Source organism: Triticum aestivum, chromosome 5B (genome assembly GCF_018294505.1).
Source record: "Triticum aestivum cultivar Chinese Spring chromosome 5B, IWGSC CS RefSeq v2.1, whole genome shotgun sequence".
In the NCBI taxonomy this organism is placed as follows: Eukaryota; Viridiplantae; Streptophyta; class Magnoliopsida; order Poales; family Poaceae; genus Triticum; species Triticum aestivum.
Genome location: NC_057807.1, coordinates 690,349,904 through 690,421,992, shown reverse-complemented (window position 1 = coordinate 690,421,992; position 72,089 = coordinate 690,349,904). Strand labels below are relative to the sequence as shown.

Genomic DNA, 72,089 nt, shown 5'->3' with positions numbered 1-72,089 from the left:
CTTTGTCAAAAGGAAGCAACTCATGCTGAAAGTTGGGATTGCTTGAATGATTGATTTGATGAGTGACTCTCTCCCATCACAAGCTAGAAGCCTCTCTACCCAACCATTCATCTTACCCTTCGACCGGTCACCGATGTGTTCGAAGGTGCCGCTAGTAATCCTACCAATCGTAGTTGGTAGTCCAAGATATCGATCGCTGAAAGCTTCCACCTGAATGCCTAGAACAAACTTAACAATCTGCCTTCTGGTGTTCGGTGTGTTTGGAGAGAAGAAAACATATTTTTCTCAATTCACTGACTGGCCCGAACACGATGCGTATATGAGTAGAATAGCATTGAGCCTATCAGCACTCTCCTGTGTTGCACTAATGAAAATGAGTCTGTTATCTGCAAATAGCAGATGGCTCACCCAGGGCGCTCGGAAAGACACTCGTATGCCCCTGTCCACATAACCGCCTCCATAAGAATTCAGTAAGGAGGTGAGGCCTTCTGCACAAAGGAGAAAAAGAAACGATGACATGGGGCAGCCCTGTCACAGACCCCTAGAGGGGGTCAAAAAACGGAAGGATCTCGTCATTTACCCTAACTGTGAACCTGACCGAGGAAACACACTTCATCACTGAATTCACAAAATTAACACCTAGTTGACATGTGACACATAGTTATCATTCTCTAAAATCTGTTGTCTAGGCGACGGTGGGTTTGTATGGAAGGGAAATTAAAATAAAGTACATTAATGGGTTTTTGTTACATGCTAAATGAGGAAATTATGTTTTTTTTATTATGACTGCATTAAGTGGATAAAAGGAAGTTTATCAATTGGATACGGGTCGGATTTTTTTTCTCCATGTACGTGATTGTATCTTGAAACTTCATGCGTGTAACCATGTTCTTTTCAAAACTACGTGCCGTCACCGCGTGTAGTGGACAGGTAGCTTTTTGATCAGAAGGAACTTAGTTGCTTAGTTGCTTTGTAAATCGCTACTGCCATATTTTTGCATGCAGTTCATGCGATAAAACGTTGCGGAGGCCGGTCTGCAGGTAGCTCGGAATCCCCTACACCGAACCAGCATAGGGATGTGTGCTATCAGCCGTATTGCCTTTTCCAGCATGGCATGGACGTCCGTATATCAGCGTATTCCTTGGTAGGCCCTAGTAGGAGGGACAGGTATCGGACATGGACGAAGCAGCATCTGTCTGTGGGCTGACTAGTGATTTGATGGGCCATTACTTTCTTTTGCAGGTCGCCACTGTTGAGAAGGTTGATGAGGGAGAGTTTTGTCAGGGAGGGTTTCTTGAAGATCCACGTTTATTAGCACCCTAATCACAGGTCCTGTAGACATGCCGACAAAACAGTTTTTTTAAACGCTACTTTGGGAGATTAGCGATGTGAAAATAGAGAAACACTTAAAAGGAAAATTAAACAGATGAATTACAGCGTCGTGTGTGGTGCCTGATGAACAATACTTTCAATTGTGGTAGTTAGTTCGATCAAGATCTAACATCTAATTGCACCGGCAGGGTTTGGATGCGGGTAATGCTCGCTCAAACCCACACCCGTCTCAATATTTTTTGTCCAAATCCATATCCGTACCCACACCCTGGTTCCATATTGTTCTCATACCTATACCAGGCCACGAGCGGGTAATACCAGTTAGTAAAAATATCCATCTCGGTCATCTTTCAATTAACATTTTGCCATGTGTAATTTCAGCATTTCAGTATGTAAAACACAACATTTCATCATTTTAACACATCTTAGCATTTTAGCACATATATTTCAACATTTAAACAAACATATCAGCATTTCATCACATACACACAATATTACAACATTTTAGCATATATATTTCAACACATAAAGATGTCACATTTCAGCATTTCAGCACACACGCATAGTCATTTCAACCACTTAAAGTTCATCATACAAATAACTTCAACAACAAAAAATAAGTTAGACCACAAATAGGTTCAACATAGAAATGACAAATTGGTTCATGACACAAATAAGCATATGGATATGTGGGTATGGGTAGGCTTACCCGATGGTTATTACCTTTTTCCTATTTATAAACCCATGACTAATTATTTTTCAAACACTTAGGGCATTTCCAACGCCGATCAACAAACGGACGCCTTATTTGTCTGAAAACCGATCCGGACCGGTGTCTGTACACTGATATGGGAGCCGGCCATCCAACCTTGTCCGCATCCATTTGAAAACAATTAAGTGTTTAGTAGGACAAATTACTTTCAGCCAAATCCCAAATGTTCTTCGTGTTGCTTGTCTTGGTAAAATAAAACACATGCACACCTTCCGCCAAATCAACTTTGGTTAAATATTACCTTCCACCAAATCATATGCACACCTTCCGCTAAATCAACTTTGTTAAAATATTAACGTCCGCCAAATCACATGCACACCTTCCGTCAAATTACATGTATGCTTAGCACCGCTAATCTATAGTTTCCGCCAAACATTATGTGGATTAAAAGTAGTTTCCGCCAAACACTGCATAGATAAAAAGTAGTTCCTGCCAAAGCAAAAGAAAAAAAGGAGCATCCTTTCGTCATCCGGACATGCTTTTGATTGGTTAGAAAGATGTCTGCTCCCGCAAAGCCCTTCTTTATTTGTGTTCAATTTATATAAAAAAAATGTCCGGACGCGTCGGTCGACCGGTGCGGGATTACGTTGTATGGCAAACTGTAGTCGGACAACGTGATCCAGACAATTGCGGAAGATTCGAGGATCCGCTTTGGAAATGTCCTAATTAGAATTTTTATTCATTAGGTAGCGATATGTCATTGAAACAAATCTGTTTTGTCTCTGTTTTCTTTTCGGATGATGAGGATGAGCCAGCCGATCCTAACATAATTTTGAAGGAGCCGGACGACGAAGCCTCAAAATCAGATAAAGATGTCTCCAACGCGACCGGACTTCCACTAGATTTTTATAGGGGTCAGGAGGAAAAAGATATGCTGTTTTCTATCAGTCCCAAGCGGATACTCCCCAGCTTCCATGGTCCGCTTACCGAGGAAGAGATGCGGGAGGACCCAGGGCCAGAGCAAGTTGGGTTGGGGTATAGAGCCGTAAGCGCGGTGGGGGTGACAGAGCATGTACCCATTGCTATCGTGAATTGTACACTAATTAGAGGGTTTTTACCTTAAATAAAAAAAATACGCAGACTGCAATAGAAAGTCGCCCAGGACAGCCATGGCTGTAACAGATAGCGACGGGTGAGACGTGTGGACGCTTATAAAATTGATACTTTTTGCTGCCTGCCGTATTGATTTGGAGAGGTCAAGTCACCTTCACCACGCGCATCAAACAACATCGTCTCATTAACTCGAGCCGTCTAGGGAGTAAGCATACGTTTGTACTATTCCCGTATACCTCAGAAAAGCCTGACAGAAGCTAATCGCAAAGCATATTCCCACCAGGGGATACCGAGCTGCCTGACGCTCGGCCTCTGCGGCGCCACACTCGCAGTTCATGCTCATACTTCTATCGCTTTGAAATCTGTGTCTTGGTAGTGCAGATGTGCCGTTGAGGGTTTCTTTGATTTGAAAATAAATAATTGTACGGATTGTTGCGCCCTTTCTTCCATGCATGCAGTGCATGCATGTAGTCACATCATATACTACTCCCTTCATCCTAAAATTCTTGTCTTATATTTATCTAGATACAGATGTATTGAGGAAGTAGTATTTTATATATTTTCAGCAAAGGACGGCGAGTGGATGTTAAGTAGATTAGGTAAATATGTTAGAAGATCCGTTGCTCGTGCCATTCAAGTGGGAGGAGTAGTCACCATAGCTGTAGCCGAGGTGTAGCGGAATAGAGATAGGTTCATGTTGTATACACTAGATGTAACAGTGTAGTGTAGAGATATGTTTATGTAGTATACAGTGAATGGAAGCTTGTGTTAGGAAATTAATTATGTCCAATATAGAATTTGATCACCTGGGCTACGACAGCAGGGCATGAAGCATGGGAGTTGAGTCGCAAATCAAACATAAGGACAATGTCGTAGGCTCGTGGCCACCACAGTTGAACTCGACCGTGACCGTGGAGAAAGCAGGTTGCGCGGGCTCCGCCGTCCTGAGCACGCACACCAACCCGCACCCAAATCACGCACCACATGGAGCACGCACGCATGCAAACTCTCACACACGAACCCAGCACACACAGACACACACACACTACACCAACGCAGCAGCATCACGCCAGCCGCAAACATGTCCGCGAGAGAAACCACAAGGGGCTGCAGGGTGCACAACAAAGAAAGCGAGAAGAAGGCAGACGTTGTGCGACCAAGGAGCGAAATCCGACGGTGACTGCTTCATGAGCCAGTGGAAGGCGGCTCGCACAATTCCGTCACAGCCACCACCTCAACGCCAGTGAGTAGTCGAGGAGCAGCGGGAAGAGGTGCGGTCCGGCGCGGCCATGCTCATCATGCACCACACATGCTACCGCTGGAGCTCCCGGAGCTGCACCTCGCAGCTGCAGCCCCACCGGCCGAACACCACTGGCCGTGTCCAGCGATACCAAATCCCTCTACGGGAGGCACTTGAAAATTGCCCTCTCGCACGATGCTGGCCCCATCAGGAGCACACTACTAGAAAAAAGGCTGTTAGTGACGCATCTATTTTGGCTATTAATGGCGCACTATAGGTGCATCACTATTATCACGCCACTACTAATAAATAGTAATGACGCACGCCTGATGCGCCATTACTATCCCAAACACTAGTGGCGCAGCTAAAGTGCGCCATTACTAGGCCCAGAAGTGCACCACTGCTGTTACTCCAAGGGGCCATGTGTACCTTGTGCTCTCGGTTACTAATGGCGTACTTTTAGATAATGCGTCACTGGTGTGTTTATTTTTGTGCGCCACTAAAGTGCAATATGATGCGCCACTACTATGAATATTAGGATTTTTTTTGTTTTTCTGATATTTGCATAGGTTACAAAATACATTACAACACAGAATATAAACAACATAACATATAAACAACAGATTTATCGAATACAATAGAAGATTAGTCTCCGAATACAATTCATCATATTAGTCTCCGAATTCAAAATACCGAACAAAGTTAGAACATTACAAGTCTCGAGACCGCGAGTAGCGAGTTTGTCTTCACATTACAAGTCGGTATCTAAACTACCATCACATAGAAGAGGGTTGCGGTCACGATGAGCATCATCGCGATGAAACTGATCTTCATCCGGTTCCTCCTCCGCTCCCTCATCTCTCCCGCTAGATAGCGCGCGTATCTAGCTTCCGCCTCCGCCCAAGTGGTGTACCCTTTGTAACTGTTACCGCTGAAACGGTGAACCTGTCTCCGACACTCCTCCCAGTCGTCGTAGACTCCAGGAACCTCACCCTTATACACGACATACGGCGGCATCTCTATACACTAGACAAACAAAATGTTAGTAGCAATTCATAGATAATATATAAGCAATATATAAGTATGCAACAAAAGGATCGGAAGAGAAAAGCAACACATTAATAGCACGATTCATGGTCCTACTAATAAATAGCACCGATTACATATAAGTTGAACGACCGTCCAAACTAAAGAGACACACAAGTTCATTAAAGTTTAATTACAACATGAGCTAATCGATATTTCAGAACTACATAGCATCAATACTTTCGACTCGACTCAGGGACCGGAGCGTGGATGAAGCCGTCGTCTTTCGTGATGGTCATGAATGTGTGGTCGTTGTCAGCCTGCATTTGTAGCGTTGTTTCTATTTCACTGTTGGACGGTTGATATTTGAGGTAGAACTGCCCCGAGGTACGAAGGACATCTTGATAGATGATTTCCGCAAACTCCGACTGAATGCGAAAGAATTCTTGTCGGATGTCCTCGTCCTGGATTGCCGACAAACGTGCGGTCCATTCTTTGAGATTATTTGGTAGCATAAGGTGATTATGGCCCCGTACGATCGCCCGCATGTGATGGAGGGCATAGGCCTTCTGACTGCCAGGCGGCTGCTTGATGCAGGGGAACGTCGTTATGTGGGTGAACACGTGCTTGCCATACCTACAAATTGGCCTCCTGAAGGTGCCTCCAGATTTGGCGTAGCCGGGGAGAGCATCATCAATAACTTTCTTGATATTTGTGTAATCTTTCTTCGACTGACGGTCTGAGTCGAAATATGTGGCCATGGAATATTTCGGGCTTAAGAGGATGAGTGTGTAATGTGTGTCACTGCACAAAATACGGAATGTTAGAAAACAAAAAGAACGATCGAAATCTAAGAAATCATATGTTACGGGGCGGTGAGGGGATGACTTACTCGGAAAAGTAAGGCACGAGGAAGTTATCCTTATCTGGGTTCGCCAGAATGATGCCTTCGAGGTATGAACTCGCGACTTGCCGGTCCCCAGCGTTGCCCAAGATCTTGGCATACATGTAGAAGGGGTCGACGATCACGATGTCCGGGGTCTTGTCTCTAATGATCCGCATCTCCATACCGAGTGAAAATAGCTGAATGAAGGTGTAGTGCAGCGGATAAAGGTTAAACATAGCGAAGATGTCATCAAACCGCATGACGATCATACACCCGATGGTGCTATCGACAAAGCCCTTGCCATATGGCACCTTGGCCACGAAAACTGGGTACGCCACATCATTCTCGGAGAGACGCTGCTTCTCCATAGAAAGAATACAGTCATGCAGACTCCGCATAGCACCGGTTGCAACATTGAGCAGATTAGTCGGTAGCATCGGCCTATCCATCACATGCACCCTCCTCGAGATATCCTTAGGTATTGGTGGCCCGTCCTGAGCACGGATCGTACTCGATGCCGGTTGGCTCGCACCCTTGTTATTTTTTCTTTCCGTCCCTTCTGCTTCTTCTGCTGTAACGGGATCGAGTTCTGCTCAAAGACCACCTTATTGAGTGTGTTGGGGCTGATAATATTTCGCACCTCGGCTATTTGAATCTCGGTGAAGGCGGTAGCTGGAGGCGTCTCCTGAGCACTGAACGCCAGACGACGCCTGTTGCAATTGGGTTTCTCCGTGGTACCAGCTAGATCGCGATCGTCTTTTGCAGGGTTGGGTTCTTGAGAAGGAGGCCCCAAGAATTTGTCACCGTACCCATGTTCGTTGATGTATTTATCGACGTTGGAAAATGTACCGTCGTCGTCGTCCGGATCTTGTGCCATATGCATGTCCGGATTAGCTGAAGGCGGTAGCATTGCGGCGGTCTTGCCATGGCTTGGCGCCGGCACGACTGACAGTGTTGTCTGTGGGGTGGTATCCCCCGCCCCCAAATGAATCTGGCTCTTCGGCCAAAGCATTGACCAGTTTAAGCAGGCGCCGAGGGTCATCACATCATCTTCGTCGAACCCAGGTGGTCGATACAAAGGTAACAAGTCGTCGCAGCCCCGCAGCAGCCGAACCAGTTGAACCATATACACGGTGGGTGGCATCGGATTACTATGGAACACGCGGTTGCCCGGTTCAACGATTTTGGCCTTGGCGACATCGATCAACTCGCCGTCCACGAAGTGCAGGAGAGTGCATGGAACATTGGCAGCGCCCTACGAAAACATGTAGGGCGTCAGGGATGCCCAGTCAAAGGCAAGGAGATGAAGTCATCGGCCGAGGCTTAGTTACCGTGATGGCATCGAGCTCGACTAATGTCGAGGCACCGCCAACGGCGGCCGTGCAAGTGACGGAGGGGCCGCTTGCTGCCGAGGTGTCGGCCGGCATATTCTTCCCACACCCGGGTGCATTAAGCTCCAATGCCGGCGCCGACACCGGAGACACCAATGTCGCCTCCGTCGGAGACACCAATGCCGGCGCATTGTGCGAGTTGCTGCTCGTGAAGCTGGGAATCGGGGGTGGCCCCTGTTGGCTGCCCGCAATCCACCCCCGCAGCCCCTCAAGCAAGGAAGGCATAATGGTGGTGATCGTCGCTCCCACTTGGTCTCGCACTTGCTCTTGGACTATCTCCGGAATCCGCGCCACTTGTGCCTTGACTTCTTTAACCTCGTGCTCTTGGCTTTCCGAGCTGGTCTTTCTCTCCTTTCGCCCAACCTTATAGTATTCCGACCATTTCGTGGACAAGCCTTTGCCGGCCACACGACCAGCTGACGACGGCTTACTGAACTTATCCTTGTGTTGCATTACGTTCAACGCCCTATTTAAAGTGGTGTCCCAAGGGGCAGATGGGGAGCTCTGAGACCCCGCGCTACTGCTTTTAGTTTCCTGCGGAAGGAACCTGAACCATTTAGAAATTTGGCTTCATTAATTAGAATGCAACCATATGGAGCTAATTAGGCGGGGGTGTATTCCTTACCAGAACAAGCTCAAGCGCCTTCACCTTCGGATCCGTGGTAAGCTCCTTTGTTACCGGGTCCACCTTGTACCGGGCCCTGACATAGTTCCTGGTCTGCTTTTCATGGTATTTATCAAAGAGGGGCGGTAGGCCTTGCTCGGCACGCTCTGCGTCCTCCTTGTCCCATTTAGGTTCCGCCACTCTGTAACCGCCGGGACCGAGTTTGTGGACCCCTAAGTTCAAGTCCCGCATATCTTTCCCCCACTGACTTGATTCCGCGGGTGCGTTGCTCTCGCACTTGATCTTGAACTCTAGGTAGTCAGCTTCGCTGATCAAAGGATTTGTCTCCTTGATCTTCTCATAACTATCACCACTTAGAATCCTTCTCTTCACCGCGGCTCTCCAAGTAGCCAGGGCCGTGATCATCTTGGTGAGGGCGGCATTGTTCACTTTATTCCCTGAGAGGCGTGTGTTTGTGAAGTCACCGGGGAACTTGTATCATTCGTGCAGCTTCGTGAAGAGGAGGTTGCGCAAATTCCCTCGGTCACGATGCCTTAGGTTCTCGGTGTTGATCGAGACAGTGCTCTGAAGAATGCACTTGAGTTGTCCTGCGTACCCACTGACTAATTCTTTTGGCGCCGTTCAATGCCCATTGGAGGACACTTCATTAAATTCCTCCTTGACGGTGCCGAGCACGTTCGGGCGCGGGTCCTTTCGTTGCCTCTTCGGTTGGCTGCCATCTGTGCATTCACTGCCATCATTAGTGGTGGCATCCCCGGCGGCACCATCAGTGGTGTCATCCCCGACGCCACTAGGGGTTGTGTAGTCGGGATCGGTGTCTTCCGCGGCGCCCTCATAGCGGTGAGATTCTTCCTCCATCTCCTGGGACAGCTCCCCAGAATGGCTTGCCCGAACCGCCGGCCTCATCATTGTCGGCCATGTTTGCTCTAAATAGGAAAAAAGGCTACTAGAGTTATTAGATGAGATCAGGGTAGTATCTATTCTTCTATCCTATATATTTTCACATTACAGGTTATAAACACCCCTTTACCCAAAAGATTGTTCTAAGTGCACTATTGCTATCCTACTAAGTGCACTATTGCAGGTTATATATTTTCTATCCTACTAAGTGCACTATTGCTCTTGCTGCAGGAAGAAAAAATAGTTTGCATTTCAACTTAAGGGAAAACTATAAAAGCCACTTAGAAATATTTGCTTTGTAGAAATAAGATTGTCTATAAATGTTGATTAATTTTTGTTTCGGTTGAGAATCAGGCACCTTCTAGGTAGAAAATTGGGCATGACCTTTGCTAATTTTCTTGACCTAGGAGTGCCCCATTCTCAACCGAAACAGAAATTAATCAACATTTCAGGAGAAAGGGGTAATTATTTGTCCCTGCACAAAATATTGAACTGAAGGAGCCTCAGTTCAGTTGTGGCGCCCCTGAAATTTTGGGGAACTTGCAGCAGATAGACATTTTGCTTTGCATCAATCATACAGATAGCATACCTAATACAACGAAAATTATGCAAATCACAGCATTATGGCATCAATGCCCTATGGCATCTCCGAAGTCTGACATGCGTTGTAGATTTCATGATTCATCACAACATTATGCAAACCACAGAAGCAGCATTGAGAAACCAGATAAAGCCGAGATTCTCGCAAACACAGACACCATCATTCACTAATAATTCCCTTAAGTAAAGAATATTTCTATGTTGACCATGAAGCAAAGCAAAGCAAATCATGGTCATATGTTGACCATGATGCAAAGAAAATCAAAATTAGGAGTACTTACATCCAGTTACTCCAGAGCTTTGCTGTAGATGTACTTGTTGTAGCTTGTTATAGGAGTAGCCTGGTGTAGGACGAGGAGTTGCAAATTGACTTGTTGTACATGCAAATATCCAATCAAAAATTCAGTTAACAGTACAAGGACAAGGAGTAACTTACAGTACTCATGACTACTCCATTTTGTTACAAGATGTACTCCATTTAACAGAGTAGGAGTAATATTCAGTTACTTTACAAGATGTACTCCATTTAACAAAAAAATCAAAAGAATTTACAAATCCTACAGCTGATAATGGTTTGTTAAATTGAATTTCTGTCAATGTTACTAATTTTTCTGTATTTCTGAATATCGAGCATGAAAGCACATAACAAGCAAAATTTACTGAAATTACAACTACTGAAACTCTAGTGAGAAGAGTACTCATAGCATTAACTGAAATTAACCTTCTCATTGTAATACTCCTTCTCATTGTACCTCCAGTGAGAATAGTACTACAACGCCATGTACTCCTAGCAGTTCATAACTGCAACTACTCCTACCGCAAAAAAAATTCAGTAAATTTCAGTGCATCTACTGCAAACAAAATTCAGTGAAGTAAGCATGCAGAGATACCTATCACAACTTGATTCACATTGATGGATTCAGTTGCTTGATTCACTCCCTGTTTCTTGGCCTACTGAAGAAAGAAAGCAAGTAACCAAATTCAGAGTTTACCATGGCTCGCAAGCAAGCAAGCAGGCCAAGGAGAGCAAAGGAGGGGCATCATCACGAACGTTGCGCATGACGGTAACAGACCTGGAGATCTAGAGGGGCGAGGGGGAGGGGGGGCTTACACTTGCGGCCGTAGCGGATCCGGCGGGGAGGAGGCGCGCGAGGATGGCGTGGTGGTAGTGCGCGACGCGGGCGAGCGCGGCCGCGGGCGTGAGGAGCGGGAGCGGTCGGAGCTGGAAGAGCGCGGCGGGGCGTGAGCAGAAGGAGCAGTGCCAGAAGGTGTCGGAGGAGCCCCGCTTGGCGAGGAAGTTGTTGGTGTCGGTGGCGAGCTCCTGGAAGGAGTAGAGGACGGGCTGGTCCAAGTGGGAGGCGCGCACCGCGGCGAGGCTGGAGCGCCTAGAACTCGAGGATGTGGAGGAGGCCGAGGCGGTGTTTGTCGTTGTTGTTGTTGAAGGGGTGGTGTGGCGGGGCCCCGAGGAGGTGGAGACCGTGGCCGCGGAGGAGGAGGAGGCGGAGGTGGATGCCGTGCCGGTGCCGGTGGCGGTGGTGGTGGAAGGGGATCGGCGGCGGTGGCGAGAGGCGAGGGGCGAGATGCAGATTGGGGAGAAGGACGACCGGCTGGGTCGTCTTGGATATTTTAGTGGGGGGAGGGTTAGCAATGGCGCACCTTTTAGGGGTGTGCCATAAAAATTGGTATATCAATGGCGCACCATTTAGGGGTGCGCCGTAAACATTGTGATAGCAATGGCGCACCCTCTCCTGGTGCGCCATTACTAACTTTTTTTTTGGATTTTTAGTTGCAAGTAATAACTTAAGATTTGAGATAAAAGAAAAGTAAAATGCAAATGGAGTGATAATACCATTGTGCAAAGATTTAGAATTAGATGACATGGTTGAAATCAACTGATACATGTAATAATTGAGCTTTCCAGTGACACACACACACGCAGCCGACACGTCGTGATTCGATCTTTTCACAATCTTCTTGCCCTTCTTTCTCGCGGTTCAATAATTTAGCCCCGGAACCCCTAGAGTTCTTCTAATGAACGGACATCCTTTAGGTAGGGTGGCCCCGCTTCTTCTTGTGGTGTATGGTACTTCATCGTCGCCGTCATCTTCCATCTTCGGGTCGCCGTACTTGTTGAAGTCTTGCTCATTAGCGACTCCATACATTCCGCTGATGTTCCTTTTGCCTCTCCCCATGACTGGGCTTTGACGGGTCGGTAATGAAGAAGCATTGGTCCACTTGGGAAGCCAGTACCCATGGCTCATTTTTCACGGTGACGTTTGCGCCCGCGGTCTTGGATTTGGCTTCGGGTATAACCATGGTGGTGAAATACCGGTCTTCTTTTAGGACGCTCTTGGCCCATCTGACACGGAACATCGGGACCTTCTCTCCAGCGTAGCTCAGCTCCTAGATCTCCTCGATCCTTCCATTGTATCTGTCCTTGTCATTACCAGTGTAGGATTTCATCGTTACCCCGGAGTTCTGATAATCACTCTTCATGTCCTTTTCCTCGGTGTAGAATGTGTAGCCATTGATATCGTATGCCTCATAGGTCGTCACGTTGTGCTCAACGCCCTGTGACAAGGCGAATATGAGTTTTTCTTCCGTGGAAGAATCCTCATGTAAAGGGTACGACAGAAGCTTCTCCTTGAACCAACGCGTGAAACATGAGTTGTGCTCTTTGATTATATCTCCGTCCGTCCTCTGTTGGCCTCGGTCATTGTACGTCTTCTCAATAAAGGTTTTCTGCTACCACCCAAGGATCGACCACGTCTATGTGTTGTAGCACGACTAGGTTCGCTCTTTCAAAGTCGGCGAGTCGACCCTTGAAGTCGACACGCATTTCGCGGCGACCCTCGCGGTGACCCCATCCAGCGAGCCTGCCGAGGTGCCTGTTGACGGGCAGACCAACAGGGTTCTCAATGCCTAGATAATTCGTGCAGAAGGAGATGGACTCTTCGGTCAGAAATCCCTTCACTAGTAGAAAAACCCCTTTTGGTCCCGGTTGGTGAGGGCCTTTTGTCCCGGTTCATGAACCGGGACTAAAGGGTCATTACTAATGCCCTAGACCTTTAGTCCCGGTTCTAACACGAACCGGGATAGATGGGCCTGCACGTGGCCGGTGCGCCGAGCCCAGGCAGGAGGGCCTTTGGTCCCGGTTGGTGGCACCAACCGGGACCAAAAGGCATCCACGCGTCAGCATTTCAGTGCCTGGGGTTTTTGTTTTTTTAAGGGGGGGGGGGTTGGTGGCTTTGGGGGGTTAATTTAGGTGTTTCATATATTGTGTTAGCTAGCTAATTAATAGAGAGAAGTATCCTCTCTTATGTCCGTGCTTGGTCGACGCTACGTACTATACATAGAGAGGCCCTCGACAAGCTAGCTAGTAAGAAAATGAAGGGAACCATTAAGTACAGAAGTTCGTCATGCATACCGAGAGAAGTGATCGATCGACCTCTCCTTCTCCGAGAGATTGGTCGAACAACAAGTTTTCGTATTATCTATCCGACACTACTGGCTACATACATATACAATATGTAAGATCTCTTAATTACAATCCCCTAGCAATTGAAATCAACTTCCACATGGTATTCTCCGGCTTTATTGATGACGTGGTCAAGAAAGAATCCCGCCAGTTCCTCTTGAATTGCTTTCATGCGATCTTGTTCTAGGAGTTCATTCCGCATCGGCCACGTCTAATTTGAAGAAGGGGGTTAATTAATACATATATATGAATGAAATTCAATAGAAATGATGGTGTAATAAAATGAAATTATGAATATTATTGCTTACGCACTTCATATTGTCTTTGAGAGTAACTCCGCTTATTTTTCAAAGTCGCGTTGTAGATGAACTCGCACACATAGTATTCACAGAAATCATTCCCTTGTTCCTGCCACAAGCACTTTACGAGAAATAGAGGTCAATTAAACTGATAATGAAGCATTATAAATGGCATTGATGAAAGTATAGCTATAGAATCAATGGGAGATGCGCGCAACTAGCTAGCTAGCTAGTAGTACTTACTTTCAGGTATGTATATCGCAGCTCCTTCGGCAGTCCCGGAGCTTCTACGGTGAACTGTTTCCAAACCCTGCAAGACAAAGAAAATAATTATTATTACTTGAGATATCAGAAATGAACAAAAAGTTGCCGATATGGTGCGATAATGATCAATTGAACTTACTTGTTGAGCAATTTAGTCATGTCTGCATAGGTTTCAGGATCTTTTCATCTCGAGTCTAAGACGGTTACTAAACCCCGCTCAAGCTTAATCTCCAGAAGAACATAGTGGAAGCTGCGCACACATGCATAAGTCATCAATTACATTACTATAACCTCGCTCGAGTAATAAGGGAAACCGAATATGCACACGACAGTAACACTCACTCGAAGTTGTAAGGAAATAGTATTAAATCTTTGTTTTGATTTTTGATCAACGATTGTAGCAAGTTGGCCTCGGCCTCGTCGGCGTGCTTTTTAACCTGAATTTCATCTATGATATTTGTGTTAATGAACCCAATATCATATATTTCTTGTTTTCTGCACTCGACGATCTTCAATCTGCATAATATAGTGAGGATAATTAATTATAAATACATGCAATGAAAGAGCTGAGCTATATATAGAGACTTAATGACAAAAATAGTACTTACAGACAGTAGCAAAATACCGTTAATTTATCGAGGGCCTTTTGATTGAAGAACTCGAAGAACTCCTCAAATGGAACAGGCAACAGATCAGCTCCAACGAGGTCGTGCTCCTCTTTAATGTTCAGATACAAAGTATTTGTCCCCCCCAGACTCTCTGCAGGTTTTCATGTACCAATTATGGAATCTTCGCATCATCGTTGTTAGAGATTTTTCATCTTTGACGAGAGGCTTCCCGTACTCGTATCCGTGTTCGTCCACCTCCATGAAATCAGGAAGTTGATCGTCAGGTAGGTAATATGCAAGATTGCCATAACCGGCCACCGTCCCCGGAGCATTAGCGACGATGTCGCCGCTAGACACATTGAGCGGGGGGCACGATTGATTTGCTTGTTCGCCGAGCTGGGCAATTTTTTTCCAGCTGCTCGTTCTCTTGACCTTTGATGTCTGACCGTACTTCCCGACCGCTCCGCTAGGAGATATGTCTGTTTAGTAATGCGCTCATAGTTGCTTCTCGGCGGAGACTTTGCTGGTTTCCTCAGGGCATCGAGAGTGCGCTTTGCTTTCACCGGATCTACCTTCTCCTCCGGAGGTGGATGTCTTTTTGCTTTCAACCCTTCAAAGAAGTCGTACACTTCGGTCTGCACGATCTTCCCATTTTCCTCCTCGGTCCTCTCGTACGGTAACTTCTCTAGAGGCTTGAGAGAAGGACCGTATCTGTATTGCCTCCCGCCTCTGGCTGTACAGCTAGACGCCGGAGCAGACGGAGCGGCTGCAGTGTCTGTCTTCTTTCGTGCTTGCTTACGAGGCGGAGGAGAAGGACTACGATGCGCCAGAGCAGCTGGGGCGGCGACGGTTCTCTTCCGCCCTTGCTTGCGAGGCGGAGAAGGAGGAGGCTGCTGGCTGCCCGGGCGCGCCGGCGCAGGCGGAGAAGGAGGCGGAGTGCCGCCACGCGCCGGAGAAGGAGGCCCAGTGCCCTGATCGTCACTCGCCGGAGGAGGAGGCGGAGTGCCCTGACTCGCCGGAGGAGGAGGAGGAGGCGGAGGCATCCAGTTCAGAAGGTTGATGAGCTCCTTCCGCCATAGGCATGGAGTCTTTAGAGCAGAACCCAGCCTAGTCTCCCCTTCACCGGTAGGGTAGTCAAGCTAGAGGTCCTCAAATCCCTCCATTATTTCATCCACCGTCACCCTAGCATAATCCTTCTGGAATCAGCCGACAGTGAAAAGTTGCACCGTGTTAAGTAGGATAAACAGAGCCAACAACCGCCTTGACCTTCAAATTCATCCATCGCATCATAATGTGGCAATTTTGAGACTCCGTGATAGCATCCACGGGATAGCTGGCAAGAGCCATCAAGACATGCTCCGGCTAAAGCAGCTCGGTGAAAGCCATGCTACTTCTCCGCTGAGATGGCGGGGTAGCTTCAGGGGAAGCTTCGGTAGGTCGTTTGCTGCGATCTGCTTCTCGTTCCTCTAGCCCCATTACCCTTTCGTGCAGCGCCTGCAGTTGGCTCTGCTCCAGTTTCTTCCTCCTCTCCTGGGTTTTGTAACCCCTGCGTCCGGAAAACAAACCTTCCACGGAATGGAGCCTGGCGTGCCTCGTGTCCATCCAGGATGCTCAGGATTCCCGAGGGCCATTGTGAGCTCGTCCTTCTCCCTGTCTGGAACGAACGTCCCTTGCTGTGCTGCATCAATATAGTGCCGAAGCCTCTTGACTGGTATTTTCAGTTGCTCATCCGTCCAATGGCACTTCCCTGATACAGGGTCCAAGGTCCCGCCAGCCCCGAAGAACCAAGTCCGGCAACGGTCTGGCCAGTTCATTATCTCTGGTTCGATCCCTTTATCAAGCAGATCATTCTCAGCCTTGGACCACTTAGGCCGGGCTTTGAGGTAGCCACCTGACCCTGTGCGATGGTGAAACTGCTTCTTCGCAGCATTTTGCTTGTTTGTCGCCGACATCTTCTTACTCTTTTCCGATGTCTTGTGGGCCACAAATGCGGGCCAGTGATCTTTGATCTTCTCATATTTGCCGATGAATTCTGGTGTCTCTTCTTTGTCGACAAACTTGTTCAGCTCTTTCCTCCACCTCCTGAATAGGCTTGCCATCTTCTTAAGAGTGCAAGACTTGATTAATTGCTCTTTAACTGGCTTCTCCGGATCCTCCTCTGGCGGTAGGGTGAAATTTGCCTTCAACTCAGTCCAAAGATCATCTTTCTGCATATCATTGATATAAGACACCTCAGGGTCTTTCTCCTTAGGCTTATACCATTATTGGATGCTGATCGAGATCTTGTCCCTAACAAGAACCCCGCACTGAGCAGAAAATGCGTTCTTTGTCCGGATGGGTTCAATCGGTTCGCCGTCGGGCGCGATTGCTGTGTTCTCAAACCTTTCATCCGAGCTCAACTTTTTCTTCGGGCCTCGTCTCCTTACCGAAGTTGTGCTTGATCCGGAGGGCTAGAAAAAGGAAGAAAGACGAGAGTTAATTAATATGTGTACATATACCAAAACAGTGAATGCATCAATTAACTAGTCAGCACGGGCTTAACAAATATATATATACCTGCTTGGACTCGGTTCAGTCACCGGAGCAGTCAGCACGGTCTCCTTCTTGTACCTCCATTGGGCCACCGAAGCCATCATGAACATAGCCCTCTTCTTGTACCGGCATTAATGGGCCGAAGCCATCATGAACATAGCCCTCTTCTTCACCCGGTCCTTCCTGACCATCGGTGTCGTTGAGAAACGACGCAATGACATCACTTCCTTGTGCGATTATCTCCACCAACATCGCTTATGTTGCTTCGTCTCGGGAGTGCTCCATAGTTTCTGCAAATATTTACAACATGTCAATTATCATTCAAACATGGTACAGATGGATACATATTAGTGGCAAATGTAGAACTAGCTAGCTAATCACAATAAGGAATCATGTTAGTGGCCTCGACGATGCTTCTCTAGGGTTTGGGGTGGCCTAGACAACGCTTCAAGGGTTTGGGGTGGCCTCGACACAACGCTTCAAGGGTTTGGGGTGGCCTCGATGAAAACGCTCTTTTAACTTGGTAAATTTGGGTGGCCTTGAGAGAGTTTGTCGGGTAGGGGCGCGGCGGGAGGGGGTACGTAGGAGACCAACATCGTTTTTTCTCTAGGGTTTGGGTGTCCTCGAGAGTTTTGGTTGAGCGAGAGGGACAAGGGGGGTGCTGCCATGGTATAAGTTCTCACGGTCGAGAGGGGGTATATATATCGACCGCCCCTCATGTTGAAGTTATCCGGGAGGGGGTTATATTGACAACGACGCGACACATACACGGGAAAATAATGTTATCGGGGAGGGGGTATATCGACCCCACCCCACGTGTTGAAGTTATCGGGAGGGCCGGGGTTTATATCAACAACGACGACATACTTACATGAGAAAATAATATTATCGGGGAGGGGGTATATCGACGCCCCCCACGTGTTGAAGTTATCGGGAGGGGGTATATTGACCCCCCCACGTGTTGAAGTTATCGGGAGTTTATATCGACACGACATACGTACATGAAAATAATATTATCAGGGGTGGGGGGGGGGTATATCGACCCCCCACGTCCTTCTTAATATCACTTAGCAACTTTTGCAACGATAGGGAGGGGGTGCTCCCGTGGTCTAAAATCCGTCTATGCACGATAGAAAATTCAGAAAAAATACATCTATGATCCCTCGACGTCCCCGCCTCTCTCATAAACAAAAAAAAATCTGTGAATAAAAAAAACATCATGTTCTATGAACAAAAAACATCATATTTCATCCACATCCGTGCATACATCATATATGTGATCATCTATGAAAAAAACATCATATTCTATAAAAAAAGAATTACATATATATATGAACAAAAACAATTATGATAACAAGCATATATATCATCATATATAAAAAAACAAGCATATATATGAAAAAAAACAAGCATATATATGAAAAAAATGCAAGGGAGGGTGTCGGTGTCAAAACCGGCGGATCTCGGGTAAGGGGTCCCGAACTGTGCGTCTAGGCGCATGGTAACAGGAGACAAGGGACACGATGTTTTACCCAGGTTTGGGCCGTCTTGATGGAGGTAAAACCCTACGTCCTGCTTGATTGATATTGATGATGTGGGTATTACAAGAGTAGATCTACCACGAGATCAAGGAGGCTAAACCCTAGAAGCTAGCCTATGGTATGATTGTTGTTATTGTTGTTGTCCTACGGACTAAAACCATCCGGTTTATATAGACACTGGAGAGGGCTAGGGTTACACAGAGTCGGTTACAATGGTAGGAGATCTACATATCTGTATCGCCAAGCTTGCCTTCCACACCAAGGAAAGTCCCATCCGGACACGGGACGAAGTCTTCAATCTTGTATCTTCATAGTCTTGGAGTCCGGCCGATGATGATAGTTCGGCTATCCAGACACCCCCTAGTCCAGGACTCCCTCAGTAGCCCCTGAACTTGGCTTCAATGATGACGAGTCCGGCGCGCATATTGTCTTCGGCATTGCAAGGCGGGTTCCTTCTCCAAATAGTTTGTAGAAGATTGTGAACACCAGGATAGTGTCCGGCTCTGCAAAATAAATTCCACATTCCACCGTAGAGAGAATAATATTTACACAAGTTCAATCTGCTGACGTGTTTCGTGGCGCGACGTCACACCACAACCAAGCCTTTACTTGAATTGTTTTTATTATACCGCCTCAGCGCGTTTAGCAAAGCGGTTTCCTTGGCACGTCTTGTCGAAGCAGAGATCGTGTTCCCCTTATTCTGGGATTCTCATCAATACGGACGTGGGTAACCCAACCGCGCCATTGATTGCGGCGCTTGGGAGAAAAGCGAGTTTTACCAGGCCGGTGGGGACGCATAGTTTTGTCCACCCATATATAAGGGGATAAGGATCCACCTTTTTACCTATGCCTTCTTCCTCCTTTGCTTATCCATCTCTGCGCACTCGAGCTCCAGCACCCAAGTTCGCACATCTCACCTCAACCTCCTCCGACCATGTCCGGAGCGGGAGGCAAGTGGATGGCCTCCTCCGTTACAGAGGGGCACATCAAGAAGCTGCGCGACGCCGGATATCTGTCCAGCGACATCGCGCACCGGCTCCCCGACGAGGGGTAGCTCATCCCCACCCCAGACCCCATGAGAGGGTAGTATTCCTTACCCATTTCCTCCGCGGACTGGGCTTCCCACTTCACCCCTTTGTCCGGGGGCTCATGTTCTACTATGGCCTGGATTTCCATGATCTAGCCCCGAATTTTATCCTCAACATCTCAGCGTTTATCGTCGTGTGCGAGGCCTTCCTCTGCATCCGGCCCCATTTCGGCTTGTGGCTCAAGACCTTCAATCTCAAGCCGAAGGTTGTGAAGGGGAGCCAAGTGGAATGCGGAGGCGCCATGGTGGGCAGGATACCCATTGTCACTTGGCTCGAGGGCGCCTTCGTGGAAACCATCAAGGGGTGGCAATCGGGGTGGTTCTACATCACCGAGCCGCGTGACCCTAAATGGGCAGCGGCCCCCGAATTCAGATCTGGCATCCCCACACGGCTCACCTCTTGGAAGGTGAGTGGCCTGACTTGGGGCGATTCGGAGGAGCTGACTGGACTCCAAGCCTGCATCCAGAAGCTGGTGGACAAGAAGCTCAAGCTTGTCAACGTTGTCCAGGTCATGCTCATCCGCCGGATCCTCCCGTGCCAACAACGGGCCTTTAAATTGTGGGAGTTCGATCCGGCTCAGCACCGAACCTTGAGCGGGCTCTTCGACACTAGGTACGAAGATGCCTGGAAGGTGCTGTTTAAGGGCGCCGAAGCTCCCGCATCCGCTACCGAAGATCGCGGATTCCGCTCGCAGCGCCAGGCTAGCGAGGTAAGCGATTCTACCCTTTACGGGACACTTGTTTTTCATAGTTTGACTCTATGCGGGATCTAAACTCCCTCTCCTTTGACAGGACTAGCTGGAGAAGGCCGAGCAGACTAACTATCCGACCCCCTTGCCAGAAGACCCAGTGGACGCCCGTCTAGCGGGGCTGCTGGTTCCGGCACCCCATGTGGTGCCGGAGAAGAAGGCCAAGAAGGAGGCCACGAGTACTCAAAAGATTTCCCGTTTTCAGGTGTCCGATGACTCCGAGGCGGACTCCTCCCCCGAGGACGAGGAGGAGAAGAAAAAGGTCTCTCCCCCAGCGGGGGGAGGGAAGAAAAGGAAGGCCTCCCCAGCGAGGGAGGCCGAAGGGTCCAAGAAGGGAAGGACTCTTCCCCCGGACTGTTCCACCAACACCGGTGACAACGACGAGGATTGGCCTCCAAGGGCCAAGCCCCTAGCGAAATCGTAAGTATCCGGACTCCCGAATGACTTCATGATTTTTCTTATTGCCACTTGGTGTCTTTCTAACGCCGCATACAACCCTGCAGTCCGCCCAAGGACGATCTTCCCGCTTCGTCGAGCGGGTCCTTGGGCTCGTCGGATGTGAACAGTACTTCACTTCCAACCGCCTCCTCTCCCCGCGACGCCGACGACGTCGAGGTAGGATCCCAGAGAGGGACCCATCCGGAGGAGGAGGACCCGGAGGTGGCACAGGGCGACCTCCCAGACTTCGTGCCGGACTCCGCACCGGAACCTGTAGTGGTTCCGGAGTCCGGCGGGCGGCCCCTTCGTAAGAAGGGCAAGACCGTGGCACCGGCGGCCTCCGTCCAACCGGAGGCGCCGGATGACTTGCTGGAGGCGCTCAACGGTGCTTCCATCGAGGAGGAGCACCGCACTGTCATGAGTGCGGTGATTCAGAAGGTCCAGCTTGCCAAAAGCGGGCTGACCGAAGCCTGCAGCAGCCTTCTATCAGGCTTTGAGGTAAGAATATTAATATGTGTAAAATAATACCGCATAGACAGTAGCCCCTGATGCTCGGTTCGGTGTTCGGAAAGAAAAAGCCGGACTGAGGATCTAAAAAGATATACGCAGGAGTCTTAATAAATATGTCAATATGGGATTGCAGGCTGCGCTGCTGACCTCTGCCGCACTGACTGTGGAGGTCAATGCTGTGAAGCAAAGCCTCGAGCGGTCCGAGAATGAGCTTGGCCGTGCCAAGAAGCAGCTCGAGGACAAGGAAGGTGAGTAACACCTTATTAAAGTTGTACCTTACAGAAAAGGATTTGGTTGCAAGAGAAATGACAAGGATAACGTGGGTACTTCAGGGGCCACGAACGAGGTGGCGACCTTGAAGGAGGCGGTGTCCTCGGCCGAACGTAATGCGGCCTTGGAGCGTGCTGGGCGAGAGAAGCAGGAGGCGCGGGTGGCAGATGTACAGCAAGAGCTCCAGCCTCTCATGGAAAAGCATGAGAGTTTGGAGCGCGACTCGAAGACTCGAGAGTCCGAGCTTGCATCGGCTCTTGAGAGCACCAAAGCCGCTAAGGCCGAAGCCCACAAGGCCCTTCAGGAGATCGAGGCATTGAAGAAAATAGCGGCGGGTAAGGCATTTTTCATGCAAAGCGATCATGTGAATGTAAATTACCTGTTACTTACCCGAATTCGGAGCTCTCTAGGAGCGTTCGCAGATCTGCCCCGTAGCGTGTCCAATGCTGCCGCTTTCTACAGGGCAGAGGAGGGGAGCTCGACGGGGAAGGTCTTCTGGTCTCAGTATGCTGAGGCCGGACATCCGGTGCCCCTTAGCGACTAGCTGAAGCAGCTGGTCGAGCTCCACAAGGTGGCCGAACAGGCCATGAAGGGCCTCATAGTTCGGCTGTGGCCCAACGAGGCCATGCCTGGGAGCTACTTCGGCCTGGTGCGGCGGCTGGTGGATGCTTGTCCATGGGTTGAGGTCATCAAGCGATCCGCCTGTATTGAAGGTGCCCTCGGGCCCTTGCCCGTGCTAAGGTGCACTGGGGCAAGATGGATGCTGAGAAGCTTGTGACAGACGTGCCACCGCCGGGCAAGGAGTATCGCACGCCCGAGATGTATTACAAGAGTGTCCTGAAGGGTGCCCGCACTATTGCGGGTGAGCGCTCCAATAATGTAATATTTGAGTAGACTCGCATTTTGTTATCCTGTGCGCAAAAAACTTTGTTCATATGCGCTAAGCAACGCTTGTTGATTTAAAATATTACCTTCTGTGCGGCTGTTTATCAAATCTGAGAGATGGAAAGTCGTCGGCTTCAGCCCCCATGCCACGAGTGCTGGGGTGTTCGGGATAAATTTGAGCACTCTTGTTCCCATATGTGGGTCCATCTAGGGAGGCGCTTCAACACGACGAACTAGGCAACCAGACTTATAATGCTTGAACACTCTCACTTAGCCATAGAATTCTATAATTTTAAATTTCGTCGAAGCCCCTAGTGTTCGGAAGGCCGAATTCGGGGCGCTATCCACGCCTGGGCCGGACAAAGCCGGTTCCTCGCTCTAAGCGGCATAAGTCTTTAGGGACTCGAAAAAACCTCTCGAACAGCGACCGGCTCTCGCCTCATCATGTTGGTCAGTTTTAGCTTTCTCCACTGAGGCACTCGCCCAGCTCAACCGGGGCGCAATCGCAGTGGTTCTCCCAGTGCTACCTTAGCCGATAGAACGGAACGTAAGGTACCAAAATATGGGAGCCGGGCAAACCCAACTATTGACCCAATACATGATTCGGAGTTGATGCATATAATGCTATAAGTTCGGGGTGCCGCACTTGTGAAAGTGTTCGGACTTATCACACCATATCGTGGGGAACTTAAGCCCCTGGCGTATTTAGCCGTACCGAAGTGTACGGATGCGGCATGTCATAAATGAACATATATATAAGAAATGCAATTAAAAGCAAAAAGGTGCTGCATTGTTTATTCAAGAAATACTGCCATGAATGCAGGACGACACAAATAGTGCGATAAGCAAGGGATGGGACTATCAAACGTGTCCCCCTCCAGGGGTAGGCTGCGGGATGGTGTATAAAATAAATTTAGTGCTCATAATGGAGACCACCTGGATATTCGCCGTAGCCTTTCTCCTTCCCTGGCTGTTGCATCGTGAGTTCGGCCGGTCTACCGCCGGACAGGGCCTCTGGTGAACGGAGTCCTGTGGGTGAGAAAGAAAAAAGGAAAAAAAGAAATGACACACTTGGGAGCCCCTGATGTGGTTGAGCCGCATTCTGGGCCTGTCGTGGTCGTGCCCCTTCCCCTATGCCCATGGTATCTCCAGAGCATAATGATGTACGCGAAGGACCAGTCTTGCGATCTTGCGAGGGCTGGGGTTGGGGACGCATTGCTACGCGTGCTCGGAACGTGCTAGGTGGTCTTGTTGTGGGTTACCTCGGGCGCGCTTGGCCGTGTCCGGTCGCTTAACGGCCGGACTCGAGAATTGCCTTAAGAGGCTGCATTGTACTTCGGCCGCGAGAGCCGCTGTATGTTCTTCCGTTCGGAGGGAGCGTTCGGTGTTTCCATTGACCGTGATGACTCCTCGAGGGCCTGGCATCTTGAGCTTGAGGTATGCGTAGTGCGGCACCGCGTTGAACTTTGCAAACGCGGTCCGTCCGAGCAGAGCATGATAGCCGCTGCGGAACGGAACTATGTCGAAGATTAACTCCTCGCTTCGGAAGTTATCCGGGGATCCGAAGACCACTTCCAGTGTGACTGAGCCTGTACAATTGGCCTCTACACCTGGTATGACGCCTTTGAAGGTCATCTTTGTGGGTTTAATCCTTGAGGGGTCTATGCCCATCTTGCACACTGTGTCCTGATAAAGCAGGTTCAGGCTGCTGCCGCCGTCCATCAGGACTCTGGTGAGGTGAAATCCATCGACGATTGGGTCTAAAACCAATGCGGCGAATCTTCCATGGCGGATGCTAGTGGGGTGGTCCCTTCGATCAAAAGTGATCGGGCAGGAGGACCATGGGTTGAACTTCGGGGCGACTGGCTCCATCGTGTATACGACCCTGAGTGCACGCTTCCGCTCCCTCTTGGGTATGTGGGTTGCGTATATCATATTCATCGTCCGCACTTGTGGGGGAAAACCCTTCTGTCCTCTATTGTTCGGCGGTCGGGTCTCTTCTTCGTCATCGCTATGCAGCCCCTTGCCACTATTTTCCGCAATTAGCTTGCCTGTCTGCTTGAATACCCAACAGTCCCTGTTGGTGTGGTTGGCTGGCTTTTCGGGGGTGCCGTGTATCTGGCACGAGCGATCGAGTATTCAGTCCAAATTGGACGGACCCGTAGTAGTTCTTTTGAATGGCTTCTTCCGCTGACCAGGTTTGGAGCCTCTGAATCCGGCGTTGACTGTTGTATCCTCATTATTGTCGCCGTTAATGCGGCATTTATTCTTGTTGCGACGCGACCTGCCATTGCGGTCCTTGGTATCCGGACTGCCAGAATTTTTGCTGAGGTTGTTGCTGCGGGCTAGCCAGCTGTCCTCTCCCGCGCAAAAGCGGGTCATGAGTGATGTGAGGGCTGCCATGGATTTTGGCTTTTCCTGTCCCAGGTGCCGGGCAATCCACTCGTCGCGGATGTTATGTTTGAAGGCCGCGAGGGCCTCCGCATCCGGACAGTCGACGATTTGATTTTTCTTAGTTAAGAACCGTGTCCAGAATTGTCCGGCCGATTCATCTGGCTGCTGAATTATGTGGCTTAGGTCGTTAGCGTCTGGTGGTCGCACATACGTGCCCTGGAAGTTATCAAGGAATGCGGCTTCCAGGTCCTCCCAACATCCAATTGATTCTGCTGGCAAGCTGTTAAGCCAATGCCGAGCTGGTCCTTTAAGCTTGAGTGGGAGGTATTTGATGGCGTGAAGATCGTCACCACGGGCCATGTGGATATGAAGGAGATAGTCTTCGATCCAAACCGCGGGGTCTGTTGTGCCGTCATAGGATTCAATATTCACGGGTTTAAACCCTTCGGGGATTTGATGATCCATTACTTCGTCTGTGAAGCATAGTGGGTGTGCGGCGCCTTTGTATTGGGCTATATCGCGACGAAGCTCCAACGAGCTTTGTCTATAGTGTTCGGCCCGGCCAGATTTACTGTGTCCGGTGCGACGGTTGTCGTCACGTATCATGGGGCGCCCACGCGATCCATAGATCGGTCTTGATTGTGTTGCCTTATCCTCCAATATATCTCACAAGTCCGGAGCATTCCCCTGTGGCCTTGTGCTGTTCGAGCGATGCCAGGGTACGGTTCTAGTGAAGAGCCTAGAGGCCTCTCTGTTGCGGCCACGAGGTGGCCGGTCAGCCGTATTGTGCTCTGGTGATGCAGGATTATATGCCTCCTCCTCTAATCGGGGGAGCAACTTGCGTCTGGGGTAGATTTTGGAGGGGCGTTCGAGCTCATGCTCTTCGGCCGCAAGGACTTCCGTCCATCTGTCGGCTAGCAGATCCTGATCAGCTATAAGCTGTTGCTGCTTTTTCTTGAGTCTGTTTGCCGTGGCCATAAGCCTGCGTTTAAAACGCTCTTGTTCGACTTGATCCTCAGGCACGACAAATTCGTCGTCGTCGAGGCTTGCCTCGTCTCCAGAGGGAGGCATGTAACTATCGTCCTCTACCTCTTCGTCTGCCGCCCTCTCGTGAGGGCTGGCATCTCCGTCCTCCTGCGCTGAATCTTGCTGGAGGGGGTTGTCTTCGGCACTTTTTAGGGTATTATTGTCTCCGGTGCCGGAATCGCCATTCCTGCTGTGGCGGGATTTAGAGCGGCGTCGCTGATGCCGGCGCTTGGGCTGTTTCTTGGAGGGGTCTTCCTCCACTGTTCCTTCACCGTTCCCATCCTTTGGGATATCCACCATGTATATGTCGTATGACGAGGTGGCTTTCCAGTGTCCGGTAGGCGCTGGTTCTTGGTCGTCTCCGGCATCATCGTCCATACCATCGATGTCTTCGGAGTCGAAGTCTAGCATGTCGATTAGATCGTCGACAACGGCTACTAAGTGGGTGGTGGGTGGGTCTTGAATTTCTGCGTCGTCCGCATCCCAACCGTCCTGAAGGCAGTCCGGCCAGGGCTCTCCTGATAACGAGAGATATTTTAGCGAACTCAGAATGTCGCCAAAAGGTGAGTGTTGAAAGATGTCCGCGGCGGTGAACTCCATGATCAGCACCCAATCGGATTCGATTGGAGGGGGCGCGGGAGGTTCGGAGTCCGGCAAGGAGTCCGGCACCTTGGAGTCACGAGCTTCAGAAGGGACAAAGTCGGTATTCGTCTCTATCGTCGTAGAGGTTGCAGCCCCCGAGGCGGTGTCTAACCATCCGTCCTCAATTTGTGCAGCCGGCTCCGAATCGAGGGTCGGAGCGGATTCATGTGAGGCATCGAGGGCACTGTCCGGTAGCAGAGCTAAATCATGCCCATCGTGACAGTGCGGCACGCTCGACTGTGGCTCGAATCCATTGAAGATCAAGTCTCCGCGGATGTCAGCCGTGAAGTTAAGACTTCCAAATCTGACCTGACGGCCAGGGGCGTAGCTTTCGATCTGCTCCAGATGGCCAACCGAATTGGCCCGCAGTGCAAAGCCGCCGAATACGAAGATCTGTCCGGGGAGAAAAGTCTCACCCTGGACCGCGTCGTTGTTGATGATCGAAGGATCCATCGAGCCTATCGGTGACGACACAGAGGAACTCTCAATGAAAGCACCAATGTCGGAGTCAAAACTGGCGGATCTCGGGTAGGGGGTCCCGAACTGTGCGTCTAGGCGCATGGTAACAGGAGACAAGGGACACGATGTTTTACCCAGGTTCGGGCCCTCTTGATGGAGGTAAAACCCTACATCCTGCTTGATTGATATTGATGATGTGGGTATTACAAGAGTAGATCTACCACGAGATCAAGGAGGCTAAACCCTAGAAGCTAGCCTATGGTATGATTGTTGTTATTGTTGTTGTCCTACGGACTAAAACCATCCGGTTTATATAGACACCGGAGAGGGCTAGGGTTACACAGAGTCGGTTACAATGTTAGGAGATCTACATATCCGTATCGCCAAGCTTGCCTTCCACGCCAAGGAAAGTCCCATTCGGACACGGGACGAAGTCTTCAATCTTGTATCTTCATAGTCTTGGAGTCCGACCGATGATGATAGTTCGGCTATCCGGACACCCCCTAGTCCAGGACTCCCTCAGAGGGCGCCGGCCGGAGGAAGGTGAGGATCACGTGGGGTCGGCGGCGAGGATGGCGACGGGATAGTGGGCCAGCGCATGCTCGGGGTAGGGGAAGGCGACGTCGACGAAGGGCGAGGCAGGGCGACGGCGACGACGTACAGGGGCGGGCCGGGGCGGCGCGCGTCGGGGGCTGGGGTGCGCGCGGGCGACGGCGATGACAGGGGCGGCGGGCCGGGGCGGCGCGCGTCGGGGCAGGGGCGCGGGCGACGGCGACGACGGGCACGGGCGACGGCGACGGTGAAGGCAGGGGCGGCGGGCGGCGTCGGGGCAGCCTGGCGGCGATGAGCTCGGCATCGTCGGGGGCAAATGAAGATGAGAAACTGAAATTTTCACAAGTCCTGGTTATATACCAAGAGCATTGGTCCCGGTTCATGGCACCAACCGGGACCAATGCCCCCTTTAGTCCCGGTTGGTGCCACCAACCGGGACCAAAGGCCAGTTTTCGGCAGCCCAAAGGGCGGGAAGCGGCGCCCTTTGGTCCCGGTTGGTGGCACGAACCGGGACTAAAGGGGGGGCATTGGTCCCGGTTGGTGCCACGAACCGGGACCAATGCATCCCTTTAGTCCCGGTTGGTGCCACCAACCGGGACCAATGGCCTTGCACAGCGGCATGGTGGTGGGAGTTTAGTCCCACCTCGCTAGTTGGGAGCGCCGATGACCTGTTTATAAGCTCTGCTACCTCCTCTTTCTCTCGAACTCCTCTGAACTGCAGGCCTATGGGCCTAATCTGACACTGCTTTTCCTGCGGGCCTTCTGGGCCTTCTGCGGGCCTGAATCTTGGAAAAAATTTTAATTCTAGTTTTTTTGTTTTGTTTTCTGCATTATTTATTTTCTTTTGTTTTTTGATTTATTTTTTAATTCTTTTTTGCTTTTAGTTTTAGAAAAATTATAAACATTCTGTTAGTGCCATTAGTTTTCAAATTTGAAAACACTTATTTGTTTTTTTGTTTTCTTTGTTGCTTTATTTATTTTATTTTGTTTCTACTTACAAAAAAAATACTAATTGTTGCTATTTTTATTTTGTTTCCAGTTTTTTTGTTTTGTTTTCTGCATTATTTATTTTCTTTTGTTTTTTGCTTTATTTTTTAATTCTTTTTGCTTTTAGGTCAGCAAAATTATAAACTTTCTGTTAGTGCCATTAGTTTTAGAAAAATTATAAACTTTCTGTTAGTGCCATTAGTTTTCAAATTTGAATTCTTTGAAATTTGTATTACGAGGAGCGAACCGGGATTAATGGTATTACGAGGGCCGAACCATAAGACGTTAAAGCATTTCAAATGAACTCTGAAAAAGTTGAAAGTTGGCATGGTATCATAATTTCAAATGGTCTTCACTTTTTCTTCGGTTGTGTCATTTGCTTATTGCACCGTAACCATGGATAATCTTCATCGTTTATCAGGATGCTGGGGTCAGCCTTGACTTTGAAGGGAGAAATTTCATGAAACTTTTCATAATCTTCAGACATGTCTGTCTTGCCCTCCTCTCCCACAATGTCCCTTTTTCCTAAAAGAACTATGTGGCGCTTTGGCTCATCGTATGATGTATTCGCTTCCTTATCTTTTCTTTTTTTCTGGTCTGGTAGACATGTCCTTCACATAGATAACCTGTGCCACATCATTGGCTAGGACGAACGGTTCGTCCGTGTACCCAAGATTTTTCAGATCCACTGTTGTCATTCCGTACTGTGGGTCTACCTGTACCCCGCCTCCTGACAGATTGAGCCATTTGCACTTAAACAAAGGGACCTTAAAATCATGTCCATAGTCAAGTTCCCTTATGTCCACTATGTAACCATAATATGTGTCCTTTCCCCTCTCGGTTGTTGCATCAAAGTGGACACCGCTGTTTTGGTTGGTGCTCTTTTGATCTTGGTCAATCGTGTAAAATGTATTCCCATTTATCTCGTATCCTTTCCAAGTCGTAACAGTCAAAGATGGTCCCCTGGACAACAAGTACAGCTCATCACAAACAGTGTTGTCACCTCTGAGACGTGTTTCCAACCAACTGCTAAAAGTCCTGATGTGTTCATATGTAATCCAGTCGTCGCACTGCTCCGGGTGTTTGGAGCACAGACTGTTATTGTGTTCATCGACATACAGGGTCACCAAGGTAGAGTTCTGTAGAACTGTGTAGTGTGCTTGAGACCAAGAATATCCGTCCCTGCATATTATTGAGTCCCTTCCAATCGTGCCTTTTGCAGTCAGTCTCCCCTCATACCGTGATTTAGGGAGACCTATCTTCTTAAGGCCAGGAATGAAGTCAACACAAAACCCGATGACATCCTCTGTTTGATGGCCCATGGAGATGCTTCCTTCTGGCCTAGTGCGGTTACAGACATATTTCTTTAGGACTCCCATGAACCTCTCAAAGGGGAACATATTGTGTAGAAATACGGGCCCCAGAATGACAATCTCGTCGACTAGATGAACTAGGACGTGCGTCATGATATTGAAGAAGGATGGTGAGAACACTAGCTCGAAATTGACAAGACATTGTGCCACATCACTCCTTAGCCTTGGTACGATTTCTGGACCGATCACCTTCTGAGAGATTGCATTGAGGAATGCACATAGCTTCACAATGGCTAACCGGACGTTTTCCGGTAGAAGCCCCCTCAATGCAACCGGAAGCAGTTGCGTTATAATCACGTGTCAGTCATGAGACTTTAGGTTCTGGAACTTTTTCTCTGGCATATTTATTATTCCCTTTATATTCGACGAGAAGCCAGTGACCTTCATACTGAGCAGGCATTCAAAGAAGATTTCTTTCTCTTCTTTCGTAAGAGCGTAGCTGGCAGCACGTTCATACTGCTTCGGAGGCATGCCGTCTTTTTCGTGCAAACATTGCAGGTCCTCCCGTGCCTCAGGTGTATCTTTTGTCTTTCCATACACACCCAAGAAGCCTAGCAGGTTCACGCAAAGGTTCTTCGTCACATGCATCACGTCGATTGAAGAGCGGACCTCTAGGTCTTTCCTGTAGGGTAGGTCCCAAAATATAGATTTCTTCTTCCACATGGGTGCGTGTCCCTCAGCGTCATTCGGAACAGCTAGTGCACCGGGACCCTTTCCAAAGAATACGTGTAAATCATTGACCATAGCAAGTACGTGATCACCGGTACGCATGGCGGGCTTCTTCCAGTGATCTGCCTCGCCTTTGAAATGCTTGCCTTTCTTTTGACATTGATGGTTGGTCGGAAGAAATCAACGATGGCCCAGGTAAACATTCTTCCTGCAGCTTGCCAGGTATATACTATCGGTGTCAAGTAAACAGTGCGTGCATCCGTGGTATCCCTTGTTTGTATGTCCTGAAAGGTTACTGAGAGCGGGCCAATCGTTGATGGTCACGAACAGCAACGCATTTAGGTCAAATTCCTCCTATTTGTGCTCATCCCACGTACGTACAACGTTTCCATTCCACAACTGTAAAAGTTCTTCAACTAATGGCCTTAGGTACACATCAATGTCGTTGCCGGGTTGCTTAGGGCCTTGGTTGAGAACTGGCATCATAATGAACTTCCGCTTCATGCACATCCAAGGAGGAAGGTTATACATACATAGAGTCACGGGCCAGGTGCTGTGCTTGCTGCTCTGCTCCCCGAAAGGATTAATGCCATCCGCGCTTAAAGCAAACCATAGTTCCTTGGTTCACTTGCAAACTCATCCCAGTACTTTCTCTCAATTTTTCTCCACTGCGACCCGTCAGCAGGTGCTCTCAACTTCCCGTCTTTCTTACGGTCCTCACTGTGCCATCGCATCAAGTTGGCATGCTCTCCGTTTCTGAACAGACATTTCAACCGTGGTATTATAGGAGCATACCACATCATCTTCGCAGGAACCCTCTTCCTGGGGGGCTCGCTGTCAACATCACCAGGGTCATCTCGTCTGATCTTATACCGTAATGCACCTTATACCGGGCATGCGTTCAGATCCTTGTACGCACCGCGGTAGAGGGTGCAGTCATTAGGGCATGCATGTATCTTCTGCACCTCTAATCCTGGAGGGCATACGACCTTCTTTGCTGCGTATGTACTGTCGGGCAATTCGTTATCCTTTGGAAGCTTCTTCTTCAATATTTTCAGTAGCTTCTCAAATCCTTTGTCAGGCACAACATTCTCTGCCTTCCACTGCAGCAATTCCAGTACGGTACCGAGCTTTGTGTTGCCATCTTCGCAATTAGGGTACAACCCTTTTTTGTGATCCTCTAACATGCGATCGAACTTCAGCTTCTCCTTTTGACTTTCACATTGCGTCCTTGCATCGACAATGACCCGACGGAGATCATCATCATCGAGCACATCGTCTAGTTCCTCTTGATCTTCAGAAGCTTCGCCCGTTGCAGCATCATCGTGCACATCGTCTGGTTCCTCTTGATGTTCAGTAGCATCACTATATTCAGGGGACACATAGTTTTCATCGTACTCTTCTTCTTCGCCGTCTTCCATCATAACCCCTCTTTCTCCGTGCCTCGTCCAAACATTATAGTGTGGCATGAAACCCTTGTAAAGCAGGTGGGTGTGAAGGATTTTCCGGTCAGAATAAGACTTCGTATTCCCACATATAGGACATGGACAACACATAAAACCATTCTGCTTGTTTGCCTCAGCCACTTCGAGAAAATCATGCACACCCTTAATGTACTCGGAGGTGTGTCTTTCACCGTACATCCATTGCCGGTTCATCTGCGTGCATTATATATAATTAAGTGTGTCAAAAATCATTACAGAACATCATGAATAGATAATTAAGTGACCAAATTAATAGAAGTTCATCATCACATTAAAACCAAAGTACATACATAGTTCTTATCTAACAACATAAAGCTCTGTAGAGCATCTGAATTAATTAAACCATACATTGAAACTATGTAAAACATTTCAATGTGAAAACAAATGCGATCATAATCGCAACCAAGGTAACAACTGATCCAACGGCATAATGATACCAAGCCTCGGTATGAATGGCATATTTTCTAATCTTTCTAATCTTCAAGCGCATTGCATCCATCTTGATCTTGTGATCATCGACGACATCCGCAACATGCAACTCCAATATCATCTTTTCCTCCTCAATTTTTCTTATTTTTTCCTTCAAGAAATTGTTTTCTTCTTCAACTAAATTTAACCTCTCGAGAATAGGGTCGGTTGGAATTTCCGGTTCAACAACCTCCTAGATAAATAAAATCTATGTCACGTTGGTCGTCATAATTGTCATAAACAATAAATGAACCAAATAGTTATGAAAAGATAATATATACCACATCCGAATCATAGACATGACGAGGGCCGACAGGGGCGGATACCAAAACCATCACACTATATAAGATGCAATAATAAAAGTAAGAACCTTATACAAGTATATATATATAAACATACAAGTAAGAATTTTTTTCTTTCAGAAAGAAGATAAGAACAAGAGGCTCACCACGGTGGTGCCGGCGATGAGATCGGCGCGGGTGATCGACGGCAGTGAAGACAGGGACGGGGCATGACGGACCGCTAAACCTAGACAAATATTAAGGAAAATGGAGCTTGGAGGTCGAGCTTGGAGAGGAGAAAACTTAAGTATTGTGGCTCGGGCATTCCATCGAACACCTTGTGTGCATAGGAGGTGAGCTAGAGCACCACCAAGCCCTCTCCCCCTCGGCGGCCAAAAAAAAAAAGAGCAGTGTGCTTTGCTCTCACGCAAGGGGGTATATATAGGCACCTCATTGGTCCCGGTTGGTGGCATGAACCGGGACTAAAGGGCAGCCTTTGTTCCCGGTTCTAGCCACCAACCGGGACCAATGGTGGTGGGCCAGGAGCGAGGACCATTGGTCCCGGTTCGTCCCACCAACCGGGACCAAAAGGTCCAGACGAACCGGGACCAATGGCCCACGTGGCCAGACCGGCCCCCGGGGCTCACGAACCGGGTCCAATGCCCCCATGGGTCCCGGTTCTGGATTGAACCGGGACTAATGGGCTGACCCGGCCTGGACCATTGCCCCCTTTTCTACTAGTGCTTGGCTATGCTTCCATCTGGACGTGCCCTATTGCGAACGTATCCTTTGATGACACCATTCATCCATTCGAATGGCATCATGCTGTGCAGGAACGTCGGCCCGAGTTGGATGATATTCTCCACGATTTGGACCAGCAGATGCACCATAACGTCAAAGAATGCGGGCGGGAAGTACATCTCAAGCTCGCATAGTATCACCACGATCTCTTTCTGTAGCCTTCTGAGTTACCTCACGCCAACCGACTTCCGAGAGATGACGTCGAAAAAGTTGCATAGGCCAAATAGCGTTTCACAGACGTGCGCGTCCATGATCCCACAGATTGCAACTGGAAGTATCTGCGTCATCAGCACGTGACGGTCGTGAGACTTCATCCCGCTGAACTTTTGCTTCGCTGAGTCTAGGTATCTGCTTATCTTCCCCGCGTAACCGTAAGGAAGTTTTACTCCTACGAGGCAGGTGAAAAACTGCTCGATCTCCTTCTGACTTAGAGTGAAGCACGTGGGAGGGCAGTCATATTCGATCTTCTTGGCCCTTTTGCCTTTGCGATGACTTTCCGTGTCCTTCGCCTCATCATCATCATCATCATCATTAGGGCGTCGTTGCGCAATTTTTTTAGATATAGTGGCTTGGGTATTACGATAATGGTCTTTTTTTGAACATCAGTACAGACACAAGCGCTCATATACACGCGCATACACTCACCCCTATGAACGCACACACGCACATCCTAGCCCTATGAGCACCTCCGGAAGACTGAGCCGACATATCATCTTGAAAGTTACGAAGTCACCGTAATGGTCTTTTAAGTGTACAACCGGCAATATATTGAAGTGCTACAGCTGGGAAATGAATCTCCATATTCTTTTAAGTGCACATATGTGATACACTCCAAGTAATTGGTCATTTCACTCATTTGTGCCCGATCTTGTTTTATTTATGCCGCCAATCGTGTTAGGCAATTCAAACATTGTTGCTTTTTTTTCGCTCTTTACAAAATCAAAAACTATGAAGGCCAGAGCATTGGTTACATTGTTTTCATTCAAATTTCTAATAATAAACAACACAGGTTTCCGCAAAAAACACAGTAGAGGTGGGTGATAAATTATGTATGATAATACTTTAACGGCAATCAATTACAAATTATATATTCATATATTTTTATGAGTTCAAACCATACTATTGGCAAAATGGACGGGCGCAACAACGCGCGCCGTCATGATCTAGTAAAATAAAAGATTGGCCAGAATAGTGGCTTGGATGCTACCGCCACCAAGTCTGGTGGTAAGGTAGCTAGGGCTACCGCCGTCAGCTATGGCGGTAGGCCTTTGTACCTAGCAAATGTCGTTTTAGTGTTGACCAATTGCTATCGCCATTGACTGTGGTGGTAGCCGTCTTAGACTATCGCCGGAGACGATGACGGTAGGAAAAAGGGTCAGATCCCGAAATTTTTACAAAGTAGGGTCAGATCTCGATTAACTTTTAAAAAAGGGTCAAAACACGAAATTTTGCCGCTAGCAGCAGCTCCCTCGCTCGCGCGCGCGGCCAGCAGCAGCAGCAACCAGCTCCTGGGTGGTGCCGGTGGCCGTAGCTGGCACGGCGGCAGGCAGCAGCTCGCAGCGCCGGCGGTAGGTCATGGCGGCGGCAGAAGGTCACGGCATGGGCGGCAGCTCGTGCGGCGGAATACTGCGGCGGGAGCTAACTTTCTGTCCTGCCAACCATTTATATGTTTTTAGGTCCCTGTAATAAAGAGCTCAAATCCCATAGATATGAAGGAAATGGGTCAGCGTATCCAGGATCCCACAAAAAAAAAATCCGAGACGGTCAAATATACGGGTATTCGGGCCAGTAAAATGGTCTCCCTCTCGTAAACCGACGGTTATTTTACCGGATAGCCCGGCTTATGAGATATGCTAGAGATGCTCTTAAACACAATTGTCTAGCCGCACTATAGTAATCTCGCAGTTGCTCTCAGTTCTCGATCCATACTTGTCCTAGAACTTTGTCCGCTTCTTCCGCGCGCCATCGCTGCTGCCACAACAACACTGCGGCCTACATGCATAATCGCCTAAGAGCAACTCCAACAGTTCCCCTAACTCCAAAATAATCGCCGTTTACGGGAAGTTGGGGCAAAAAAAACCTCTCCAACAGTTCCGGTAAAGTGGTTGTCGGGGGAGCGGGGGCGAGGTGGTGTTGGCGGCGACATCGGGGAAGTTGTGGCGACCGTGCGGCGAGGCGGTGGTGACGGTGACGTTGGAAGGTGGCGTGCTGTGGAGGATGTATGTGGATGTGGACTGCTGGCCTGGGCACTGGAACTAGGCGCCGACACAACAGGTGGGGCGGCCCGGAGTGCTAGCTGTCAATGGGAGGAAGAGAATGGCCTATGTGCCACCAACTGGCGGGCCAGGGGGAGGAGTAACATGTCCGTGCCGACGCAAACGAGGTCCAAATATGGGCCTGATATGGGTCATCCGGCGGATAAAAAGTGAACGCGCGTCCGTTTGAGTCAGCGCGTTGGGCAGACTTTTGTGTTCGTTTCAACTCAAACAGACACGCACGATGAAATGCGTCGGCGCGTTGGAGTTTGCTCTAAAGCAGGGGCGGAGCTGGGCCCCGGGCACCCAGGGCACAGGCCCGGGGCGTAGAATTTTTACTAGCCTATTATATATGTATGATTTTCTGCAGGCCCGGGGTGCAGAGCCCAGTAAAACGATGGCCCAGAGCGGCATTTGCTGTCTCACCTCATGAAACAGACGCACGAGCACAAGGAGACTTCTCTCGAAAAAAAAGAGCACGAGAAGACCTCCAACTCACGCACGCGCAACAGGAAAATAGGAAACTCACGGGCGCACGCACATCACGAATCTTCAGGAGACGCCAGCGATCGCGAGGCCGACGCCGATCTAACGCGCACACGACGCACGCAAGATCAATCTGCAGAAGTGCAGAGTCCAAACTCCAGCGCTCACGCCGGCCGCCGGCGCCGGCGTTCGCCGCCGTCTCGGCTACTGCTGGACAGCCCTCCTGTGCGCAGTGCGCTGTTCGCCCAATCTACCGCTTCTTGACTGCCGTACCTTGGTATTTTTTTTATGCTTTCCCAGTTTCCCTTGAATAGCTGATATGCTTCTGCTCATATCATGTTCTACAACGTCGGTGTGTATCAGTGTATATAAACTGCTCTTAATTGGAATAATGTGTGTATGTGTATCAAGTCATATATCTAGTGTACCGTTGAACTCAAATTAATGTAATTGCCAATTTCATTTCATATTATAGAAAAACAAGATGAAGAGATTTTTTTCACCGGTGTCTGTAACGAGTGTGTATGTGTATCAAGTCATATATGAACGTTAAATTTTTTCCTTGTGGCAAAATTTTTTTTAGGCCCGGAGCTTGCTCCAATCCTGACTCCGCCACTGCTCTGAAGGAACGGGGAGGAGACGGAGAGCCACATGTGTTGTCTTCTTTATTTATTTTTAGGTCGACAACACCTAATTCAAGAAAATGTTGCATTGAAAATTGTAAACTTTTATTAAAATATAAGGGTTTACTTGAAGCCCAGATCCTAGTTCAGTTGGGGCCGCCCGTGTCGTCGCTGCATCTCTCGGGTGCGAAGTGGATCTTGCCGGCCACAACGTCGTAGACAAAACGCGTGTCCACCTGCTGCATCGCGCCGATGATTGTGGTGTGCTCGCTCGGCACCACGGCGAGGCAGATGTCTTGGTTAACGAAGACGAAGAGCTGTTGCGGCCTGATCACGAGGTCACCGTCCCGCTCCCCACCCTCCTCGAACTCGAAGTGCAGCGTCACCGTCGGCAGGTGCGGGAAGGCGGCCTGAGTCCCGCCGCTGAAGCAGAGGCGATACCCGTGGCGCTTCACGAGCGGCATCCCCAGTCCCTTGACGTGCTCCTCCACGGCAGGCTCCAGGACGTTGTACGCGAGCTGCGTCATGGTCATCGTGCTCGTCCCGGGATCGATCAGGCACCCGCCCTGCCACCTACCGCGCGACATGAAGCGCCGGAAAATTTCCCTCATGCGGCGTCCGGGTGGCGGGACCAGGCGCTTCCCGGCCACGCTGACGCCGAGGAGTCGACGAAGTAGGCGCTGAAATCCGGGTTGGTCGTGTAGCGCATGAAGAGGGTGTTGGTGCTCTTCATGTGGCCCGTGGCCGGGACATCGGCGCCGAACCGGAGGAAGCCGTGCCTGTTCGGATGCCCGGGCCCGAAGAGGCAGTAGGAGAAGCGGCCGTCCTGCCCGTGCTGGTGGAGCCGAGTCCAGATGACCGACGGTCTCTGCTTCCCCAGGCCGAGGACGCCGGCCAGTACTCCATGGCTGTGGAACCCTGTGGCGGTGTGCGCGCAGCCAAAGACGACGCCACCAACCTCCGCTGCTGCGGTGCGGCCGCCATCGTCCGGGAAGGCGAAGGTCTCGTTGCCGAGCACACCACTTGCGTGCGCGCCGTCAAGGCGGTTGGCCCGGAACTCGCAATCGGTGCCCCTGGATCGCTTATGACACAGGTCGCTCCTGCGCGAGACGCGTCTGAACGACGAGGAGATCTCCGGGTTGAAGGGCGGCGGAATCTGTGGGAATGGATGCGCAATCGGCATGCACTGCATCCACGTCAGGCTGCTGACCGTGTCCAGCACCAGGTCGTACGTGCGGCGGCCGCGGCCCGTCCCGACGGTGGTGGCCACACTGTACGTGAACCCTCTCGGACCGTGGATGTGCGGCCGAAGCGCAGTGGTTGCTGCCTGCTCGTTGAGGTGCAGGAAGCCGCCGCCGTCGACGTGCATGGTGCTGTTCCAGCCATCGTTCAGGACCAGGCGCAGGCTGAAGCCTCTGCTGGTGCGTGGTGTGCCATCTTTTGCAGAGGCAGGCTGGAGGAACGCCGAAAGCGAGGCAAGCACCAACGGGAGGAGGACGAGAGCGCGTGTGTCAAGCTCCATGGTTGCAGCAACGCAGTCACACACTAGCTAGAGAACCTAACTTTGGTGGTTTGCATGCAACAGTCTTCGCTAGTACCTTTTGTACATGAAGAGTTAATTGTTCATTGTTGAGGGTTGCACTAACAAACTTTGGTGCCAAAATCCATATGTATATCTCCTATGTATATGCCTATCTTCATTTAATGTGCACCAATTCATGTGAGTATACTGCAATGTTTGTCTTTGCCTTACTGAGTTATAGTTTCTATAGATAGAGTTAATTATTGAGCAAGAGTTTTGGGCTGCATTAATTATGTAGAGAAAAAGTTATGTTTTAGATTTGCATATCCCTTCACTCTCACTCATGTAGGAGATACATGCCAATTAACTCATGCAAACATGAATCAAATCCTAAAGCGAAAGCCATATCCGATATGATCATTTTACTCTAAGCGAGATACACTTTGCGTAGATAGAGTTAAATGTTGAGCACGGTTTTGGCCACATTAACTCTGTAGCGAAAATTCCCTTTTAGATTTGGGCTTCATTAATTATGTATAGAAAAGTTCCTTTTTAGATTTGCATATCCCTTCACTCCCACTCATGTAGGAGATACATACCAATTAACTCATGCAAACATGAAGCAAAAGTCATATATATCCGATACGCTCATTTTACTCTAAGCGAGATACTTTGTGTAAATAGAGTTAAATGTTGAGCAATGGTTTGGCAAAAATACCTTTTGAGATTTATATATCCCTTGCACAACATGAATTAACTCATGCGGGTACGATTTAAAGAATATTGTTAAATCCACTGCTGTCAGTGCTTATCAAAGCTGAGTTGTGACAACGTAATTTATTCATTTCAGAAAACTTGAGCAAATTACCGATTTGTTTGTGCGATTCAGTCGACCCCTACTTAAATCTAATAGTCCTGAAACAAGCAAAGGTACTTCATTTACCAGTCCTAGCCCACTAGTAGAAAATGGGCCATTTGTCCCGGTTCCAGAGGCCCATTAGCCCCGGTTCTGGAACCGGGACTAAAAGGTCGGGACTAAAACCCAGCACCTTTAGTCCCAGTTCATTTACGAACTAGGACAGATGGCACGGGCCGCTGCGGCGAGCCCAAGCAGGAGGGCCTTTAGTCCCGGTTGGTAACACCAACCGGGACCAAATGGCATCCGTGCGTCAGCAGCTCAGGAGCTGGGTTTTTTGTTTTTTTGGAAGGGGGGGGGGGGGGGGGGTTTACGGGTTTTGGAGGGTTAATTTAGCGGTTTCATATATTGTGTTAGCTAACTAATAGAGAGAAGTGACCTCTCTATTATCTCCGTGCTTGGTCGACACTAGCTAGCTACTATACGTATAGAGAGAACTCGACACGCTAGCTAGTAAGCAAATGAAGGAACCATTAACTACACAAGATCGTCATTAACATATACAGAGAGAAGTGACCTCTCTTTCTCCGAGAGATTGGTCGAACAACAAGCTTTCGTATATCTATCCGACGCTACTAGCTACATATATACAATATAAGATCTCTTACAAATCCTAACATCTATGGTCTATTTCAACTTCCACATGGTATTCTCCGGCTTTATGTATGACGTGGTCAAGAAAGAATCCCGCCAATTCCTCTTGAATAGCTCGTATGCAATCATGTGCTAGGAGTTCATCCCGCATCTGCCACATCTAATTTAAAAAAGTGGGTCATACATATATATAAATGAAACTCAACACAAATGACGGTAATAAAATAAAATTGTGAATTCTTTTGTTTACGTCCCTCATATTATTTTTCAGAGTAGCCCCACTTAGAGGTCGTCGAGTTGTAGATGAACTCGCAAACATATTATCCACAAAAATCATTCCGGGTTTCCTGCCACAAGCACTTTACGAGAAATAGAGTTCAATCAAACTGATAATCAAGAATGCTAAATGGTATTGATGAAACTAGCTAGAATCAATGGGAGATGCGCGGAACTAGCTAGCAAGTAGTACTTACTTTCAGTTGTTTAAATTGCAGCTCCATCGGCAGTCTCGGCGTAATTGCGGTGAACTCTTTCCAAATCCTGCCAGACGAAGAGAATAATTACTTGATATCCAGGAAATGAACAAAGTTGCCGATATGGTGTGATAATGATCGATTGAACTTACTTCTGGAGCATATCAGTCATGTCCGCATACTCCTGGGGATATTTTCTTCTCGAGTCTAAGACAATTACTATTCCAGCTTCAAGCTTAATCTCTAGCAAAATAAAGTGGAATATGCACACACATGCATAACTCATCAATTTCATTACTATAATTAATCTCGATTGAGTGAAACCGAATACGCACAAGACAGTAACACTCACTTGAAATTGTAAGGAAATAGTATTTTATCTTTGTTTTTTATTTTTAAGCAACGATTGTAGCAATTTGTCCTCAGTTTTAGAGACATTGTGTTTGACCGTCCACTCATGTATGACATTTGGGTTAATGAACCTAATGTCATAGATATCTGCTTTTCTGCATTCGACGATCTTCAACCTGCATAATATAGTGAGGATAAGTATATATACATGCAAATGAAAGAGCTGAGCTATATATAGAGTCTTAATTATTACAGAAGTAGTACTTACAGCCAGTAGCAAGTCATGAGTGTTTTGTCGAGGGCCTTTTGATTGTATAACTAGAATAACTCGTCAAATTCAATATTCAAAATATCCATTCCAACGAGGTCGTGCTTCTCTTTAATTTTCATCGTCAAAGTATGCTTCCCAGACTGGCGGCATCTTTCCATGTACCATTCATGGAGTCTTCACATCATCGTTGTTAGACGAGGATGATGATCAGGTTTGACGAGAGGCTGCCCGTGCTGGAATTTCAATTCATCCACCTCTATTCTTTCAAACTCTATATCATCGGTCAGGTAATCAGCAGGATTGGTACCGGGCACCATGCCCGGATGATTAGCGATGATATTGCTAGACACCTTGAGCGGGGGGGGCACGTTTGCTTCGCCTGTTTGCCGAGTGGGGGATTTTTTCCCACTTCTTCGTTCAGCTAACCTTGCATCACTGCAAGTACTTCCCAACCGCTCCGCTTCCTTATATGCCTTTTTAATAGTGTGCACATAGTTTGAATCCGGTGGAGGCGGCGGTGGTCGCTTCAGGGCATCGATAGTCCGCTTCACTTTCACCTGATCTATCTTTTCCTTTGGAGATGGATGTTTTTGTGCAAAAAAGTCCCTCACTTGGGCACACTAGTAGAAAAAGGGCCTATAGTCCCAGTTCGTAAGGGCCATTAGTACCGGTTTTTGAATCGGGACTAAAGTGTCGGTACTAATGCCCTAAACCTTTAGTCCCGGTTCTTGCATAAACCGGGACAGATGCGCATCAATAGGCATCCACGCGTCAGTGTTTCAGGTGCTGGGGTTTTTGTTTTTTTTGAAGGGGGGGGGGGTAGGGGGTTTTGGGGGGTTAATTTAGGTGTTTCATATATTGTGTTAGCTAGCTAATTAATATAGAGAAGTGTCCTCTCTTATCTCCGTGCTTGGTCGACGGTACGTACTATACGTATAGAGAGGACTAGACACGCTAGCTAGCTAGTAAGCAAATGAAGGAAACAGAAGATCGTCATGAACATATGCATATAGAGAGAAGTGATATCGACCATCTCTCCTTCTCTGAGAGATTGGTCGAACAACAAGTTCTCGTATATCTATCCAACGCTACGTACTGGCTACATATATACAATATATACAATATAATCATCTCTTACAATATAATCTCCTAATTCCAAATGAACTCAGGGTCCACATGGTATTCTCAGTCTTTAGCGATCACGTGGTCAAGAAAGAATGCCGCCAATTCCTCTTGAATTCCTCGCATACGATCTGGTGGTAGGAGTTCATCCCGCATCCGAAATATCTAATTTGAAGAAGGGGGTCAATACATATATATGAATAAATGAAATTGAACACAAAATGATGGCAATAAAATAAAATTGTGAATATTATTATTTACGCACTTCATATTGTTTGTGAGTAGCCCCGCTCACAGGTCGTGTGGCGGATGGACTCACAAATGTAGTATCCACAGTAATCATTCCCTTATTCCTGCCACAACCACTTTACAAGAACTAGAGGTCAATCAAACTGATAATTAGCAAGCATGCTAAATGGTATTGATGAAACTAGCGCTTGAATCACTAGGAGATGCATGGAACATGCTACTATAGTACTTACTTTCGGGTGTCTAAATTGCAGCTTCTTCGGCAGTCCCGGAGTTTTTGAGGTGAATTTTTTCCAAACCCTGCCAGTAGACAAAGAAAACAATTACTTGATATCAGGAAATGAACAAAAAGTTGCCGATATGGTGCGATAATGATCGATTTAACTTACTTCTCTAGTATTTTAGTCATGTCCGCATACTCTGTGGGATCTTTTCGTCTCGAGTCTAAGACGGTTACTAGTCCCTGCTCAAGCTTAATCTGTAGGAGAATATAGTGGAACCTGCGCACGCATGCATAACTCATCAATTACATTACTACTATAACCTCGACTAATAAGGGAAACCGAATATGCGGAAGATAGTAACACTCACTTGAATTCGTAAGGGAAGAGTATTATAGCTTTGTTTTGATTTACTACAAATGATTTTAGCAGCTTGGCCTCGGTTTCTTTGGCTTGAGATTTAACCATATATGCATCTATGAGATTTGTGTTAATGAACCCAATATCACCAACTTGTCGTTTCTTCAATTCGGCAATCTTCAATCTGCATAATATAGTGAGGATAATTAAAAATACATGCAATGAAAGAGCTGACCTCTATATAGAGACTTAATGACAGAAGTAGTACTGTACTTACAGGCAGTAGCAAGTGATCATTAATTTATCGAGGGCCTTTAGATTGAAAAACGCGAAGAACTCCTCAAATGGAACATTCAACAGTTCAATTCCAACGAGGTCATGCTCCTCTCTGACCATCAGCGTCAAAATATTGCTCCCCTCACACTCTCTGCAGGTTTTCATGTACCAATCATGGAATCTTCGCATCATCGTTGGTAGAGAACTTTCATCTTTGACGAGAGGCTTCCCGTACACGTATTTGTGTTCGTCCACCTCCAACAAATCATAATGTGCTTCGTCGGGCACGTAATCTTCAGGATTGTTATAACCGGGCACCATCCCGCCCGGAACATTAGCGATGATATCGCTAGACACCTGGAGCGGGGGGAACGATTAATTCGCTTGTTCGCCGAGCTGGGCAACTTTTTTTCCAGCTCGTCATTCTGCTAACCTTTGACCACTGACAGTACTTCCCGACCTCTCCGCTTCGATAAATGACTTTGTAAGAATGTGCTCATAGTTGTCTTTCACCCGAGACTTTGGTGGTTTCTTCAAGGCAGCCAAAGTTCGCTTCGCTTTTACCGGATCTATCTTCTCCTCCGGAGGTGGATTTTTCTTTGCTTTGACCCCTTCAAAGAAGTTGGTCACTTCGGCTTGCACAATCTTCGCGTTTTCCTCCTGGCTCCTCTCATATGGTAACTTCTCTAGAGTCTTCAGAGAAGGACCTTATTTGTATTGCCTGCCTCTGGATGTACTGCTAGACGCCGGAGCAGACAGAGCGGCTGCGGCTGTCTTTCCTTTCTTACGAGGCGGAGGAGAAGGACGACGCGCCAGAGCAGCGGCGGGTCTCTTCCGCCCTTGTTGATGAGGCGGGGAAGGAGGAGGATGGCTGCTCGGGCACGCCGGCGCAGGCGGAGAAGGAGGCGGAGTGCCGCCACGCGCCGGAGAAGGAGGCTGAGTGCCCTGATCACTCGTCGGAGGAGGCAGAGTGCCCTGACTTGCCGGAGGAGGAGGAGGAGGAGGCGTCCAGTTCGGAAGGTTGATGAGCTCCTTCTGCCATAGGCATGGAGTCTTCAGAGAAGAACCCAGCCGAATCTCCCCTTCACCCGTAGGGTGGTCAAGCTGAAGGTCCTCAAATCCGTCCGTTATTTGATCCACCATCACCTAGCATATCCTTCTGGAATCGGCTGGCCGTGGTATGTTGAGCCAGGTTCATTAGGTATAACAGAGCCAATAGCCGCCTTGACTTTCAATGCCATCCATCGCGTCATAAGGTGGCAATGTTGAGACTCCGTGAGAGCATCCATGGGGTAGGTAGCAGGAGCTGTGAAGATAGGCTCCAGCTGCTGAGTCTGCTCGGTGGAAGCCATGCTGCTTCTCCGCTGAGATGGCGGGGTAGCTTCAGGGGAAGCTTCGGTAGGTCGTTTGTTGCGATCTGCTTCTCGTTGCTCCAGCCCTTGTACCCTTTCGTGCAGCGCCTGCAGTTGGCTATGCTCCACTTTCTTCCTCCTCTCCTGGGTTTTGTAACCCCCTGCGTCCGGAAAGCTAGCCTTCCACGGAATGGAGCCTGGCGTGCCTCGTGTCCGTCCAGGGTGCTCAGGATTCCCGAGGGCCATTGTGAGCTCGCCATTCTCTCTGTCTTGAACGAACGTCCCTTGCTGCGCTTTCTTGATATACTCCTTAAGCCTCGTGACGGGTATTCGCAGTTGCTCTTCCGTCCAAATGCACTTCCTTGATACAGGATCCAAGGTTCTGCCAACCCCGAAGAACCAAGTCCGGCAACGGTCTGTCTAGTTCAATGTCTCTGGTTTGACCCCTTTAGCAATAAAGTCATTCTCAGCCTTGTCCCACAAAGGTCAGGCTTTGAGGTAACCAGCTGACCCCGTGCGATGGTGATGCTTCTTCTTCGCAGCATTAATCTTGTTTGTCGCTGACATCTTCTTACTCTTTTCCGATATCTTGTGGGCCACAAATGCGGGCCATTGATCTATGATCTTCTCATACTTTCTGATGAATTCTGGTGTCTTTTCTTTGTCGACAAACATTTTCAGCTCATTCTTCCACCTCCTGAATAGTTCCGCCATCTTCTTAAGAGCATGAGACTCGATCAATTGCTCTTTAACTGGCTTCTCTGGATCCTCCTCTGGAGGTAGGGTGAAATTTTCCTTAAGCGTTGTCCAAAGATCTTCTTTCTGCATATCGGAGACATAAGACACCTCAGGGTCTTCCTTCTTAGGCGTTAACCATTGCTGGATACTGATCGGAATCTTGTCCCTCACAAGAACCCCGTACTGAGCACGAAATGCATCCTTTGTCCGGATGGGTTCAATCAGCTAGCCATCGCGCGTGATTGCTGTGATCTCAAACCTTTCATCCAGGCGCAACTTTTTCTTCGGGTCTCGTTTCTTTACCGAAGTTGAGCTCGATCCGGAGGGCTAGAGAAAACTAGAAAGACGAGAGTTAATTAATATGTGTACATATGAAAACAATGAATGCATCAATTAACTAGTCAGCACGGGCTTAACTAATATATATATACCTGGCCGGACTCAGTTCGGTCACCGGAGCCGTCATCACGGTCTTCTTCTTGTACCTCCATTGGGTCACCGGAGCCATCATGAACATAGCCCTCTTCTTGTATCGGCATTGATGGGTCACCGGAGCCATCATAATCATAGCCTTCTTCACTACCCCGTCCTTCCTGACCATCGGTGTCGTTGAGAAACGATGCAACGACATCACTTCCTTGTGCGATTATGTCCCCCAACATCACTTCTGTTGCTTCATCTCGGGGGTGCTCCATAGTTTCTGCAAATATTTACAACATGTCAATTATTATTCAAACATGACAGATGGATATATATTAGTGGCAAATGTAGAACTAGCTAGCTAATCACAATAAGGAATCATATTAGTGGTCTCGACGCTACTTCTCTAGGGTTTGGGGTGGCCTCGACAACGCTTCAAGGGTTTGGGGTGGCCTCGACACAACACTTCAAGTGTTTGGGGTGGCCTCGACGATAACACTCTTTTAACTTGGTAAATTTGGGTGGCCTCGAGAGAGTTTGTCGGGTAGGGGCACGGCAGGAGGGGGTAGGAGACCAACATCGTTTTTTCTCTATGGTTTGGGTGTCCTCAAGAGTTCTGGTCGAAACAAGAAGAAAAAAAGAGGAGAAGAAGAAGGAATAGAGGAGTAGAAGAAAAAAGTCTTCCACTCCTCTCTTCCTTCTTCTTCTCCTTGTTTTTTCTTCTTCTTCCTCTTCTTATTTTTTTCCGACGTCCCCCCTCATGTAAATGCGGTGGAAATACTTTATGAAAATGCGGTGGTGGCCGAGCCGGGTGGTTTTCTTTTCCTTCTTCATTTTTTCCTTCATTTTTTCTTATATGTTTGTTTTCGTTTTCACTCTACATTTTCCTAATCATATAAATTAACTACACATATAAATAATCTATATATATGAACATATTTTTATGAATAAATATAATTACACATCTGAAATTTTCCTAATCTTAATACTAAACTAAACTAAAATAATATATATATATATATGAACATATACATAAATTGACAAAAGAATACATAAATTGACAAAAAAAATACATTTATGACAAAAAATACTATGAACATGTACACACATATATTGTAACGCCCTCGATGCGGCTATATCTCCCACGTGTCGAAGCACGACTTAGAGGCATAACCGCATTGAAAGCAATGTCGCAAGTGAGGTAATCTTCACACAACCCATGTAATACATAGGGGAAAGAGATACATAGTTGGCTTACAATCGCCACTTCACACAATTACATGAATAAAGCATTACATCAACCAAATACAATCAGGGCCCGACTACGGAGCCAAAATAAAAGAAGAACCCCAAATGCGACAAAGGTCCCCGATCGACCCCAACTGGGCTCCACTACTGATCAAGTAGAACGGAAACAACACAAAGGACAAGGTCTTCATCGAGCTCCTCCTGAGCTTGGTTGCGTCATCTGTACGGACTCAACGGCACCTGCAAGCTGGTTTTGGAAGTATCTGTGAGCCACGGGGACTCAGCAATCTCACACCCGCGAGATCAAGACTATTTAAGCTTATAGGAAGGTAAGGTATGAGGTGGAGCTGCAGCAAGCGACTAGCATATATGGTGGCTAACATACGCAAATGAGAGCGAGAAGAGAAGGCAAAGCACGGTCGATAAAAGTATGATCAAGAAGTGATCCTGGACTACCTACGTCAAGCATAACTCCAACAACCGTGTTCACTTCCCGGACTCCGCCGGAAAGAGACCATCACGGTTACACACACGGTTGATGTATTTTAATTAAGGTCAACTTCGGGTTTTCTACAACCGGACGTTAACAAATTCCCATCTGCCCATAACCGCGGGCACGGCTTTCGAAAGTTCAAATCCCTGCAGGGGTGTCCCAACTTAGCCCATCACAAGCTCTCACGGTCAACGAAGGAATAGACCTCCACCCGAGACATTCCGATCAGACTCGGTATCCCGGTACAACAAGACATTTCGACAGGGTAAAACTAAACCAGCAACACCGCCCGAATGTGCCGACAAATCCCGATAGGAGCTGCACATATCTCTTTCTCAGGGCACACTCAGATGAGCGCTCCGTACAACTAAAACCAAACCTCGAGTTGCCCCGAGGGGGCGCTGCACAGGACTCTAGTTCGGACCAACACTTAGACAAGCACTGGCCCGGGGGGGTTAAGAAAAGATGACCCTCGGGATGCGCGACTCCCAAGGGAAAAAGGCTAGGTGGCAAATGGTAAAACCAATGTTGGGCATTGCTGGAGAAGCTTTACTTAAGGCGAACTGTCAAGGGGTTCCCATAATAGCCCAACCGCGTAAGGGACGCAAAATCCGGGAACATAACACCGATATGACGGAAACTAGGGCGGCAAGAGTGGAACAAAACACCAGGCATAAGGCCGAGCCTTCCACCCTTTACCAAGTATATAGATGCATTAATTAAATAAGATATATTGTGATATCCCAACAAGTAAACATGTTCCAACAAGGAACAACATCTCCATGTTCCAACAAGGAACAAACTTCAATCTTCACCTGCAACTAACAATGCTATAAGAGGGGCTGAGCAAAGCGGTAACATAGCCAATCAACGGTTTGCTAGGACATGGTGGGTTAGAGGTTGAACATGGCAATTTGGGTGGCTGACAAGCAAGTGGTAGGCATCGTAGCAATGGCATAGCAAAAGAGCGAGCAAACTAGCATAGCAAAGATAGTAGTGATTTCGAGGGTATGATCATCTTGCCTGAAATCCCGCAAGGAAGAAGAACGAGTCCATGAAGAAGACAAACGGACGTAGACGAACGGATCCTCACAAACGCGACGTTATCGGAACCAACCCGAAGAAGCAACACCGGAAAGAAGCAAACAACATAGTAAACAACCAGCACATCAACATGGCACGATGCACAAACAAGAATGATGCATGTCCGGTTTAATGAGGCATGGCATGGCAAAGTGCACAATCAATCCTACAAATTAAATGGAGCTCAATATGCATCGGGATGCATATTGACAAAACACCACGATCAGTTATTTAGTTTGATCTCGTTTATGTACCCAACAATATTAAATGTTGATTAACATGGCAAGAGGGTGAAGCAAAGTCAAACTACCTATCTAGTCAAGTTTAAATGAGGCCGGAAGCAACGAACAACAATTCCGGAAACTCCTCATGAGCATAAATTAGGTTTGGTCCTGTTCTGCCCTAAACACGATTTTAGGGTTGTTAAACATGCAAAGTAAGGCCACCATGTTAAACTAGGCAAAATTCTACCCCATTTACATATAAAGTTTATTTAAATCGGAGCTACGGTTATTTAGTTATGAAATAAAGCATTTTAACATGGCATTTGAGCAAAATTAAACAAACAGCATTTTTAACATTTTTAAACATGGATGAAAGTGGCAGAATATTAATCTACACAAAATTCTAAGCAGTTTGCATGTTTAAAACATTTTAATCCGATGCACGGTTTGTGAGTTATTAAATGCATGATGCTAAGGGGTTTTTCTGTAAAACTGTTAATCACTGGATAAAGCTAAAATCGCAGGTCAGGGAAAAAAAATACACACGGGCTGAATCTGCTTGGCCCAACAGTAGAAAAAAAAACAGAGGAGGGGCGCTGGGGTCTGCTCACCCTTGGGCCTTGGCCCGATCGGTGGATAGGGAAGGCAGGGCGACGGATCTGCGCGGCTGGGCCTAGCGCGGTGCAGGGGAGCGGCTGGGCCGAAGCAGAGGAGGCCCAGGCGCGTGCGGTCGCGGGACTGGCGCGGTCAACGGGGCGAGCGGGCGAGCTGCTCGTCCTCTGCTCGATGCAGAGCTGCGGGCGGCTCCTGGTGCAGAGCTCCGGCGAGCGAGGCGAAAGGGCGGCGAGGCAAACGGTGACGGGGGCGGAGCTGCATCTGGCTCCGGCGAGGGACAAGAACGGCGCGGGATCCCGGCGAGGTTCGGGGCTTGGCTGGCGCAGTGCCACGCGGGAAGGAGGGCGCCGGATCCACCGGACCGGGACGAGGCAAGGGGCGCCATGGATGAGCAGAGGGGTCTGCGTGCGGTGGTGTGGCGAAGCAGAGCCCGACGGGGGGGGGTCTCCACGGCAGAAGGCGAGGCCGGAGGGGTACGGAACGGATGGGTCCGTCCGGGAACAGGGCGGAGGCGAGCTGTAGGCCATGGCGACGACACGGCGGGGCAGGAGGAGGAGCATGGCACGGGGGCTCGGGCGCTGCGGGATGAAGGACGACGGCGAGCGGAACCAGGCGCGCGACGGTGTTCTCCGGCGAGGGCATGGCCAGGATTCGGCGGACCCTTATGCGGGCGAGGCTGGGGAACGACGAGGCCGGATGGATCCATGGGTGGATCGGGCAGGGAGGCGGCTGCGCTCGGTGGAGTCGAGCAGGAGCACGGGCTTGAGGATGCACGCCTCCATGGGTGCTTGCGCGGCTGCGGGGACTAGGAGGCGTCGGGGTGCGCTGCTCGGGAAGGAGCACGGCTGACGGGAGAGAGCCTCGATCCCGACGAGATCGAGCAGGGATGGATTTGGAAGTTTCGGTGATGGCTGGTTGGAGCGAAGGGAATCTAGGAGGATCCCGAGGGAGAGGAGTGGCGGCGGGAGGATGGGGATGGGACAGCCGGCCTAGGTTTTAGGGTTGATCTATTTATATAGCAAGTGGGGTAGGCTTAGGGTCATTTGGTCCCTTCGATTAAAATCGGACGGTCGCGAATAAAATAGTTAGGGAGCCCAAATAACAAAACGGAGATGTTTTGTAGACGTTAGGGGATGAACCGGACCCAACGGTAACGACAGACCGGTTTGGGTTCGGGACAACTTTCAGACGCGCGCGAGGGGGCTGCGGGCTGACGAGAGAGGTTAGGTTGGACCTGGCGGTAGGTAGTGAGCTGTGTAGACGGTCTCGCACTGAGAGAAGAGAAGAGAGGAGGCCCGGCGACTATTTCCGGAGACCGAAAACGTCCGACGTTTTGACCGGCTACTATTGCCGCTATATTTATCCGTTGGGGCGTCAAACGAACTCCGATTGTGATGAAACTGGACAGGCGGTCTGTCTACACTATAATAAGACCACACACCAAATTTTAACCCAATCCGAGAACATTTTCCGGCCACTTATAAAATAATATTTCGGACATGCCGCGGGCGCGTGCAAGTGTGTCTGGGCTCAGAACGGACAACGGACGGAACGAGGAGACCGGGACGGATGCAAGTTTTGAAAACACGATGATGCAATGCACATGATGACATGATGAAATGCAACACGCAAGCCAATGACAATACAACAACAACGAATAACTGAACGACACCTGGCACATCGGTCTCGGGGCGTTACAACACTCCACCACTACGAGAGGATCTCGTCCCGAGATCTAGAATGGCACCGGAGGGAAAACGGAAGAGAAAGAGAAGAGGTAAAACGAAGTTGCTCCTTTGACAAACGAGTGAAACCAAAGAATCTTTAGAAGTTGAACAACTTGGAAGTAAGAATGCAACGAAGTAGAACAAAGTTGAAAGCACTCCGGTAGGGAAGAGGAACAAGGAAGAACAAATTCGTATGACACTCCGGTTAAAACAAGATAGAGGGGAAAAGAATGGTATAATTTGGGCAGCACTTCGAGTGATAATGGAAGGAACTGAACATGATCTTGGCAACCAAGATGATGGGTTGAAGAGAGGAGCATCACAATGCCCCCGGAACAAAAGTAAGAATGGAATGGGATGAACGACGAGAAAACAAGATCTTGAGGGAGCACGCTTACAACAAGTGCTAGAACGGAGTTGTTGGAAAACCAACAACGAAAAGAATAAGCTTGTAGTGGGCTTATGGAAAACGTCTCAAAACTATGAGGTGACAACCTGCCACTAACGGAACAATTACTTGCTTGAGATTAACGAAGAGATGAAAACTTGTTCCATCAAGATGGAAAAGAGATAACTTGGGTCATTAATAAGCACCAAATAGCAACATTCCTTAGGGAAGGCTTTAGGTGAAATCTATACCAAGATAACTCCAATGAAGAGATTGACGGTTGAAAAGATCTCTTGAACAAAGAGAAAAAGATGGATTTAAATATGTCACTCTTGAAAACTTGTGAATCATGAAACGCGAAGGGAAATTATTAAGAATGACCTAACACCACCTCAAAAGATAAGGTTGAAAGAATTGCACTTCGGAATGCAAGATGAAGAAAGCTTGAGTTTCTTAGAAAAGAATCTTGATGAACACTTCAAGAAGAAATTAAATCCTTTATGAACCAACATGTAGAACCTCCATGAAGAACTCCGGTAACAAAAAGATGATCCAATGGAAGGAAAAAGAAGTTGAAAACACAAGGTGAAACCTTGCAGTGATTTAGATGGATCTCCGTGATAATTAGAGCTTGGAACTCCGGGAAAAGAATAGATGAAACACTAGAACCGAGAATTACTTCATCATGAACAATCTCCGGAAGAAAAGAATTAATCACTTGGATGAACAAGAATAAGAGTTATGTTATGCTTATCCTTCACCAATTAAATTGATGACAATCAACGGATTTGGCATACTACTTATTCTCGTAGAAAGGATTAAGAGAGATATGGCGTAAACTTGAGAAGGTCTTCGACGAACCACCGGTAGGATTTGGAAAGAACGAATGAATTGATATGATGAACAAGGAAGAGAGATCTTGAAAGAACCACCGTAAGAATTGACAATGAAAGTAGCAAAGACACAATTCACCAGGAAGAATTGGAAAACGAATGAAGAGAACTTGAGGGGATTTAGATACAAGTGAACGAAGACATCATGAGCTTATTAGAGAATACTTGAATGATGCACCGATAAGATTTAGAGTATGCGAGCTGAAAGCTGGACTGAATCAATCTTAGATGATGGGCTTCGGATAATCCGACAGAAAATACTCTGAATTACTCCGGATGAGTGAAAAGAATTCTGACAATCGAAAACAATTATGAGAGGATGGCTTAACGCTAGAACCACGAATCTTGAAGAGAAAGGAGCAAGATTGAGAGAAAAAAAATCTTCTTCGGTCTTCAAATGCTGGGAATGACGATGAGAAACACCACCAAATTGTTGAGATCTCCGGGATTAAAATTGGAGAGGTTGAACCAACGATGTAAGAATTTGAAAGATCAAGGAGAAAGGCTTTTGACTGATGATAACTCATTCTTACGTCAAACTTGGAAAAGAATTTGAGAGTACCTTCGGGAAAATAAGAAGAGTCAGGTAAGATCCTGGAAAAAGACCTGTGGGTTAGGGCCCACTCAAAAGAAAACACCGTTGAACGATTTAAAAGAGAGGTTGCACCGGTTGAGTTAAATGGCTTGAATGAGGGAACATCCTCGAAAGAACTTGAACGAAAGTAGAGTGGAAACACGAATCTTCGAGATATCTTGAGCACTCCAGAACAAATGAAAAGCGAGAAGTGAAAGATTAAGAGGTGCACCGGTATCAACAAGCATTTGACACGAGGAAAAAAAAATATGATCAACACCGAAAGCTTGAAATTAACACCACCGGAGAAGAAACAAAAATGAAGGATGATGAACTTGAAGCTCGTGAGCATCTTCACGAGGGATCACCAGATCAGAACATTGACGGAAAAGAATGGAGAAACTTCCCATCAATAAAATGGATACTCGATTAAGAAATCTGAGTCCTTGAAGAAAAAGGGGTAGGAGGGCGGGAAAACAAAAACAACTTGGGACGGATGAAACAAACACCGTTGAGAGAACTGAGAGGTGATCTTGCGAATGGGGAGACTGATCGGATCCACTTGAAGAGAGACACACTGGTTGAAAAGGATTGGCAAGACAATCTCGATGATCAAGAAGGATTAGTATTCACATAGCAATATGAGAACACCATTTGGAAAAAGTATGGAATCAATATTTGACTTCGAAGCAACTCGTATACCACAAGTCAAAACAAAAACAAAGGACTGGCTTGCAGAATAAGCCGGAACAAACATATGATAGAGATTTCGTCCGAAGTTTTCGTGGTGAGGCCTACACGGGCTCGAGTGTACAGCACCATCATGTACAAGGCAGTGCACATGACATACGAAGCGTCCCCGAGTCAGCATAGCCAAGGACTCTTTAAGACACAACGAGACCACTGTAAAACCGACCGTGAATAGGCGGACCACTAGACGTCGAACCCCAATTTCATATCATACATCTGTCGGAAAGATATCCTAAGAGCTACTTGAATTCCCACCTATGAAACTCCCGAAATTTTCAGGTTATGCAATCAGGTGTTGGGGATACAGGGGAAGCATAATATCTCACCCAAACTAGCAAATCCTACATCCAGCTGTATCCATCCTTCAACACATAACCAAGAAACCTTCGGAAATCATCTACCTCAACCTTCGAAAAGCATCCGTTATACAAGTTATGGCAATACTCCCGTACTCACCTCAGTACTGGGTTATCGGGGTTATCTCACCAACAACTGCATAAAAGAGATTTTCGATGTCGGCGTACTAAACTCAGGTATTCCAGAACTGCAACGATAAAATTATGACGACAACACCTCAGAGCTCAACTCCCCGGGACACTTCCACAAAACCCCTGACAGGAGGCACCAAGACAATGTTCTCATCATAAAACCATCGGAACGATTCCAAGATACCCGCGTGATCCTAAAAAAAATTAGTGAAATTTGAGAAGAGAAGAGTCAAAACTCTACGTCAGGATGCCTTACCAGAGCGATGAAGAGACTGGGGAGTAAAAAGAATTCCTAACTCTCCGATATATAATTCCTAAATGACTCAAAACATTTTTCTAGACACAACTCGGCCACTAATAACGATCAAGCAATGGGGCTCCTAAGGTCGGGGAAGGCTCTGATACCAACTTGTAACGCCCTCGATGCGGCTATATCTCCCACGTGTCGAAGCACGACTTAGAGGCATAACCGCATTGAAAGCAATGTCGCAAGTGAGGTAATCTTCACACAACCCATGTAATACATAGGGGAAAGAGATACATAGTTGGCTTACAATCGCCACTTCACACAATTACATGAATAAAGCATTACATCAACCAAATACAATCAGGGCCCGACTATGGAGCCAAAATAAAAGAAGAACCCCAAATGCGACAAAGGTCCCCGATCGACCCCAACTGGGCTCCACTACTGATCAACTAGAACGGAAACAACACAAAGGACAAGATCTTCATCGAGCTCCTCCTGAGCTTGGTTGCGTCATCTGTACGGACTCAACGGCACCTGCAAGCTGGTTTTGGAAGTATCTGTGAGCCACGGGGACTCAGCAATCTCGCACCTCGCGAGATCAAGACTATTTAAGCTTATGGGTAAGGTAAGGTATGAGGTGGAGCTGCAGCAAGCGACTAGCATATATGGTGGCTAACATACGCAAATGAGAGCGAGAAGAGAAGGCAAAGCACGGTCGATAAAGTATGATCAAGAAGTGATCCTGGACTACCTACGTCAAGCATAACTCCAACAACCGTGTTCACTTCCCGGACTCCGCCGGAAAGAGACCATCACGGTTACACACACGGTTGATGTATTTTAATTAAGGTCAACTTCGGGTTTTCTACAACCGGACGTTAACAAATTCCCATCTGCCCATAACCGCGGGCACGGCTTTCGAAAGTTCAATCCCTGCAGGGGTGTCCCAACTTAGCCCATCACAAGCTCTCACGGTCAACGAAGGAATAGACCTCCACCCGAGACATTCCGATCAGACTCGGTATCCCGGTACAACAAGACATTTCGACAGGGTAAAACTAAACCAGCAACACCGCCCGAATGTGCCGACAAATCCCGATAGGAGCTGCACATATCTCTTTCTCAGGGCACACTCAGATGAGCGCTCCGTACAACTAAAACCAAACCTCGAGTTGCCCCGAGGGGGCGCTGCACAGGACTCTAGTTCGGACCAACACTTAGACAAGCACTGGCCCGGGGGGGTTAAGAAAAAGATGACCCTCGGGATGCGCGACTCCCAAGGGAAAAAGGCTAGGTGGCAAATGGTAAAACCAATGTTGGGCATTGCTGGAGAAGCTTTACTTAAGGCGAACTGTCAAGGGGTTCCCATAATAGCCCAACCGCGTAAGGGACGCAAAATCCGGGAACATAACACCGATATGACGGAAACTAGGGCGGCAAGAGTGGAACAAAACACCAGGCATAAGGCCGAGCCTTCCACCCTTTACCAAGTATATAGATGCATTAATTAAATAAGATATATTGTGATATCCCAACAAGTAAACATGTTCCAACAAGGAACAACATCTCCATGTTCCAACAAGGAACAAACTTCAATCTTCACCTGCAACTAACAATGCTATAAGAGGGGCTGAGCAAAGCGGTAACATAGCCAATCAACGGTTTGCTAGGACATTGGTGGGTTAGAGGCTGAACATGGCAATTTGGGTGGCTGACAAGCAAGTGGTAGGCATCGTAGCAATGGCATAGCAAAAGAGCGAGCAAACTAGCATAGCAAAGATAGTAGTGATTTCGAGGGTATGATCATCTTGCCTGAAATCCCGCAAGGAAGAAGAACGAGTCCATGAAGAAGACAAACGGACGTAGACGAATGGATCCTCACAACCTCGACGTTATCGGAACCAACCCGAAGAAGCAAACACCGGAAAAGAAGCACACAACATAGTAAACAACCATCACATAAACATGGCATGATGCGCAAACAAGTATGATGCATGTCCGGTTTAGTGAGGCATGGCATGGCAAAGTGCACAAACAATCCTACAAATTAAATGGAGCTCAATATGCATCGGATGCATATTGACGAAACACCACGATAGTTATTTAGTTTGATCCCGTTTATGTACCCAACAATATTAAATGTTGTTAAGCATGGCAAGAGGGTGAAGCAAATGAAAACTACCTATCTAGTCAAGGTTAAATGAGGCCGGAAGCAACAAACAACAATTCCGGAAACTCCTCATGAGCATAAATTAGGTTTGGTCCTGTTCTGCCCTAAACACGATTTTAGGGTTGTTAAACATGCAAAGTAAGGACACCATGTTAAACTAGGCAAAATTCTACCCCATTTACATATAAAGTTTATTTAAATCGGAGCTACGGTTATTTAGTTATGAATTAAATCATTTTAGCATGGCATTTGAGCAAAATTAAACAAACATCATTTTTAACATTTTTAAACATGGATGGAAGTGGCAGAATATTAATCTACACAAAATTCTAAGCAGTTTGCATGTTTAAAACATTTTAATCCGATGCACGGTTTGTGAGTTATTAAATGCATGATGCTAAGGGGTTTTTCTGTAAAACTGTTAATCACTGGATAAAGCTAAAATCGCAGGTCAGGGAAAAAAATACACACGGGCTGAATCTGCTTGGCCCAATAGTAGAAAAAAAAAACAGAGGAGGGGCGCTGGGGTCTGCTCACCCTTGGGCCTTGGCCCGATCGGTGGATAGGGAAGGCAGGGCGACGGATCTGCGCGGCTGGGCCTAGCGCGGTGCAGGGGAGCGGCTGGGCCGAAGCAGAGGAGGCCCAGGCGCGTGCGGTCGCGGGACTGGCGCGGTCAACGGGGCGAGCGGGCGAGCTGCTCGTCCTCTGCTCGATGCAGAGCTGCGGGCGGCTCCTGGTGCAGAGCTCCGGCGAGCGAGGCGAAAGGGCGGCGAGGCAAACGGTGACGGGGGCGGAGCTGCATCTGGCTCCGGCGAGGGACAAGAACGGCGCGGGATCCCGGCGAGGTTCGGGGCTTGGCTGGCGCAGTGCCACGCGGGAAGGAGGGCGCCGGATCCACCGGACCGGGACGAGGCAAGGGGCGCCATGGATGAGCAGAGGGGTCTGCGTGCGGCGGTGTGGCGAAGCAGAGCCCGACGGGGGGGGTCTCCACGGCAGAAGGCGAGGCCGGAAGGGGTACGGAACGGATGGGTCCGTCCGGGAACAGGGCGGAGGCGAGCTGTAGGCCATGGCGACGACACGGCGGGGCAGGAGGAGGAGCATGGCACGGGGGCTCGGGCGCTGCGGGATGAAGGACGACGGCGAGCGGAACCAGGCGCGCGACGGTGTTCTCCGGCGAGGGCATGGCCAGGATCCGGCGGACCCTGATGCGGGCGAGGCTGGGGAACGACGAGGCCGGATGGATCCATGGGTGGATCGGGCAGGGAGGCGGCTGCGCTCGGTGGAGTCGAGCAGGAGCACGGGCTTGAGGATGCACGCCTCCATGGGTGCTTGCGCGGCTGCGGGGACTAGGAGGCGTCGGGGTGCGCTGCTCGGGAAGGAGCACGGCTGACGGGAGAGAGCCTCGATCCCGACGAGATCGAGCAGGGATGGATTTGGAAGTTTCGGTGATGGCTGGTTGGAGCGAAGGGAATCTAGGAGGATCCCGAGGGAGAGGAGTGGCGGCGGGAGGATGGGGATGGGACAGCCGGCCTAGGTTTTAGGGTTGATCTATTTATATAGCAAGTGGGGTAGGCTTAGGGTCATTTGGTCCCTTCGATTAAAATCGGACGGTCGCGAATAAAATAGTTAGGGAGCCCAAATAACAAAACGGAGATGTTTTGTAGACGTTAGGGGATGAACCGGACCCAACGGTAACGACAGACCGGTTTGGGTTCGGGACAACTTTCAGACGCGCGCGAGGGGGCTGCGGGCTGACGAGAGAGGTTAGGTTGGACCTGGCGGTAGGTAGTGAGCTGTGTAGACGGTCTCGCACTGAGAGAAGAGAAGAGAGGAGGCCCGGCGACTATTTCCGGAGACCGAAAACGTCCGACGTTTTGACCGGCTACTATTGCCGCTATATTTATCCGTTGGGGCGTCAAACGAACTCCGATTGCGATGAAACTGGACAGGCGGTCTGTCTACACTATAATAAGACCACACACCAAATTTCAACCCAATCCGAGAACATTTTCCGGCCACTTATAAAATAATATCTCGGACATGCCGCGGGCGCGTGCAAGTGTGTCTGGGCTCAGAACGGACAACGGACGGAACGAGGAGACCGGGACGGATGCAAGTTTTGAAAACACGATGATGCAATGCACATGATGACATGATGAAATGCAACACGCAAGCCAATGACAAGACAACAACAACGAATAACTGGACGACACCTGGCACATCGGTCTCGTGGCGTTACATATATACACATACAAACACATATACACAAAAAAATACAAAAAATGCTATGAAAAATGCAGGGCAGGGGCGGCGGGGCGGCGCGCGGCGCCAGCGCAGGGCAGGGGCGGTGGTGCGGCGGCCACGCAGGGCAGGGGCGGCGCGTGGCGGCTGTGCAGGGCAGGGGCGGCGGCGCGGCGGCCGCGCAGGGCAAGGGCGCAGGGGCGCGGGACGGGAGGGGCGCGGGAGCAGGCTGTGCTCACAGGACGCGGCGGCGATGGTGAAGGCGAGCAGCCTGACGACGTCGGTGGCGGCGACGACGACGAAGGCGAGCAGCCTGAGGACGTCACTGGCGGCGGCGACGGCAAGGTGGAGCAGGGGCGTCGGGCAGCAACGGTGACGAGGAGGAGCTGTGGGCGTCGGGGGAGAAGTGGGGTATTTGGTCGAAACTGCTAAGTGCTCCTTATATAGACAAGCCTTTAGTCCCGGTTGGTGGCACCAACCGGGACTAATGCACCCCTCTAGTCTCGGTTGTTGCCACCAACCGGGACCAAAGGCCTCTTTTCAGCAGCCCAAAGGGCGGGAAGCAGATGGCTTTGGTCCCTGTTGATGGCACCAACCGGGACTAAAGGATGGGCATTGGTATCGGTTGGTGCCACGAACCGGTACCAATGCACCCCCTTTAGTCCCGGTTGGTGCCATCAACCGGGACCAAAGGCCCTTGCGCTGCCCGCGTTGCGGCCAAAGTTTAATTAGTCCCACCTCGCTAGTTGAGAGGGGCGCGCAGTGGTTTATAAGCCCCACTGCCGCACCCCTCTCGAGCTCCTCTCCACTACAGGCTTACGGGCCTACTTGCTAGTTGTTGGGCTTTCTAGGCCTACCGCGGGCCTGAATCCTAGCCCATGGATGGGTTTCTAGTCGTATTCAGGCCGTGGTGGCCCAGTTGGTGGCAATTTTTTTTATTTTTTCCAGTTTTTTTGTTCTCCTTTTGCTATTATTTATTTTGTTTTGTTTCTACTTACAACAAAATACTTATTTATTTTATTTTATGTTGTTTGTAATTACTTATTAATTTTATTTTACGATAACTCTTTTTGCTATTAAAGTTTCTAACAAAAAAGTTCTTTATGAAAATTCTTTTTTGCTTTTAATGATTTTGAACAGAAAATACTTTGATAATTTTAGTTGCATCAATTTTATATAATTTTAGTTTCAATAATACTAGAGGTTGCTTATAATGTTTTGAACAGAAAATACTTTGATAATTTTAGTTTCATAAATTTTATTTATGTTATTAAACTTTATTTTTTTATTTTATTTTGTTTCTACTTATCTATTTTATGAAAGTTTATATTATTTTGTTTCAAATTACTTATTTATTTTATTTTATTTTGTTTCTGACTTCATTTGTTATTTTTAATGCATTTACTGATTATTTTGAGCTATAAGACCATGAAATTGAAAAGTATTTGAAATGAACTCTGAAAAGATTCCAAGTTGGCATGGTATCATCATTTCACCCACATAGCATGTGCAAGAAAGTACAGAGGCTTACGGCAAAAACTGGATACACTTCATGTACAAAACGGACAATCTCTTTCGAAGTATGAGGGTTTCATACGGAAACTCGTCTGTTACAAAGGGATTACAATTTTTTTGAACTTATTTGAATTCCCTTGTTTTTCTGTGTTCAAAATGCACCATTCAAAGCCACATCATCAATTTACAACCCTTTCTGACTTCATTTGTTATTTTTAATGCATTTACTGATTATTTTGAGCTATAAGACCATGAAATTGAAAAGCATTTGAAATGAACTCTGAAAAGGTTCCAAGTTGGCATGGTATCATTATTTCACCCACATAGCATGTCCAAGAAAGTAGAAAGGGTTACGGCAAAAACTGGATACTCTTCGTGTACAAAACGGGCAATCTCTTTCGAAGTATCAGGGTTTCATACGGAAACTCGTCTGTTACAAAGGAATTTCTTTTTTTTTTTGAACTTATTTGAACTCCATTGTTTTTCTGTGTTCAAAATGCACCATTCAAAGCCACATCATCAATTTATAACCCTTTCTGACTATATTTGTTATTTTTCCTGCATTTACTGATTATTTTGAGCTATAAGACCATGAAGTTGAAAAGCATTTGAAATGAACTCTGAAACCAAAGTACATGCATAGTTCTCCAGAGCATTAAAACCAAAGTACATACATAGTTTTCATTGAACAACATATAGCTCTCCAGAGCATCTAATTAAACCATACATTGAAATTATGTAAAACATTTCAATACAACAACAAATGCGATCATAATCGCAACCAAGGTAACAACTGATCCAAGTGCATAATGTTACCAAGCCTCGGTATGAATGGCATTTTTTCTAATATTTTTAATCTTCAACCACATTGCATCCATCTTGATCTTGTGATCATCGACGACATCCGCAACATGCAACTCCAATATCATCTTCTCCTCCTCAAATTTTCTTATTTTTTCCTTCAAGTAATTGTTTTCTTCTTCAACTAAATTTAACCTCTCGACAATAGGGTCGGTTGGAATTTCTGTTTCAACAACCTCCTAGATAAATAAAATCTATGTCACATTGGTCGGCATAATTGTCATAAACAATAAATGAACAAAATAGTTATGAAAAGATAATATATACCACATCTGAATCATAGACAGGACGAGGGCCGACGGGGGCGGATACCAAAACCATCGCACTATATAATAACAAGGAATAATAAAAGTAAGAAAATTAGACAAGTATCTATCTGAAGTCAGAATTTTTTTCTTTCAGAAAGAAGATAAGAACAAGAGGCTCACCACAGTGGTGCCGGCGACGAGATCGGCGCGGGCGATCGACGGTGGTGAAGACAGGGCGGGGACGGGGTGTGACGGACCGCTAAATCTAGACAAATCTCATTGAAAATGGAGCTCGGAGGTCGAGTTTCGAGAGGAGAAAGCCTAACTAGTGTGGCCCGGGCATTTCATCGAACACCTCATGTGCATAGGAGGTGAACTAGAGCACCCAAATGCCCTCCCCTCGCCGGCTTGACAAAACAGAGCACTCAGGAGTGCTCTGCCACAGCGGTGGGTATATATAGGCAAGTTATTTTTCCCGGTTCGTGGCATGAACCGGGACTAAAGCACTCCCTTCTGTCCCGGTTCAAGCCACGAACCGGGACCAATGGTTGTGGGCCAGGAGCGAGGACCATTGGTCCCGGTTCATGGCTTGAACCGGGACAAATGGTTCCACACGAACCGGGACCAATGCCCACAAGGCCCCGGCCGGCCCCCTGGGCTCACGAACCGGGTCTAATACCACCCATGGGTCCCGGTTCTTCAAGAATCAGGACTAATGGGCTGGCCAGGGCCGAACGGTAGCCCTGTTTTCTATTAGTGGCACGACTGATGTCCTCGTTTTCCTTGTCGGTCCTCTCATATGGTAACTTTTCCGGAGCCTTAAGAGATGGACCATACTTGAATTGCTTAACTCCTCTGCTTGTACTGCTGGCCGCCGGAGCGGCGGCCTTTCTCTTCCGCCGTTGCCGACGCGGCGGATGATAACTCGCAAGTATACGGGATAGTTGTAGCCTCTTTCGATAAGTAAGAGTGTCGAACTCAACGAGGAGCTAAAGGTAGAACAAATAATCTCTCAAGTCCTATCGGCCACTGATATGACTCTACCCACGCTTGACGTTCGCTTTACCTAGAACAAGTATGAAACTAGAAGTACTTTGTAGGTGTTGTTAGATAGCTTTGCAAGATAAAAAAGAGCAAGTAAATATAAACTAGGGGATGTTTAGCTAAAAAAGCAAGAAAGTAAATATAGCGAGTGTGGAAAAGTGGTGGTAGGAGTTGTGGAATTGTCCCTAGGCAACTGACTACATTACTAGACCGGTAATCACTATTCCAATTCTATTTGAGGGAGAGGCATAAGCTAACATATCATCCCTTACTTGGAATTCTATGCACTTATGATTGGAACTCTAGCAAGCATCCGCAACTACTAAAGATTCATTAAGGTAAAACCCAACCATAGCATTAAACATCAAGTCCCCTTTTATCCCATACGCAAACAATCTACTTACTCGGGTTTGTGCTTCTGTCACTCACGCCACCCACCATAAGCAAATCATAAACATATTGCAAACCCTACAGCGGGAATCCCTCACGCTTGCGCGACACGGAGGGCACAATAGGACAGCACCAATAATAAAATATGCAACTCAAACCAATCATAGCAATTCATCAATCACCGATAGGACAATGGAAATCTACTCAGACATCATAGGATGGCAACACATCATTGGATAATAATATGAAGCATAAAGCACCATGTTCAAGTAGAGGGTACATCGGGTTGCGGGAGAGTGGACCGCTGGATATAGAAGGGGGAAGGTGATGGATATGTTGGTGAAGATGACGCTGGTGTTGGCGAAGATCGCGGTGATGATGATGGCCCCCGGCAGCGCTCCGGCGCCATCGGAAGCAAGGGGGTGAGAGCCCCCCTTCTTCTTCTTCTTCCTTGACCTCCTCCCTAGATGGGAGAAGGGTTTCCCCTCTGGTCCTTGGCTCCCATGGCTTGGGAGGGGCGAGAGCTCCTCCGAGATTGGATCTATCTCTCTGTTTCTGCCTTCTCTGATTCTACCCCTTCACGGTTTCCTTTATATCTGGAGATCCGTAACTCCGATTGGGGTGAATCTTTCACCCAGATCTTTCTCATAAAATTAGATTTCTTGCGCCAAAATAAGAGCGTCAACCTCCTTACGGGTGGACCACGAGGGCAGGGGCGCGCCTGGGGGGGGGGGGGGGTAGGGCACGCCCCCTACCTCGTGACCACCTCGGACACCGTCTCACGTTGATTTTACTTCCCCAAAATCATAAATATTCCAAAAAAAATCTCCATCCGTTTTTATCCCATTTGGACTCCGTTTGATATTGGGTTTCTACGAAACAAAAAACATGCAACAAACAGGAACTAACACTGGGCACTGGATCAATATGTTAGTCCCAAAAAATAGTATAAAAAGTTCCCAAAAGTATATGAAAGTTGAATAATATTGGCATGGAACAATCAATAATTATAGATACGACGGAGACGTATCAGCATCCCCAAGCTTAATTCCTGCTCGTCCTCGAGTAGGTAAATGATAAAAAAGATAATTTTTCATGTGGAATGCTACCTAGCATAATCTTGATCATATGTCTAATCATGGCATGAATATTAAGACACGAGTGATTCAAAGCAATAGTCTATCATTTGACATAAAAACAATAATAATTCAAGCACACTAATAAAGCAATCATGTCTTTTCAAAACAACATGGCCAAAGAAAGTTATCCCTACAAAATCATATAGTCTAGCTGTTGCTCTATCTTCATCACACAAAGTATTTAATCATGCACAACCCCGATGACAAGCCAAGCAATTGTTTCATACTTTAATAATCTCAAACTCTTTCAACTTTCACGCAATACATGAGCGTGAGCCATGGATATATCACTATAGGTGGAATAGAATATGATGGTGGGGGTTATGTGGAGAAGACAAAAAGGGAGAAAGTCTCACATTGACTAGGCGTATCAACGGGCTATGGAGATGCCCATCAATAGATATCGATGTGAGTGAGTAGGGATTGCCATGCAACGGATGCACTAGAGCTATAAGTGTATGAAAGCTCAAACTGAAACTAAGTGGGTGTGCATCCAACTTGCTTGCTCATGAAGACCTCAGGCATTTGAGGAAGCCCATCATCAGAATATACAAGCCAAGTTCTATAATGAAAATTCCCACTAGTATATGAAAGTGAAAGCATAGGAGGCTCTCTCTATGAAGAACATGGTGCTACTCTGAAGCACAAGTGTGGTAAAAGGATAGTAACATTGCCCCTTCTCTCTTTTTCTCTCATTTTTTTATTTTTTTATATTATTTTTTGGTGGGCTTCTTTGGCCTCTTTTTTTTATTTGGGCTTCTTTGGCCTCTTTTATTTTTCATAAAGTTCGAAGTCTCATCCCAACTTGTGGGGGAATCATAGTCTCCATCATCCTTTCCTCACTGGGGCAATGCTCTAATAATGATGATCATCACACTTTTATTTACTTACAACTCAATATTACAACTTGATATCTAGAACAAAGATACGACTCTATATGAATGCCTCCGGCGGTGTATCGGGATGTGCAATGATCTAGCGTAGCAATGACAACAAAAAATGGACAAGCCATAAAAACATCATGCTAGCTATCTTACGATCATGCAAAGCAATATGACAACGAATGCTCAAGTCATGTATATGATGATGATGAAAGTTGCATGGCAATATATCTCGGAATGGCTATGGAAATGCCATGATAGGTAGGTATGGTGGCTGTTTTTAGGAAGATATAATGAGGCTTATGTGTGATAGAGCGTATCGTATCACGGGGTTTGGATGCACCTGTGAAGTTTGCACCAACTCTCGAGGTGAGAAAGGGCAATGCACGGTACCGAAGAGGCTAGCAGTGATGGAAGGGTGGCAGTGCGTATAATCCATGGACTCAACATTAGTCATAAAGAACTCATATACTTATTGCAAAAATCTACAAGCCATTGAAAACAAAGTACTACACGCATGCTCCTAGGGGGATAGATTAGTAGAAAAAAACCATCGCTCGTCCCCGACCGCCACTCATAAGGAAGACAATCAATAAATAAAATTGTGCTCCAACTTCACCACAAAGCGGTTCACCATACATGCATGCTACGGGAATCACAAACCTCAACACAAGTGTCTCTACAATCCACAACCACCCACTAGCATGACTCTAATATCACCACCTTTATATCGCAAAACTATTGCAAGGAATCAAACATATCATATTCGGCGATCTACAAGTTTATGTAGGATTTTATGACTAACCATGTGAATGACCAATTCCTGTCATCTCTCTAAATAGATATAAGTGAAGCACGAGAGTTTAAATTCTTTCTACAAAAGATATTCCCATGCTCTAACAAATATAAGTGAAGAAAAAGAGCATTCTAGAAATGGAGGTTTTCTATGTGAAGAGAAACAGGCAATCCAGAATTCAAATGATATAAGTGAAGCGCATGAAGCATTCTATAAAGCCATACTCAAAATATATAAGTGAAGTGCAAAGAGCATTCTTATAAATCAACCAAGGACTATCTCATACCAGCATGGTGCATAAAAGAAAAGAGAAAACTAAATGCAAAAGATGCTCCGAGACTTGCACATAATGCATGAACGAAACGAATCCAAAAACATACCGATACTTGTTGAAGAAAGAGGGGATGCCTCCCCAGCACCCCCAAGCTTAGACGCTTGAGTCTCCTTGAATATTTACTTGGGGTGCCTCGGGCATCCCCAATCTTGAGCTCTTGCCTCTCTTCCTTCTTCTCACATCGAAACATCCTTGATTAGACACTACATCCACACAAAACTTCAACAGAAAACTCGGTAAGATCCGTTAGTATAATAAAGCAAATCACCACTCTAAGTACTGTAGCAAACCAATTCATATCTTGTTTTTGCATTGTGTCTACTGTAATATAACTTTTTCATAGCTTAATCCACTAATATAAATTAATCGATTCATCAAAACAAGCAAACTATGCATAAAAAACAGAATCTGTCAAAAACAGAACAGTCTGTAGCAATCTGAACAATCACCATACTTATGGTACTCCAACAATTCTATAAAAATTAGGAAAAATAAAAAAGTTGTATATAAAGACAGTGCAGAAGGAATCATAACCAATTGATGTTCCAGCTAAAAATGTAAAATCGTGCACTACAGCCAAAGTTTCTGTCCTGCACCGTACAAACCAACAAGCATTGTAAACATCCTAAAGGAAAACCTTGGCACAGCACATTATTTTTATAATACAATGGAAATGTACAAGGGGATAATTATTTTTGATGAAAATTTTCTGTAATCAAGATTCACAAAGAACAAAGTTCAAGGAGCTCTCCCACTTCAACAATGCTTGTCTTTCTTACTTTCACTTTCCTTTTTGAAAAGTTTTTAGGTTCCCCTCTTTATTTTTTTGTTTTTAAACTATATAAAAGCACTCAACAGAAATAAATGACTCTCTAAAACTTCCGGGTTGTCTCCCTGGCAGCGCTTTCTTTAAAGCCATTAAGCTAGGCATTTAGTGCTCAAGTAATGAATCCACCCGGATCCCAAGGTATATCAAAGCCAATTTTAATTAACAATGCTTTGCAATTTATTAGTTAGCACAAAGTAACATTTATCAAGCAACAACCAAGTCTAACTCTCTTCCTATGCATCGGCATGTCATAAGAGAACAATTCATGCACACATAGTAAAGGCCAATGCATAGTATAAGCAGTTTCTTGCAATTCTATCGTGTTGGAAACATAAAGAGGCGGAGATATAGTTCCTCTCTCATAATAATTGCAAGTAGGAGCAGCAAGCACATGCACATTACATTCATCAAAATCATCATGTGCAATGGTAAAACGCAACCCATCAATATAATCCTTAATAAGCACAAATTTCTCCGATATAGTGTAGTTGGGAGAATTCAAAAAGATAATAGGACTATCATGCGTGGGTGCAATAGCGACAATGCCATGTTTAACATAAGGAACCATAGCAAGTTCATCTCCATAAGCATAATTCATATTGGCATCTTGGCCACAAGCATAGCAAGCATCATCAAAAGGGGATATTTCAAGAGAATCAATGGGATCATAACAGTCATCATAGCAATCATCCTTCGGTAAGCACGAAGGGGAATTAAACAATGTATGCGTTGAAGAGTTACTCTCATTAGAAGGTAGGCACGGGTGATCAATCCGCTCTTCCTCCTTTTGTTCTTCGCTCTCCTCCTCATCTTTTTCATCCAATGAGCTCACAGTTTCATCAATTTCTTCTTCCATAGACTCCTGCAAAATATTAGTCTCTTCTTGGACAGCGGAGTAGTCCTCAATATATAGTTTAACATAAGCATTAGAAGCATAATTCTCATAACAATATTCAAGTATGGCAAAATTTTCAGATTTGTAAAGAGTAGCATCATACTTTTCAATCAAAGAAGCAATTTCAAAAGCACCCTTAAAAGCAACAAATTCTTCAATTTGTTGAACATCATAGTAACTATAAGCACCTTTAGCATACGAAGATACGATTCCATTATTCACTAAACTCACATTGATAGGGAAGGTGTGGAGCCTTCATCCTAGAGCAACAAGTATAATCATAACTCGCGCATAGTTGCGAAGCATACCACTTCAATATATGAATTTGATCCCATAATAGTTTCCCTTTTTGTGTTAAGCGATAATCCTTAAAGTATTCACGTTGATCCAACGTTACTCCCATTACATAATTGAATGGGGTTTTCTCAGGATTATTAAAGTAGTACATAATATCTTTCACATAACCAGCATCGAGTGTTTTAGGAGGTTCCCCATCTCCATGAGTAGCAAGTACACCTAATTTTTTTGGTATTTCGTGTTCCATATCCATAACTAAAGATAAAGAACAACTAAGAACAGCAAATAAAAATTACTTAGTCATCAAGCAAACAAGCACACACGAGAATATTCACCCCACGCTATGACTCCCCGGCAACGGCGCCAGAGAAAGGTCTTGATAACCCGCAAGTATACGGGATAGTTGTAGCCTCTTTCGATAAGTAAGAGTGTCGAACCCAACGAGGAAGTAAAGGTAGAACAAATACTCTCTCAAGTCCTATCGGCGACTGATACGACTCTACGCACGCTTGACGTTCGCTTTACCTAGAACAAGTATGAAACTAGAAGTACTTTGTAGGTGTTGTTAGATAGCTTTGCAAGATAAAAAAGAGCAAGTAAATATAAACTAGGGGCTGCTTAGCTAAAAAAGCAAGAAAGTAAATATAGCGAGTGTGGCAAAGTGGTGGTAGGAGTTGTGGAATTGTCCCTAGGCAACTGACTACGTTACTAGACCGGTAATCACTATTGCAATTCTATTTGAGGGAGAGGCATAAGCTAACATATCATCCCTTACTTGGAATTCTATGCACTTATGATTGGAACTCTAGGAAGCATCCGCAACTACTAAAGATTCATTAAGGTAAAACCTAACCATAGCATTAAGCATCAAGTCCCCTTTTATCCCATACGCAAACAATCTACTTACTCGGGTTTGTGCTTCTGTCACTCACGCCACCCACCATAAGCAAATCATAAACATATTGCAAACCCTACAGCGGGAATCCCTCATGCTTGCGCGACACGGAGGGCACAATAGGACAACACCAATAATAAAATATGCAACTCAAACTAATCATAGCAATTCATCAATCACCGATAGGACAATGGAAATCTACTCAGACATCATAGGAGGGCAACACATCATTGGATAATAATATGAAGCATAAGGCACCATGTTCAAGTAGAGGGTACAGCGGGTTGCGAGAGAGTGGACCGCTGGATATAGAAGGGGGAAGGTGATGGAGATGTTGGTGAAGATGACGGTGGTGTTGGTGAAGATTGCGGTGATGATGATGGCCCCTGGCAGCGCTCCGGCGCCACCGGAAGCTAGGGGGAGAGAGCCCCCCTTCTTATTCTTCTTCCTTGACCTCCTCCCTAGATGGGAGAAGGGTTTCCCCTCTGGTCCTTGGCTCCCATGGCTTGGGAGGGGCGAGAGCCCCTCCGAGATTGGATCTATCTCTCTATTTCTGCGTTCTCTAATTCTACCCCTTCACCGTTTCCTTAATATCTGGAGATCCGTAACTCCGATTGGGATGAATCTTTCGCCCAGATCTTTCTCATAAAATTAGCTTTCTTGCGCCAAAAGAAGAGCGTCAACCGCCTTACGGGTGGACCACGAGGGTCAGGGGCGTGCCTGGGGGGTAGGACGCGCCCCCTACCTCGTGACCACCTCGGACACCATCTCGCGTTGATTTTACTTCCGAAAATGATAAATATTCCAAAAAAAACCTCCGTCCGTTTTTATCCCGTTTGGACTCCGTTTCATATTGGGTTACTGGGAAACAAAAAACATGCAATAGACAGGAACTGGCACTGGGCACTGGATCAATATGTTAGTCCCAAAAAATAGTATAAAAAGTTGCCAAAGGTATATGAAAGTTGAATAATATTGGCATGGAACAATCAAAAATTATAGATACGACGAAGACGTATCAGCGGAGTCCGCTGACACGCCGGAGGAGGCGGAGTGCTTCCATGCACCATAGGAGGCAGAGTACTCCGACGCGCCAGAGGAAGCGGAGGAGCAGCCGTAGTGCCCTCGCGCACCGGAGGAGGCGAAGAAGAAGCCGGAGTGCCGTCACGCGCGGAGGAGGTGAATGAGGTGGCGGAGTGCCCTGATCACTCACCAGAGGAGGAGGCAGAGTGCACTGACTCGCCGATGGAGGAGGAAGAGGCGGAGGCGTCCAGTTTGGAAGCTTGATGTACTCCTTCTGCCATAGACATGTAGTCTTCAGAGCAAGACCCAGCTGAATCTCCCCTTCACATGTAGGGTGGTCGTCAAGCTCGAGCTCCTCAAATCCGTCCACTACTTCATCCGCCATCACGACAGCATAGCCCTGTGGAGTCGGACGATAGTGAAAAGTTCCGTCGGGTTGAGGAGGTGGCACAGTGCCAACAGCCGCCTTCAAGGTGATGTTTTCCCATTTCATCATAAGCTGGCAATGTTGAGCCTCATGATAACATCCATGGGGTAGCTAGGAGCCATGAAGTCAGGCTGCTGAACGAGTTCCGTGGAAGCCACGCTGCTTCTCCGCTGAGATGGCGGGGTAGCTTCATGCTGCTGAGATAGTTGGTCGGTAGCTCGTTGGCTCTCAACTTGTTCCTCTATCTTTAGTACTCTTGCATTGAGCTTCAATATATCGCTCAACTCCTGTTTCCTCTTCCTCTCCCGGGTTTTGTAACCGCCTGCGTTGGGAAACCCAATCTTCCATGCAAAGGAGCCTGGCGTACCTCGTGTTCGTCTAGGGTGCTCAGGATTCCCGAGGGCCTCAGTCAGCTTGTCATTCTCTCTGTCGGGAATGAACGTCCCTTCCTGTGCTTCCTTGATTGCTGCCTGAAGCTTTGTGATGGGTGTTGCAAGTTTCTCGTCTGTCCAATGACACTTCCCTATTTCAGGGTCCAAAGTTCCCCCAACCCTGAAGAACCAAGTCCTTGAATGGTCTGGCCAATTCAATGTCTCTGGTTCGACCCCTTTAGCAATCAGATCCTTCTTAGCTTTGTCCCACAATGGCCAGGCTTTGAGGTAGCCGCCTAACCCCGTGCGATGGTGCCACTGCTTCTTTGCAGCATTTATCTTGTTTATCTCTAACATTTTCTTACTCTTGTCCAATATCTTGTAGGCCACAAATGCGGGCCAGTGATCTCTTATCTTCTCAAATCGGCCGATGAATTCTGGAGTCTTCCCTTTGTCGACAAATGTTAATTTCAACTATTTCTTCCACCTCCTGAATAGCTCTGCCATCTTCTTAAGATCATACGACTTGACCAGTGGCTCTATAACTAACATATTAGGATCCTCCTCTGGCGGTAGGGTGAAATTTTCCTTCAGCGAGGTCCAAAGATCATCTTTCTCTCTATCGGTGACATAAGAAACTTGAGGGTCTTCTTTCTTAGGCTTATTCCATATCTGGATGCTGCCCCTAACAATAGCTCTGCACTAAGTAGAAATTGCTTCCTTGGTCTGCGTGGGTTCAATCGATTGGCCATCACCCGCGATTGCTGTGATCGTGAACCTTTCATCCAGGCACAACCTTTTCTTCGGGCCTCGTCTCATTACCGAAGTTTGGCTTGATCCAGAGGTCTTGATAGGTCTCCAACGTATCTACTTTTCCTAACGCTTTTCCTCTTGTTTTGGACTCTAATTTGCATGATTTGAATGAAACTAACCTCGGACTGACGCTGTTTTTAGCAGAACTACCATGGTGTTATTTTTGTGCAGAAATACAAGTTCTCGGAATGGAACGAAACTTTGCGAGGATTTTTTATATCAAATAAGAGAATTTCTGGAACCAGGAAGGACTTGAGGGGGGCACCTGAGTGGGCACAACCCACCAGGGCGCGCCAGCCCCCCCAGGCACGCCCAGGTGAGTGCTGCCCACCTGGT

At 47.4% G+C, this 72,089-nt stretch overlaps 1 pseudogene; it reads right to left on the bottom strand.

Annotated features, from left to right (window-relative positions):
• Positions 1–36,972: 36,972 nt before the first annotated feature.
• Positions 36,973–38,508, bottom strand: LOC123117706 (aspartic proteinase nepenthesin-1-like; annotated as a pseudogene).
• Between the last annotated feature and the right edge of the window lie 33,581 nt (positions 38,509–72,089).